At 43.9% G+C, this 72089-nt stretch overlaps 4 protein-coding genes and 2 pseudogenes across 4 annotated transcripts; 2 read left to right on the top strand and 4 right to left on the bottom strand.

Annotated features, from left to right (window-relative positions):
• The first annotated feature begins 28417 nt into the window (after positions 1 to 28417).
• LOC136482715 (FHA domain-containing protein FHA2-like) lies at positions 28418 to 30722 on the top strand. Its single transcript, XM_066479914.1, has 3 exons — positions 28418 to 29045; positions 29701 to 29855; positions 30492 to 30722. Exons 1-3 carry the CDS (start codon positions 28418 to 28420, stop codon positions 30720 to 30722), a joined length of 1014 nt encoding a protein of 337 aa, XP_066336011.1.
• A 439-nt stretch (positions 30723 to 31161) lies between these two features.
• LOC136480634 (acyl transferase 15-like) lies at positions 31162 to 32804 on the bottom strand (annotated as a pseudogene).
• A 3939-nt stretch (positions 32805 to 36743) lies between these two features.
• On the bottom strand, positions 36744 to 38327 carry LOC136480633 (tryptophan decarboxylase 1-like). The gene has a single exon (XM_066478119.1). The coding sequence runs from the start codon at positions 38325 to 38327 to the stop codon at positions 36744 to 36746; it is 1584 nt and encodes a 527-aa protein (XP_066334216.1).
• Positions 38328 to 44976: 6649 nt separating this feature from the next.
• Positions 44977 to 48068, bottom strand: LOC136480632 (uncharacterized; annotated as a pseudogene).
• A 9071-nt stretch (positions 48069 to 57139) lies between these two features.
• On the bottom strand, positions 57140 to 59474 carry LOC136480631 (uncharacterized; the record flags this gene model as incomplete). The annotated part of the gene is made up of 2 exons (XM_066478118.1): positions 59301 to 59474; positions 57140 to 58702 (listed from the first exon to the last, which is right to left on the bottom strand). Coding segments are annotated over exons 1-2 (1737 nt in total), but the record flags the coding sequence as incomplete, so codon positions are not given.
• A 7565-nt stretch (positions 59475 to 67039) lies between these two features.
• LOC136482713 (laccase-15-like) lies at positions 67040 to 70023 on the top strand. Its single transcript, XM_066479912.1, has 5 exons — positions 67040 to 67214; positions 67310 to 67461; positions 67736 to 67983; positions 68130 to 69278; positions 69576 to 70023. Exons 1-5 carry the CDS (start codon positions 67071 to 67073, stop codon positions 69791 to 69793), a joined length of 1911 nt encoding a protein of 636 aa, XP_066336009.1. The 5' UTR covers positions 67040 to 67070; the 3' UTR covers positions 69794 to 70023.
• The last annotated feature ends 2066 nt before the right edge of the window (positions 70024 to 72089 follow it).

Genomic DNA, 72089 nt, shown 5'->3' with positions numbered 1-72089 from the left:
TGAGGTCGAGTATTATGGAAGAATTGAAGAAATATACAAACTCAAGTTTCATGGTTCCAAACCTTTTAATCCCGTCATATTCAAATGCTATTGGTTTGATCCTGAAGTAACGAGACGGACATATTCTAATCTTAGGCTAGTCAAAATTTGACAGGATTCCATCTTACCAGGAGACGATGTCTATATTGTGGCCCAACAGGCCATGCAAGTTTATTATCTCCCATATGCGTGTCAAACCAAAAGGCATCTTAATGGTTGGGATACTGTGCATAGGGTATCGCCACACGGTAAAGTGCCTGTCCCAAACGATGAAGATTACAACTTAGACCCAAACACATATGATAGGGAGTTCTTTCAAGAAGATGGACTAGAAGGGAGGTTTGAGATAGACTTAACCAAAGCGATTAGAATGGAAGTAGACAATGAAATGGTTATTGAAGAGAACGCTGGAGATGAGGTGCAAAATGTGAAGGACTTACAAATGCTTGAGCGATTACATTTAGACAATGACAATGGCAACATTGCTCATTCGGATAGTGTTGATTATTTTGACATGACTGATAGTGATGATGAGACTTATGATCTAGCTAATCCCGATCATAAAGATTATTTCTAATACATGTAATACTATGTTATTTTGTAATTACATTTTGTTTATTTTGCATCTCTTTCTAAGTACTTCTTGTTTATCTGTGCTTATTGGTTTACTCTTTTTAATTGCAGGTGATTGAACAAAGATAGTGGGTGGTGGGATGAGGAAGCTAGCGTCCTTCTACCAAAGGACAAGGACTGCTGCACCGGAGGAGAGTAGGAGGAGGAGCAGCCGTAGGAGGGAGCCATCGCCTACCGCCTCGTCGCGTGATGAGGAGGAGGAGGAGCAGGTGCCCTTAGAGGACGCCGAGGAGGCGCAAGAGGAAGCACACCAGGACAATGAGGAGGAGGCGACAACAGGGGGTTCCTGATGAGGACATCACTCCTTTGGATGTACCCATTGATCCTCCAACCGTCATGCAAGGTCCAATGACCCGGGCTCGAATGCGTCAACTCAATTTAGAGATGAGCTCGTTCTTAAGCGATTCTTTTTATACTTTTGAGAATAGACTACTAACAAATGATATTATCTTGCTTAGGAACATTGAAGAGGGTCATGAAGCACTTAGAGGACGTGGTGGAGGCAAAGATGACTAGCAAGGATGTCCAACAGGAACCGGAGGCCCGGTCCAACATGATTTCGAGTCTGCTTCGGCCTCTAGGACCAGTCTGCCTTAAACTGGTGACCCAGGACGCATCCGGACTCCGTTTTCGATGATCCACATATGGATGGAAAGCTAATTTGATAAGAAAGCCAATCCAAGTAGTTTAACATCAAAAGCTATTCAGAATTAATAGGAATCATGGTCACAAGTTAGTGTCCAGAATCTACCAGGGTGCTGCGACACCGTCTTTTGGTCCGTTGGACCATGTATCGAGTTTGGGCCCATTAGGGGCACGTCCAGGGGTCTTGCATGACCCTAGAGTCTTCATAAACAGCCGCCGTCCTCTATTAGGGTTTGGGTTTTGCTTAGATTATTCTGTCAAGAATAGTTTCGCCATTCATCAGTTTGTGAGACCCCAACTTTGTGAGATTAATCATTCATCTACAATTTGGTTGTGTTCTTTCTTGTTCTTGCTTGTGTTCTTCGTTGCGCAGGCAGGGATTAGGCTTCTTGGCGAGGTCAACCTGGGTCCGTGACTTGGTTGATAACCAGAGGAGCTATGGTGCTAAGATTGTAGGGTTTGATCTTTCGATCTGAAGCTGGATCGGTGTGTTATTCTCCGCCACAACGATAGTTACCTCCACCTAACGGAAGATCGGGATCCCCGTTTCCATTAAGTGGTAATCAAAGCTAAGGTATACTGTCAGGTTTACATTTATCCTCTAGTTTTGAGTATTTTGCTTTCGTCCCATAGTCCAGTGCCATATTTTTTCCCCTGTCCTAGAACCTTCCGCGCCATAGCCTTTACATATTTCAGTTTCAGAGTTCGTCGTGTTGAGTTTGTGTCCTGGTCAAGGTCTTGTTGCTGGTTAGGTCATGTTAGAGTCTAGTTCGTGTGTTTTCCCCCATGTTTCCATCAAATCTTTGCTGCTGTGACCAATTTTGCGCACATTGTTCTCGTTTTGTCCTCTAATTCAGAGCCAATTCTTAAAACTGGTCTAGTTTTCGCATATGAACTCCGATTTCGATGTTCCATATATCAAAATTGATCAGAAATTTTTTTTGGATCCGTCCATCCCTCGCCTTATCAGGGGTGGAAAATTTTAAATTGGTCAAAAAGTGGTCACAAGATCCTCTTTTCGTGCTCACAAGGTTTTTATCGATTTTGAGCAAGTTTTCTAAAAATTCCACAGGCCTCGTCTTTCACTTGTTTAAGCTCATATTTTTTGTGGTTACTTCTTTTGTGCTCCTAAGTGAAGAAAAAATATAAAAAAAAAATAAAATAAAAAGATGAAATTTCCCAAAAAAACAACGACAGCAAAAAAAAATAGAAAAAAGAGAGGGGCAAAAGAGGAACAATATCTAGAGGAGCACATAGAGAAGACCAAAGTGAGCTGTGTTAGCGTGTGCTGTCTAGTTCCTTGTTTCTGTTGTTGTTTCCATCCACCATACTTGTTTTTCACACACCTGTCTCCTTGCTATCCACCATACTTGCTTGTTTGTTACACACCTGGTACTTGGAGCATTTTAGACCAGCAACGAGAACAAGTACTTTGGACTATAATTCAGCATTACTTTTTGTTACTGACTTGTGTGCTAGATATACATATTACTCTTTGTTTGCCTTCCAAGCTCCACAAATTCTTCAGATTAGTACAGAAAAAGGGCTTTGCAATCTCGGTACCACTGCCTCACAGGTATCACGAACCAGCCACCGGTTGTACCGCCCACTACTTGCGTTGGTAAGAACTTTGTAAGAGCTTGGTAAGACGCTTCCACTTGCTGTAAAAAGTGACACCATTGCAACCACGTAGTCATTTGGTAGGGATAACTTTCACCGTTTGTTCCTGTTTTTGTGTTTACAATGGCAGGAGGTGAACATACTGAAGATAACAATCCTAAGGGTTTCAACGAGTGTGTCAGCCAAGAGCAGCTACAAGCTGTTGTAGAGGATGCCCAAAAAAGGATGAATGAGGCCGCCAGGAAGGCCGTCACTGACGCACTCATTGAACTCAACATTGGGAACAGCATGGAGAGATTGGACAAACGAATTTTCACGCTAACCGACAAGGTTACTGAGTTGGAAACATTGGTGGCGGTCAACAACAATGACGTCTCCAGTAGCAACACCGATGGTCTCTTGCCAGAAGACACGGTGCATGATGCCGTTGGGAACATAGATCGAGCGGCCTTCCGACAAGCAAGATTACGATGACGTCTTCACCACAACATGAAAGGTATGGGTGGTGTCCACCTCCATCAAGGTAATAATCACCGTGTACCCGATGATCCTTATGCTAAGATTAAGTTCACAATACCATCTTTTTCGGGTCATTATGATGCTGAGGGATATCTTGATTGGGAGATGACAGTAGAACAAAAGTTTAGTGCCCACCTTGTGCCTAAGCATCATAGAGTTCGACAAGCTACTAGTGAGTTTAAGGATTTTGCCATTATTTGGTGGAATGGGCTAGCTGCATAGGATGCTTTACCTGGTATGTGGGAAGAACTTAAGGTAGCTATGCGTGATTGTTTTGTTCCCCCTTCTTATCATAGAGACTTGCGTAAGAAATTGATGCATTTAGAACAAGGAGATAAATCTGTACAGGATTACTATGGTGAGCTCCAAAAGGGATTGATGCGCTGTAGTGTTGTGGAGGGGAACGAAGATGCCATCTGTCGTTTTTATTTGGGTTTGAGGCGTGAGATTCAGAACATTGTTGATTATAAAGAATTTAACACTGTCAACCAGTTGTTTCAGTTTGCTATGCTTATAGAAAAGGAATTGCAGGGGCGTGAATAGCAAGGCAAGAGCAAGGTCAGCACCACATACATGCCACGCTCGGCACCATCTTCAGGGCTGACCAAGCCAACCACTTTTTGGGCGCCTCCACCAGCGAGCAAGCGACCAATAGCCTCAGGAGTTTTTGCTACACCTAAGGCACCTCCCACATGACCTTCAGATTCAGGTAAAAATTCTTTGCAGGTGCCTACCAAGAGTGCCTCATCCGTTGCATCGACGGAACACACTTCGGGCATTCAGTGCCACCACTGCCATGGCATTGGCCATGTGTAGAAGGACTACCCAAGTTAGCGAGCATATATTGCTACAGAAGATGGTTACATCAGCACCTCTGACATTGAGGATGAAGAAGACCAAGATGCAGATGAGGAGGACGGCGAAGTCCTTGGTGACGAGGCCACAACATCCTATAGGAGCATCATTGTACAATGGGTGCTCAGCTCACAAGTCCAGCAACCTGAGAAGCTACAACGCCATAACTTGTTCTAGATTTTCTTCATCATCAACAACCGTCGAGCACATGTCATTATTGATGGAGGTAGCTGCAACAATTTGGTGAGTTCTAATTTGGTCAAGAAGCTTGGCTTGACCACATGTCCACACCCACGTCCATACCATATTTAGTGGCTAAATGATTCTGGTAAAGCAAAGGTAACACAAACTTGCAGAGTTTCATTTTCCATTGGTTCTTATGCTGATTCCGTTGATTGTGATTTGGTACCTATGCAAGCTTGTTCACTTTTATTGGGTCATCCTTGGGAACATGATAATGATGCTACACACCATGGTAGAAGTAATAAATACACTTTTGTGGATAAAGGAAAGAAAATTACTTTGGTACCTTTGACACCTGCTCAAATTATACAAGCTGATAGAGAATGCACTGCTAGTTTGAATGATGTCCAATCTGAAAATTAGCAAGTTGCTAATTCTATTTTCCCACCTAAAAAGGATAAGTCTACATCTATTTCTAAGGCTGAGGGAATTAAATTGAAGGGTGGTGTTATGCTTGCAACAAAATGTGACTTTGCTGAAATTTCTGATGATGATATTTGCTATGCTTTGGTATGCAAATGAGCTATGTTTTTGCTTGATGATATTGTTAGCTCGGTGCCTCTTGCTGTCACTAACCTTTTGTAGGACTATGAGGACATTTTTCCAGCTGAGATACCCCCGGGGCTGCCACCTATGAGAGGAATAGAGCATCAAATTGATTTGATTCGGGGAGCAACCTTGCCCAACCGTGCTGCCTATCGAACCAATCCTGAGAAGACTAAGGAAATTCAGTGGCAAGTCCAAGACCTTTTGGACCGTGGGTATGTACGTGAAAGCCTTAGTCCTTGTGCCGTTCCTATACTTTTGGTTCCTAAGAAAGATGGAACTTGGCGTATGTGTGTTGATTGTAGAGCCATCAATAATATTATTATTCGGTATCGTCATCCTATTCCTAGGCTAGATGACATGCTTGATGAGTTGTGTGGTTCTATAATTTTCACTAAGATTGACTTGTGAAGTGGCTACCACCAGATTAGAATGAAACTTGGAGATGAATGGAAAACTGCGTTTAAAACCAAATTCGGGTTGTATGAGTGGTTAGTTATGCCTTTTGGTTTGACAAATGCACCTAGCACTTTCATATGCTTAATGAATGAGGTTTTAAGAGCTTTTATTGGTCATTTTGTGGTAGTTTACTTTGATGACATATTGATTTACAGCAAGTGTTTTGATGAACATATGGATCAGTTACGTGCTGTTTTTAATGCTTTACGTGACGCATGTTTATTTGGTAACCTTGAGAAGTGCATCTTTTGCACGGATCGAGTTTCTTTTCTTGGCTATGTTGTAACTCCACAGGGAATTGAGGTGGACGAGATGAAAATTGAAGCCATAAAGAGCTAGCCAGTTCCCCAAACCGTCACACAGGTGAGGAGTTTTCTTGGTCTTGCAGGATTCTACCGCCGCTTCGTCAAAGATTTTAGCACCATTGCTGCCCCATTGCATGAGTTGACGAAGAAAGGTGTGGTGTTTCATTGGGGAAAGGCACATGAGGAGTCCTTTGACACTTTGAAGGACAAGCTTACACACGCACCATTGCTGCAACTTCCAAACTTTGGTAAGACTTTTGAGCTAGAATGTGATGCTAGTGGAGTTGGCATTGGAGGTGTTTTGATGCATGATGGTAAACCCATTGCTTACTTTAGTGAAAAATTGCAGGGCCCTGTTCTTAATTATTCCATGTATGATAAGGAATTGTATGCACTTGTTCGTTCTTTAGAGACGTGGCATCATTATTTGTGGCCTAAAGAATTTGTTATTCATTCTGATCATGAATCGCTTAAGTATCTTCGTTCTCAAAATAATCTGAATCGTAGGCATGCTAAATGGGTTAAATTTATTGAATCTTTTCCTTATATTATCAAACACAAGAAAGGGAAGGATAATGTGATTGATGATGCTTTGTCTAGAAGATATACATTGCTATCCCAACTTGATTGTCGGATTTTTGGTCTTCAATCAATAAAAGAATAATATGTGCTTGATCCTGATTTTAAGGACACGTTGCTTAATTGTAGAGAGGGACGTGCATGGAATAAGTTTATGATCAATGATGGGTTTTTGTTTAGAGCTAACCGCCTATGCATTCCAGTTGGTTCCGTTCATCTTTTGTTGTTGCAGGAGGCACATGGAGGCGGATTGATGGGACATTTTTTTTGCCAAGAAGACGGAGGAGGTGCTGTCCACACACTTCTTTTGGCCAAGGATGAGGCGAGATATAGAGCGGTACGTGGCTCAGTGTGCCACATGTAAAAAAGCTAAGTTGCGGTTGAACCCACATGGTTTGTATATGCCTCTTCCTGTTCCTTCTACTCCTTGGGCTGATATATCTATGGATTTTGTGTTGGGTTTGCCAAGGACTAAGAGGGGGAGGGATAGTATTTTTGTGGTGGTTGATCATTTTTCTAAGATGGCACATTTTATTCCTTGTCATAAGAGCGACGATGCTGTTCATATTGCTGACCTTTTCTTTCAAGAAATCGTTTGCTTGCATGGTATGCCTTCTACTATTGTTTTAGATTGTGACGCAAAATTCTTGAGTCATTTTTGGCACACGTTGTGGAATAAATTAGGGACCAAGCTGCTGTTTTCTACAACATGTCATCCCCAAACTGATGGGCAAACTGAGGTTGTGAATCGAACATTGTCCACCATGTTGAGAGCAATTTTGAAGCGCAATTTGAAGATGTGGGAAGAATGTTTGCCGCATGTGGAGTTTACATATAACAGGGTGGAACATTCCACCATCAAGGTAAGTTCTTTTCAGGTAGTGTATGGTTTTAACCCCCGTGCTCCTATTGATCTTTTTCCTTTACCTACCACTGAGAGAATACATAGTGATGCTAGAGAGCGTGCTAATTTTATTTGTAAGTTGCACAAAACAACTAAAGCAAATATTGAAAGAATGAATGAAAAGTATAGAATTACTGGTAGTAAAGGTAGAAAAGAGATTAAACTTGAACTGGGTGATTTGGTTTGGTTACATTTGAGAAAAGATAGATTTCCTAAGCTGCGTAAGTCTAAATTAATGCCAAGAGCAGCTGGTCCTTATAAGGTAATTGAGAAAATAAATGATAATGCCTACAAACTTGAGTTGCCACCTGAGTTCGGGGTTAGTCCCACCTTTAACATTGCAGATTTAAAACCTTATTTGGGAGAAGAAGATGAGCTTGAGTCAAGGACGACTCCATTTCAAGAGGGGGAGGATGATGAGGACATCACTCCTTCGGATGTACCCGCTGATCCTCCAACTGTCATGCAAGGTCCAATGACCTGGGCTCGAATGCGTCAACTCAATTTAGAGGTGAGCTCGTTCTTAAGCGATTATTTTTATACTTTTGAGAATAGACTACTACCTAATGATGTTATCTTGCTTAGGAACATTGGAGAGGGTCATGAAGGACTTAGAGGACATGGTGGAGGCGAAGATGACCAGCAAGGATGTCCAACAGGAACCGGAGGCCCGGTCCAACATGATTTCGAGTCTGCCTCGGCCTCTAGGACTAGTCTACCTTAAACTGGTTACCCAGGACGTATCCGGACTCCGTTTTCGATGATCCACATATGGATGGAAAGCTAATTTGATAAGAAAGCCAATACAAGTGGTTTCACCTCAAAAGCTATTCGGAATCAACAGCAATCATGGCCACAAGTGAGCGTCCAGAATCTACCAGGGTGCTGCGACACCGTCTTTTGGTCCGTTGGACCATGTATCGAGTTTGGGCCCATTAGGGGCGCGTCCAGGGGTCTTGCATGACCCTAGAATCTTCATAAACAACTGTTGCCCTCCATTGGGGTTTGGGTTTTGCTTAGATTATTCTGTCAAGAATAGTTTCGCCGTTCATCGGTTTGTGAGACCCCAACTTTGTGAGATTAATTATTCATCTGCAATTTGGTTGTGTTCTTTCTTATTCTTGCTTGTGTTCTTCGTTGCGCAGGCAGGGATTAGCCTTCTTGGCAAGGTCAACTTGGGTCCATAACTTGGTTGATAACCAGAGGAGCTGTGGTGCTAAGATTGTAGGGTTCGATTTTTCGATCTGAAGCCGGATCGGTGTGTCATTCTCCGCCACAACGATAGTTACCTCCACTTGACGGAAGATCGAGATCCTCGTTTCCATTAGTTCTGCTTCCTCTAGTTCATCAAGCCTCTACTTGCGAGGTCCCGCGAGCCTCCCTTAGCAACCGATACCTCGTGAGAGACACCCACTGATTTGACCCGAGGGGGAAAAGTAAGTAACTTTAGATGTTGTCACTACTTTATATGATATGTTGAAAATCAAAATAGAAACTAATAATTTTTCTTAATCACTTGGGTAGGAACTAGACGATTGTGACGAGTGGAGGTGCTCACACACGCCAAGTCAATGGCATCCTCGGTCTTTTGTGCAAGGAGCACTTCCTTGGCCTGGTTGAGTACGCCGGAGTGACGGGACTGGCTTACTCGTTTGACCACTACGCCGCCGCCCCCGATGCTGCAGATCGGGCCTACAGGGTATTCAACAACAAGGCGGAGTGGGTGAAGCAAGAGCTGTGGGCAAGTCTTCCTCGCACTACATTGCTCAATACATCGCATTCGTTGGACATTCTTGAAATAATGAATGGATACATCATGTTTGTATGTGGGATTTATTTAGATGCCAGGACGAACATGAGGCCAGGGCGGATGCGGTGGCTACCAAATGCTGCAAAAAACTCGTCGTGGACATGCATTACGAGGCGCGCATCCAGGCCATCAAAACTTACCATGGGACCATCCTTGGAACAAAGGTCACCAAAAGGGACGCAAGAACCATGACGCTGACCTAGGACTAGTACCTGCACGTAAATACAGAACATTAATACTGATTCCTTTTGAGATTAAGTAGGCTTAATTTCATCTTCTGATATGTCATGTACTTGATGGCCTATCGATGATTCCTTATTGGTGCGCCGCGCATCCCCAATGCTGGGTATAGATGGTGGACAAGTGGTGCTCACGCAAGTGGGAGGAGACGCACAACTTGTGCTGGGAGCGGTGTTTGATGATGCTAGGTGTAGCACACCATCAAGGCAGCTGCAGCCTCAGCGGATACACAGAAACATGGGTACGCGAATTCATTTATTTATTCTAACGCTCAATTCTGCATGATTTCTAATCATCTTGCTGTTTTTCTCACAGTCAGCGTCACATGGTGGCTAGGCTTGCTCCATCTTCAAGGCATTTGCTATGGCCCACAAGGGCAAGGCGATGTTCGACGTCGATTACAACCCGGAGGACGGGCCCGAGGCGTACAACAATGCGACCATCCATAACCGCCTCAGTAAGTACACATCGATGGCAAGGGAGGTCCATGGGCCAGAGTATGATTCAAGCACCGAGGACCTTGATGGAGAAGTCATCATGAGGGTGGGAGGAGGCAAGAAGCATGGGCAATACTAGATTAGCGATGGCGCAATCGACTCGGCCACTATTCCCAGTCTCTCCTAGATTCTAGCAAGCAGCACGAGCACGAGCCCGGCCATATGACCTTGGCAGGACACTTCACACCACTGGGTGGAGGCACTCAAGGTTATTCCTGGTTTATTCATTGTTCATTGGTTTTTTATACCTTTCCTTTGCATTATTGTAACATTGGGGTGAATATATTGTAGGCCCAGCTAGAACAAGAGAGGAGGATATAGGAGCAGATGCAGGCGAAGATGGAGAGGGTGGAGGCTGAGTGGGAGGCCGAGTAGCGAAGGATGGTAGAGATTCTTTAGTGCATGCAAAGTCTTGGCGCCGCTACGGGTGTAGTTCCACCACCTTCGCTATTCGCTCCACCTCCTCACTATTCTACTCCTATGAGTATTGTAGTTTTAGTTTGTATGTTCATGCTTACGGTCAAACCTAGTGGAGTATGAAAGTTTTATTCATGTATGGTATATATTTATCTTGTCTCACACATGCAATCTCTTCTCCTTTGTGCAGAATCAATCGGTGGCATCGAACGATCCTCATGATTCAGCGAATCCTTCACCAAATTAGTCTCATTGGCCATCTGGTTAAGATTCTTGTGGTTGTTAATGGTACTTCTATTTGCAATTGTGGTTGTAGATGATGGAGCACTTGGATTACTTGTGAACTTATTTTGATATATTGTGAGACATGTGACATTTGTGATATATATGTGACGTTTGTGATATATATGTGGTGTTGGTGATATATATGTGTTGTTGATGATATATATGGGATGTTGGTGATGTTTGTTATATATATCTTCTGTTTGTTTGGATGGGATGTAAAAGACAAATAAAAAAGGTTGTTTTCAGTCACTTTGCTGAGTGCAATGGCCATGACACTTGGCAAAGTCACTACCTGGGAACATGCTTTGCCGAGTGCAAAGGCCATTGCACTTGGCAAACATCATAGCTTTGCCGAGTGCCACGGTCCAGGCACTCGGCAAAGGTCTCTTGTTTGCCGAGTGTCCTGTCAAGACACTCGGCAAATAGGCTACCTTTACCGAGTGTCTTGCCAGTGGCACTCGGCACAGTGGCCACCTTTGCCGAGTGTCTGAGTCAACGACGCTCAGCAAAGCGGTGACCGTTGTTGAGTGCTTGACCTTGACACTTGGCAAAGCCACTGTCACGGTGGCACTTGCCGTCACGGTGACTTTTCTTTACCGAGTGTCAGATTAGCACTCGACAAAGGCTTTGCCGAGTGCCCGATAAAGTGCACTCGGCAAAGAGGTCTTTGCCGATAAACTGTTTATCGAGCGCTCTTTGCCGAGTGTAACACTCGGCAAAGGCTTTGCCGAGTGTAACACTCGGCAAAGGCTTTGCCGAGTGTATATGGGCCTGAGGCACTCGGCAAAGAAGCTGAATCCGGTAGTGTAAGGTGGTACAAAACCCACCAACTATAACTCATCATGTACCACATGGGCCAACAACACAACTACTACATGCTTCTAATGGGCTAGGGTGTCACCCCTCTTAAAGGTTGCCACCCTTTGTAGCTCACTAGATGCCCAAAACCACCCCCTTGGTACACCCTTCCACAAGAACATGTAGCAAGGTTTAATGCTTTGATACCATCTATAACACCCCACATCCAAAATCTACTTACATCCTAGCTCCTCACAAGGAATGGGCCTACATACGTGTAGCACTTACCTTTTGTCCTCGCTTTGTGTAAAAGGGTTAACCCGAAGGTGCTATGTTTGGAATGACAGGGATTATAAGCTAGCCCTCACAGTCCTAAACCTCCAAGGTGGTACTAAAACCACCAAGAACTCCTCATGTGCCACATGAGCCAATAGCACAACTACTACAAGCTTCTCATGGGTTGGGGAGTTACAGTATCATCCGTTGGGCAGTGTCTTTCTAGCTGACATACTAGAGACCACTGCATGATCCAGTGGTCCTAACATGTGATTCGGTGAATGTCCTCGTGGGGAAGATTCATTGTTTCTTCTCCATTTCAACTTGGATTTGCATCCCTTGAACCTATTATAACTTGTCTAATGCATGTTCAACATTTATGTTAGTCCTAGGCTTGTGTTGTCATCTCAATTACTAAAACTAAAAGATAAAATCTTGGCCACAAGACACATGGCCCTTATATTCTACCCCACTTCAATGATTTACAACACAAGCATCATGGCTTAAGTTCATCTATCATGTACTAGGTTTGCCACTATCCTTACAAGAACACATTTTATTAAGAGGACAAGCAAAATAATGAGTAAGCATCATATCATTGTCATGTTTGATATCAATACTATGATGCAAGGCATGGACAAGGTTCATTTCAAGAGAGATGATGATTCAAATTGATTTACATCTAGCTGGGCACGCACGTACATGCTGAAGCCGCACAAGGCAACCTTTCCATCGACTCAATAGTGTGTTTGAACAGGGCTGCAAGACCTGAGGGTCTTACCCCTCATGATGTTACAAGTCCATCTGTGTGGTGCGTGCTTTGCCACGACCATACATGTCTACCATCCTTGGAGGAAGGCATCCATGACACATGGCCAGACTAAAAGCTTAGCGGTTGTTGACTTATTAGAGCCACTACAGAAAAACTTCATAGTGAAACCCAACTGTTACACCTTGGAAGTGTAATGTGAGAGTTATAAACCCTAACACATATAAAATCAAGACTTCTGGGTAAAGTTGTACATCCTCTGAAGAGTGTCATTTAAACTATTATAATAGTCGTGCTCTCGGTCATGAGCGGCCTGAATCCTTTCTGGTTATTTAGTGCTACTTATGGTTTGGTTATGATTAGTCTGTATGTTATATTTAGTTACTTATACTTGTTGCTTAAGCGCAATCTAGTTACTCAAGTTGAACAAAATAAAACATGACCAACTAAATTTACTTATTAAAGTAGTTCAATGCGTCTAACTCATGTTGTACCTGTTAAGTATGTTTATACTTACAAATTAAAAAATAGATGGGTACATGATGGTAGCGATGTCACCGAGTTTCCTTAGGAGTACTAAACATGTGTTCACCAATTGATGTCCATGTGGTGTTGTAGGCTTCGTCAAGATAATAATATTAAGTTTTGTTGTATATTGTTAAAGAATAAGTCTCTTTTTGATGGATTTTAAAATCTTTTTGTAATAAATGCATTGTATTTGGTATTACCTTATTTTGTCTCTATACATGTGAATTGACTTACTAGGCACACATATGGTAAGAGTCTTGTTTCATCCTTAAAACTAGACGATACTCTGCGCGTTGCTACGTGAATTGCAAAGAATTTGGAACGAAATTAAGTGGAGATGACATGAATAGTTGCATTAAGAAGTTGGAAGTTAGTAGAATGACATGGCTATTAGTGGGAGATAATGTGGATAATTAATGGGGAATGGTGTGGATGGCTTGCATATTGAGATATAACTTGTAGTGGGGATTAGCTTTAAAACTAGACGATTGCTGCGGGAATTGCAAAGAATTCAGAATAAAATTAAGTGGAGATGACATGAATAGTTTACATTAAGAAGTGGGGAGTTAGTGGAATGACACAGCTATTAGTAGGAGATGATGTGAATAATTAATGGGAAATGGTGTGGATGGCTTGAATGTTGACATATACTTGTAGTTGGGATTAGCTTTATAAGAGATATAGATTGGGTGTGACAACAAGCAATAAATCTCTCCTCATAAACTATACCTGAACCATTATAAACCTATGTTGTGTGTGCAACCCATCTAATCTACTATGCATGATTAGTTGGATTAGTCATTGGAGGTCAAAACACTGACATGGTCTCCTAATCGAACGATTGTTGGTCTATCGACAATCCAAAATAAAATAATCCTAACCGGGTCTTGAAATCAGCTTGGCCAATTTGCTTAGTGTTGTGACATCAAGCTTCTTCGCGTGCTGCACATGATGTGTAACACCTCTGGTGTTACGAGCTCGTTTAGCATCGTGATTTAGGCCTAAGTAAAATTTTTGAAAATGGGTCTCTTGGATTTTTTATTTAAAACGTACTTGATGCGATGAGTGAATCCAGTGACTCAGTTTTGTGGACTCGAATCAACGCCCAAGTTAAATTACTCTGTGCGTAAAGATATTTAGAAATGTCGGACAAAAATCATAGCCCATAGATAGCGAACGTTTTGTTCTATTAGATTAAGTAGGGAAAGCAACTTTTATAAATAAAATAAAATCCATTAATAAATAGAACAATATATATTTATAGCCTCGGTCTAGTGACATGTTTTTACGTATAGACTCCTTTCAGCCCCTATGATAATTGGTAACATACCCACGATAGCTGCCCATCTGGCCGCCTCATAAATTCAACGTGATTAGTGTGAAAGCACGAACTGATGAGAGCGAAAGTGCAGTAGCTTCATTTATTTTTCCTGGCGTACAGCGTACTCGTTCCATGACAATTATTCACCATCTCGTCCATGCCACTGTTGCCTTGCGCCCGGTGCCTTGTGTGAGCGTACTTGCTGCTGCTACGCTACCGCTATCTTTCGCCTTTAAGAAAGATGGCCGGCCTGCTACTCGCATCGTCCCGTCGCTCTGCAGAGCTACCGAAGCACGCCGCACTATCCCTGTGTTAATGAAGTTGGACGAACCCTCGCGTTGTTTTCCTCCTTTTTCTATTTCTACTTACCTCTATCTCTGATTGTCCTTGCCCTGCCGCTGCTGTCCGCCTCTGTGCTGAGCCGAGCAACCGACGTGCCTACGCCTGCACGTGTGCCATTATTGCTCAGTCACGTCACAGATCAATCTGTGCAAGACCTGTCTCTCCCTCCCTCCCTTTTTCCTCTGCTGCACAGAGCCCTCGTAGCATCGCCGCCAAGCCCCATACTCCTCCCTTTTCTTCTAGATGTGTTGCTCTTCTCTGAGCCGCGCCATCACCGCGCCTCCCGCGCCATTGCCGTCGCCGCGCGGGCATTGCTAGGACCCCTTCGTGGACGAGCGCTTGCCCCTTGGCTCCGTGCGGACCTGCTGCTCCTCGACGCCCGGGCCACAGTGCCCCGCCGTTGCTGCATCTTCGGCCGTTGCCCGGCCACTGTGCACGAGCGCTGCCCTCCTTTCCCTGTGACCCGGTCCGGCGTCTACGCCTGATCGAGCCGCCTCGCTCCCACGGGGCTCTGCCACCCGAGCCTCCAGCGCCACCCACACGCACGTCGCCGTGTCACGCCTCTTACCACCGTTGCCGATTTTTCATCCATCTCGCGAGGGTGCGTGTGTGCGTAGAGTCCGCACTACACCACCTCCGGCTGCAGCCCCACTGCGTTGCCCGTGCTGCGCCCCACGCCGTCCTCCCAAGTGCCTTCTTCGCTACCGTGGTCGAGCAGGGCTCCCGTCCACCATAGCCGCTCCCGTCACCTAGCCACCGCGTGCGCAGGCGCGCCCGAGCCCTGCGTGCTCTACACCCCCACCTCGCCGTGGCCCGCACGCCGCTCGGGAACGCCGTCACGCCAAGCTACGACCATAGCACCCCCGCCGTTGTAAGCTTTGTTCTCTCATTTGTGATCCTAATGGAAAAATGTGGATTTTCGGGTTCTCCCCTAGGGTGTGCCCTATGGGACCACGTAATTTGGTGTCCTCTCTTGGGTGCTTTGTGTCTAATGGAAGACAAGCACTCTTGGGAGGCATTAGATTAGGTGGTTCTGCCACAGGTGGTATTAGAGAGCAAATGAGGAAATAAACCTTCGAAAACCTGTTCTAAAATAAAATTTGATGACAAATTCTTTTTAAAAAGTTAGGGCGTTCAACTGCGAAGTTATATAGTAGCCCTATTACTATGGTTATGTATCCAAGCTAGATGGTACTCTACTGACTTAGGTAGGCTTAATCAATTTTTCTACAGGTACACTAACCCCGAGCATAGTCCGATAGTATCGACTAGCTATAGGGAGAGAACGATGTGCCAAAAATCTAAGAATGGTTGCCCTATATGTTGGCAACAATGGAAGGATGTATAGGATGTGCATTCATGCATATCCTGGTTATGCATTGTGGCGCTCGTATTATTGCAGATACGCCCTCCATAGGTGGCACGCATGTCGTATTGTGCACGACTACCTCATTCCTATTCTAGAGTTATTTCTGCACTATGGCTTCATGCTCCACGTTCGCCCATGTTTCATGCCTGTCGTGACCCACGTCTCCCCGTACCCCTTTTCTGCGCTCTTATCAGACCCTTGCCCTGCAGTCATACTAGTTAGTATTGGCATCGCACGTCGCTCACCTCGAACGCGTAGAATTTGGTCGATTCAGTCGTAGTGACCTCACGCAGGAACCCTGGTGAACCGCGTTAGGACCACTAACCGCTCTACCTTTATAAGCAGGGTCTGGCATAGCCATTGGTTACCACTCAACGCACTTTAGCTCGCCTAACTTTTCCTTTGAGCAAGCTTTTCGCTTAGCCTTACTCACTACCACCGCTAGAATTGGCAGGAGCCTGGGTTAGTAGTTACTGCCTAAACATTAAGGGTTTTCCTAGAATCCTGCATGCCACCCTGCAAAAGCTCAGAGTCAGAGATCATCCTGAGTATGAGGGCCTTGAGTATGAGGAGCATGGCACTAAGTGGTGTGAGGTTACCGTCTACATCAAGAAGAGTGAAGAGTTCCCCGACCTCACTGAAGCCTGGAGTGTGAGCACAACCGGGTTTCGCTTTGTCAACACCTACCAGGTTGTGGCCCACAAAGCCTTGTGGTACCTCTGCTAGATCTATGAAGATCCCATTGCCCGTACCCCCATGAGGTTCTTTCCACCTTTGGACAAGAATCAGCGAGCATGGAGGGCTCGCATGGAGGCTTTTGCAAGGGCGGGATGTGCAAGAGGACAGTCCTACCGTGGTGCACTTGACCATGTACCTGCTTGCTCTAGATGAGCAGTATGACCGGCAGGCCTCGAAGATGAGGAAGTGCCTCTGTCGAGCCGAGGAAGCCGAGATCTTCACCTAGATGCTCTAGGTGCAACTGGTCGAAGCGCATGCCAGTGCTACAGCAGCTGAGAGCCAGGAGATTGCCATGTTGGAAGCTCTGAAGGAGGCTGAAGACCGGCATCTTCATCAATTGGGTGAGGCCTATCTTATCACCAGGGCCAAGTGGAGGTCGCTGGCTACTAAAAGGTAGGATGCCCCGATCTTGGAAGGGATTCCTATCTACCCACCAGAAGGAAGGAGAACTAGTGTTGTAGTGCCGCTAGCGCCCCCACCCTCAGAAGTGTCAGAAGTCGAGCTCTTGGTTCCTCTCACTCAGCCACTGCCAAGAGAAGTGGCAGATCTATAGCCAGGGTGGTAGAAGAATCCGTTGAGCCTAGGAATGAAGATGCGCGGTTCCGAGTAGATTAGTTGCCTTGGGATGCTATACCCGTAGTAGTAGTGCTTTTCATCGTTGTCCTCTGATATTGTACTCTTGTCGTTGTTCTTCATCCGTAGTTGTTGAGATCGTCCGACCATAGGTGAATGATGTGCCATGAATGGGAGACTGAATGCCTATATGTTGTACCTGTATAAGACCGTTGGAGTATGCATTTTATTTATTTCACTTTGTTTGTTGCATCCATCTACCTTAAGTTTCATGAGACGTGCTTAGAGTTTTCAATTGCGATATTAAGTGGGTTACAAGAGAAGCTGTGATTGGATGACATAGGACAATGTATCGACTAATTGTGGATGTCCCAGCAGAACACTTGAATCTCTTTAAACCAAATCTGCCATTGGATTTGAATTCCTTGTCCCTTGTTGTGAAGGGAACCCTTGTTGTTTGAATCTTCCCTTGCAATACCCTTCTTACTCTGTGGTCTTTGACACCACCATCTTCATGGCGTGTAAGTTGGTAATAGTTGCCTGGTTAAAAGCTTATGGTGCTGCAACAAAATAGAGGGCTCCCTGTGGAACAACTGCCACATGGTGACGCTGCTTGGCATGCACTAGTATCGAGGTTGTTGACCAAGTACCTTTACCAAGTTACACCATCGTACCGCTTTGCTACAAATAATTTCCTAGGAAATGTTCAGGTGTTCAAACGGGTAATCCATAATGGGTTAATGCAGAAGTGTTCTCTCTAAGTAAACAAAAAGGAGGTAGTTTTGGAGGAAGAAAGTATGACATGGTCTTAGTTTATATGAAAGACAAATGTGAACAAAGAAGGGAAGAAAAGAAGAGTAGTAAGGAAAGTTAGCCATGGGTAGGCGGGAGTGATTGTAAAAGCCTGAGTGGACATCATGTCTCAAGCCCTATGTTTAGTTGACCGCACTATACATGCCGGGTTATTTTGCTGCGTGCCCTGCGGACGCCGTCTGTGTTGGGCCCTCTAGCTCCCTGTTCTCGCATGGCCGCAGCATCGTGCCACTCATTGTACTATGCGCTTTTTCTTTTCCTCGCATCCGGTCAGCTCTCTACCCTGCACCCTCATCCCCTATACCGGACCCCCCCTTCCCCTTTCTCTTTTTCTCCTTTTTGGGAACATGTCCGCCTGCATGCCTGCCTCATCGAGCAGACCCCCTCTCCTCCCCTCTCCCTTATCCTCTGTCCACTCGCATAGGAAGCGCACCATGTCTGACCTTATCTCCACAGCATGAACCGTCTGTGTATCCTATTCACACCACCTCCACTTCTAGTGTGTTGCGCCCCACCTCCATTGGCCTCTATAAGATACCCTTGGTCCTTGCTCTTCTTCTTCATCCACATTCCCCTCGCATTCGGAGTAGAGCTACGAAATCCAGTCACCATTGTGGAGCTAGGTCCGTTAGTCTGAGGTGATGGTGTAATCTGAGGAGAAGAAAGGATCTGGATCATCGAAGAAGTTCAAGTTTCCTTTGGGTAGTCGATCTTAGGATTCACGATGTTTGACTTCTTAGTCGACTATTTTTGGATCTACTGGACCTACACCATGATTTAGATAATCATCTTCCTGTTGTTTCTCCATTGTCCTTGTCTATCTCGGCTTCTGGATTAAGTCTCGGCTGTATTAGGTTGCTCTTAGCAATGTATTCCTAATCCCTATGTGGTCTAGTATTCGAAGTCGTGTAATCTTTCGTGTGATCCCTGATCTACGAAATGTAATCGCGTTTCCCCTCTTTGGTTCTTGCTTCGAATCTCAAGACAAGATTCTTTTTAAGGGGGGTCGGTTGTAACACCTCAGGTGTTACGAGCTCGTTTAGCACCGTGATTTAGGCCTAACGAAAATTTCCAAAAATGGGTTTCTCAGATTTTTTATTTAAAACGTACTTGATGCGATGAGTGAATCCGATGACTCAGTTTTGTGGACTCGAATCAACGCCCAAGTTAAATTACGCAGTGCGTAAAGATATTTAGGAATATCGGACAAAAATCCTAGCCGATAGATAGCGAACGGTTTGTTCTATTAGATTAAGTAGGGAGCAACTTTTATAAATAAAATAAAATCCATTAATAAATAGAACGATATATATTTATAGCCTCGGTGTAGTGACATGTTTTTACATATAGACTCATTTCAGTTCCTATGATAATTGGTAACATACCCACGACAGCTGCCCGTCTGGCCGCCTCATAAATTCAACGTGATTAGTGTGAAAGCACGAACTGACGAGAGAGAGAGAGAGAGAGAGCGCAACAGCTTCATTTATTTTTCCTGGCGTACATCGTACTCGTTGCATGGCAATTATTCACCATCTCGTCCATACCACTGTTGTCTTGCGCCCGGCACCTTGTGTGAGCGTCCTTGCTGCCGCTGTCTTTTGCCCTTAAGAAAGATGGCTAGCCTGCTGCTCGCATCGTTCCGTCGCTCTGCAGAGCTGCCGAAGCACGCCGCGCTGTCCCTGCATTAATGAAGTTGGACGAACCCTCATGTTGTTTTCCTCCTTCTTTTTCTATTTCTGCTTGCCTCTGTCTCTGATTGTCCTTGCCCTGCTGCTGTTGTCTATCTCTGTGCCGAGCCGAGCAACCGATGTGCCTACGCCTGCACGTGTGCCACTGTTGCTCAGTCACATTTAGATCAATCCATGCTAGACCTGTCTATCCCTCCCTCCCTTTTTCCTCTGCTGCACCGAGCCCTCGCAGCATCACCACCAAGCCCCATACTCCTCCCTTTTCTTCTGGCTGCGTTGCTCTTCTCTGAGCCACGCCGTCGCTGCGCGGGCACTGCTAGGACCCCTTCGTGGATGAGCTCTTGCCCCTTGGCTTCGCGCGGACCTATTGCTCCTCGGTGCCCGGGCCATAGTGCCCCGTCGTTGCTGTGCCTTTGGTCGTCGCCTGGCCACCGCGCGTGAGTGCTGCCCTCCTTTCCCCATGACCCAGTCTGGCATCTATGCCTCGTCGAGCCACCTCACTCCCATGAGGCTCTGTCGCTCGAGCCTCCAGCGCCACCCGCACGCACGTCACCGTGCCGCTCCTCTTGCAGCCGTTGCTGATTTTTCCTCCATCTCATGAGGGTGCGCGTGTGCGCCGAGTCCACGCACCTCCCCTGCTGCTCCACCTCTAGCCGTAGCCCCACTGCGTTGCTTGTGCCATGCCCTACGCCGTCCTCCCAAGCGCCTTTCTCACTGCCGTGGTCGAGTAGGGCACCCGTCCACCGTAGCCGCTCCCGTCGCCGGCCATCGGGTGCGTGGACGCGCCCGAGCCCTACGTCCTCTACACCCTACCCCTACGTGGGTCGCACGCCGCTCAGGAATGCCATCGCGCCAAGCTACTACCGCAGCACCCCCGCCGTTGTCCGTTGTCGCTGGGTGCCCCAGCCGGCCTCCAACGCTCGTGGCTGGACCGCCTCGGTCCGCGCCGTGGGTAGGCAAGCCGATCATAACCGTGTACCTTTTGCGTGGCCGCCGTGCCTTCCCGGCCTGGATTGGTCACCGGCTGAAGCTCCTCTGCCCAATACTCTATTCGTGGAAGATGAAGAGAAGGGTAAGAAATGAGAATAGAATTAATACAGGGTCCTTATTGCTAAATACATGACTCATTTAAATAGTGTATGTGGATCTCGAGTTGAATAGAGGTAAGCATAGGGACATTTTTGCAAAAATCGCCTGACCGGTTTGGGGCAGGCCGCTCGCTGGGCCGGCCTACCACTGATTGCGCGCCTAGGCTGCTTGCGCTCACCGCATTGGGCTATTCGTGCTCGCGTGCTTGGCCAGGCCTTGTGCCGCCATGCCTTGGCCGCGCGCTGCGCGTCTACATGGACCGCCGGCTTCCACTAGGCCGCGCGCGCCCGTCTCTGCCTGGGCCACCGCTCGTCCGTCCGCTGGGCCGCGTCTGGCCGGCAGGCCAAGCGCGTGTACGTGGGCCGAGCCAAGCCGCTGGTCCTTTCAGTTTTCTAAAGTAATTGTTAATTAGTTTCAGAAATAAATTTGTAAATTCAAAATAAAATTGTGTAGGTATCCAAAAATGGTGAAATCAATTTTGTTAGTCTCCTAAAATCATGGTCTATCTACTAGTATAGTTTGTTCACATATTTTGATAATATTCTTGGAAGCTATATAATTAATTTGAGATACTTAATATTGTAAAAATATGAACTTGTAGGAATTGTTGTAATAAATTGGTAATAGTTTTGGATATGCAATTTTTACAGTAGGTTCCTAGCAATATTAAGTGCTCACTATAATTTTTGTAGCTCTAGAGTAATTAGTTTGCTAGGTAGATAATGATGCCCTATTTCGAATAAAGATTAAATCGATAGAATGAAATAACAAAACAACGGGGTTTGTATAACTGAAATACTATTTGGGAAATGACGCCTTTCTTGATGATGTTGATACATATATTAGTATATTAGTCATTAGAGCTAGCTTGTTAGTTCGCAGTTTGTACTCTGTTTAAGAGTTGTTGTTGTCGTGTTAATTAACTATTGCATCATCTCAACATCGCATTGCATATCATAATAGGAATAACGACGGTGGATCGATGGTATCAACTGGAGTAGCTGAAAAGATGGTGCCAAGGATCATGCTGCCAAAATGGAATGCTAACTTTTGATTATATTTTATCCAGGCAAGCCCCGGTGCATAACCCCTATTTTGCTGCACTTTAAATTATAATTGTGCATTAAGTTTTAAGGAGATGAATGAAACCCACTTATATATATATATATATATATATATATATATATATATATATATATATATATATATATATCACATGAGTCTTACTAGTATGTCAGGATCGCGTAGATTGCTATGCTACAAGACTCCAGTAGAAGTCGAGTGATTACCTATCACTCATGAGATATAGGAAATATATTACTGTATTATTATCACTTGGAAAATATAAATGGTGGAAATGAAAAATGATGACCAGATAGGGATATAGTTTGGGTATTGGTGGGTGTAAGAGGTTGTGTCCTGCGGCCGTGGGGCATAGCTTGGTTATACTGCTTTCCCTGTCTATGTCGGTTAAAGACTGGCCATTGCATAAGACTCTAAGCAAGTCACAGACTTATTATCCCGAGCACATACTTGGGTATGGGTGCTTGGAAGACTTATTGCTCTCTTGTCGTGGGTTTTGGCTCTTTCTGGACTGACAGATTGGAGGCGGGGATGGTAGAGGTCCTTGCACCACACTAAGTTCGGGACTTAGGAGTGGGGGCTTGGAGTCCAAGTTTGGACGGGGACTTGGAACCCATGACAGGAGGGTGATGGGTTGGTCCTGCTTGTGCCTAGGGTACAAGCGGGGCATGTGTTTTCGAGGTACCCAGCTAGGGGCATTGATTCATGAATCACCAGGTGATCTGGTATGGCTTGTCTACGGCCGAGCACCGTAGTAAGAACTAAAAGATGAAAGATGGAAAAAGGAAATTTTGATTGCTTACCACCTGCTCGAAGGTAGTACAGGTGCTTACATAGAATGGTTAGATAATGAACTAATGCGGCTATTAATAAAAATCGAATATAAGGACGCACGCTTAGTAATGCTTCCTGCAGATGAAATAAACCCACAAGCCAGATAGCCTTGCATATCCTTGGAGTCTTTTCTTTCCTCCTATCGGGTAAGTCTTGCTGAGTATAATTAAGTACTCAGGGTTTTATTTCCCCCTGTTGCAGGTGGCAGGTGGATGCTAGAGCTGACTCTTGTGTGTGGATTTCTCCTAGTGGGCTCAGAGAGGATTTCCATTACGCTACGATCGTAGTTTTTATTTATAGCTCTCATTAAATATTGTTATAAATGAAAGTTATATAATCTGTTGTCATAGTTTATGTATCAATGCCTCATCATGCCATGAATTGATGTTTATTTCCGCTGTAACTCTATTCACATGTTTATATTCCACTGTCAAATTAAATTATTCATAACTCTGATAATATGATTACATTCCGCTATTATAACAATAAATATTATACTCTAATGTTGTATTAAAAGTGATGTAAGAAATGGTTAAGAATGATGTAAGCTTTATTCTCTTATTTGTGATCCTGATGGAAAAATGTGGATTTTCGGGTTCTCCCCTGGGGTGTGCCTGATGGGACCGCGTAATTTGGTGTCCTCTCTCGGGTGCTTTGTGTCTAATGGAAGATGAGCACTCCTGGGAGGCATTAGATTAGGTGGTTCTGCCACAGGTGGTATTAGAGAGCAAATGAGGAAATAAAGCTTCAAAAATCTATTCTAAAATAAAATTTGATAACAAATTCTTTTCAAAAAGTTAGGGTGTTCAACTGCGAAGTTACATAGTAGCCCTATTACTATGGTTTTGTATTCAGGCTAGATGGCACTCTGCTAACTTAGGTAGGCTTAATCAATTTTTCTGCAGCTACACTAACCCCGAGCATAGTCCGATAGTATTGACTAGCTACAGGGAGAGAACGATGTGCCAAAAATCTAAGAACGGTTGCCCTATATGTTGGCAACAATGGAAGGACATATAGGATGTGCATTCATGCATATTCTGGTTGTGCATTGTGACGCTCGTATTGTTGCAGATACGCCCTCCATAGGTGCCACACATGTTGTATTGTGCACGACTGCCTCGTTCCTGTTCTGGAGTTATTTCTGCACTGTGGCTTCGTGCTCCACATTCGCCCGTGTTTCACGCCTGTCGTGACCCATGTCTCGCCGTACCCCTTTTCTGCGCTCTTGTCGGACCCTTGCCCTGCAGTCGTATTAGTCAGTAATGGCATCACACGGCGCTCGCCTCGAACGCGTGGAATTTGGTTGATTCAGTCGTAGTGACCCCGTGCAGGAACCCTGGTGAACCACGTCAGGACCACTGACCGCTCTGCCTTTATAAGCAGGGTCTGGCTTAGCCATTGGTACCACCACTCAGCGCAGTTTATAAGCAAGAAATGGTTAAGAATGATGTAAGCTTTATTCTCTTATTTGTGATCCTGATAGAAAAATGTGGATTTTTGGGTTCTCCCTTGGGGTGTGTCTGACGGGACCGCGTAATTTGGTGTCCTCTCTCGGGTGCTTAGTGTCTAATGGAAGACGAGCACTCCTTGGAGGCATTAGATTAGGTGGTTCTGCCACATGATGTGCTCAAGTACTGGGCGCATCTAGTTCCAATAGATCTAGGTCAAAACAATCTTCTTATCCCCATGTGTGGTGGTTGCAGAAGGTGTGAGTTGCTAGTGTTGAGGACCACCAAAGCAAATAGTGGGAGGATGTGGCTCGGTAGTGTACATTGCTTAGTGATGAATCAGTGTAGGTAAGGGATTGCAAAAACATGTGGCGATCATACGAATATACTTGTGGCGATGGAGGTCATGGCAATGCTAGACGGAAGATTGATGTAGCTAATTGTCCTCAACCGACAGGCTACCCAAGATAGAAGGCAATGATGGTTCACGAGTGGATGCCATCGATTGAGATCAACCGAGCGGGGGACAGCCTAGACTAGGATGGATAGGAATGGGTGGGTTGTCATTGCAGCTCTTTCAACGACATGCTTGTGTGAACTAGTGGAAAAGACATCCCTTTGCAAACTATACTTTCATACCCTCACCTTGTTGGCCCCTTTCTACATCAATTGGGTTCTTATCTTCCTTTCATATTCATAGTTGGAGGGATATGCTAAGCCTACTACAAGAGCAAATGGTAGAGCTTATAGGGATAGGTCAAGCTCTCCAATAGTAGCAATAAAGGACACATTTTTTTAACAATGGTTGGCAGTGAGGGAGGGGATTCCAAAGATCTACCTCTGTTCGATTAGACACCAGTCTTGTATGTGATGATCATGTTTGGCATGCATCATTTGGGGGGGGAGAGAAAGAGAGATAGAGATAGATATAGAGATAGAGACAGAGAGAGATAGAAGATAGAGAGATAGAGATAGAGATAGAGAGAGCTTTTGGCTATTAGTTTTGGCATTAGGGATAGCAGAGTGTGATAATTAAAGAAAGGAATAGGAATGAAACAGAAATGGCAATAAAAATTTTATTTAATGGGCAAGATTAAAGGGGAATAGATGGGTAGGGAATTGAGCCACAATTGAAAACAGATCTGGGAAGGGCCTCCGGCCTCTTCACGTCGCACCTCTTTGCCGCCGCCATCGCCGCCTCCGCCACCGCCACCGCCACCACCGTTGGCCAATTCCAATCTTGAATCCACAGTCTTCTTGGTGATCATGGAGTTCTCTAGTGAGAGCATGAGCTCGCCTGCTTCCGGTACTTACTAAATATTGTTAACTCTCCTACTTTCATTATTTGCTTTGTTTAGAAATCTATCTTGTTGAAGGTCTTGTTCATTAAATCCTTTTCCCATGGGCAAGGGATTTCATCGCCCAAATCCCGGCCAGTTCCAAGGAAGGGATTAATCGAAGATTGAAATGGGATTATAGTGAATCTATATAGATGCTAAGGGTTTTATGTATTACAGCGTTAGATACCTTGTGATTAGTTAACAAAAGAAGATATCATGTTTCCGTGGGATTTTATCCCCCAAATCTCGACTAGTCCCAAGGAATGGATTAATCAAAGATTGAAATGGGATTATAGTGAATATATACACATGCTAAAAGTTTTAATTATTAGAGCATTACATGCCTTGTGATTAGTAAGCAAAAGAAGATACCATGTTTCCATGTAAGTTGCCATTAGAAAACTTATGGATTAACACGTCAATTATATTACTTAGAGAAATGGTTTTACAAAAGGGCTTATTAGGTACATGTCATTACCATTTTGCATATTTTTTAAATGTTCCCCTACAAATTAAGATCGAAGTAGACATATCATTGAGATTTACTTCTTATTCGAGATATGCCATAGGTTGTGGTAGGATCACCATGAGCATATCTACTCTAAGAGGAAAAAGCACTATAATAAATGGGCACTTGCGTGGGCTCTGCCAGCAGATAGAAGAATGATTTTGTGGCCATGGAGCAATATTGAGCCATGCAAGAGGGGAAGAGGTTGGGGGAAAATCTTTGTATTGGCATATTTTAATTCTAGAAAATTGTAATGGCAAGGATCTAATTAATCCTTTAACAAATAGCTTGAGAAGAATGATTGTATTTTCATGCAACTATTTTATAAGTATTGAGATTGCCTTTGTTTGTATAAGTGTGTATCTGTTGAGATGGTTGTAGCACAGATAAAGTGGCATGTAATTATGTACCTGGGATGAAAAAAAAATCCTATTTTGATTGACCCATTTCTATGGTGTTCTCACTCAAAAGAGAAGACATGAGATAGTATAATGATGGCATATTTGTGCAAATTTTTTACTACAAGAGTTTGTTTATTTGGGCATTCATGTCTCTAGTAGGGCCTGTTTTGAATGTGTTGGGTTTTCCCCAAAATAATTTCTATATTTGGGCTCATATCTATTTACATAAGTGCACCTTTTTTATTCTGTGGCCCTATTGGGAGATCTTCTAGCAGCTTTTACTTCTCCAAAAAGCTTGAAAAGCTAGAAGCTCCCCAAACAGGGTAGCTTCTTGAAGCTGACAAAAGTTCCAAAAGCTATATTTTACACTAAAAGCAGAGAAGCTCCCTCATAGCAGCTTACTGAGCTTTTACAGAAAGCTTCTCCAGGCGGAGGAGCTTTTGGGAAAGCTACAGCTCCCCAAGCAGAGCCCATATCAAAGCTAGCAGATCTGGTGCGAAACTTGATGACACATCAGCTTGTGCCAGAATATATTATTGTTGAATCGCCTTGATGCTGAGCTGCATGTTGTGTGGACAAAATTCAATTGCATCAACGGGTAGAAAACCTTGTAGGTACCAAATGCAATACACTTTATTCACAAGTTTCATTTACATGCTGGTGAGCAATCACATACAAGTTTATTTATTCACAGTTTGGCACCTTGTGGATGATCTATTTCATAGTTTTATTGGAAATGTAAGTTTATTTCCATTTCTTAAAATAGGTATCACATTGGTTTAGTTCAAAAATTATAACTAAAAATTGTCCAATCTGTACAAAATCTACATACCTCTTTTGGTTCTTGAAAGTCAGCCCGGATGTTGAGAAAGTTGGCACATGCCAATTTTGCTCTATGCTATGTTTTGGACTGTTTTGATCCAAATTTATCATATGGATATAGAAAATTTTATCATAAATTATTATTATTTTCCATGAATGCATGGCCATCTTCAGAAAATAAGCTCATATGGTCTCGTATAGCCCATCATTTTTGTTCAAAAAGATCTGTACAGTATATATTATTTCTCTCCTTGCTTCACAACCCTCAAGGCTATTGTGTAGACATCACTATCAATAATCAAAATCACAGGCTAACTGTGGTCCTTCATGTATTTTTACATTATTACTTTGATATATCATTTTTCCAACAGTTCTGTTTTTGAATCTTGATATAGAGAGTTGCTATTAACATATAATTTTAGGGCCATGCCATTTTTTGAAAGGCATTCATCTTTTGCCTTGTTAGAGGTTGATCCACATATTATGATAGGGGAAAATAGTGTTGTCAGCTGTTAGTTGTTACCCTTCAAAACACAATAAGGCAACGTACGGCCAGACACTTGGAAATACAAGCGTCACTGTATCTGTCTGGATCTAAGAAGCATAGTGTAATTGCACACATAATCTTATATTTTTATCAATAGCACTGGTAGATATTGGAACAAAATATGGAACTTTTGTTCCCCAAAACTGTATCTTCGTGAAATCAAAGACATTACTGAACTATATTAAAGTCACAGTGAAAATTGGTTTCATTTGTACTGTGCACTATGTCTTATGTGGAATGATTTGAAGGAAGCAAAAAGTCTACTTCTGTAGTTAGCTCCAGTGTATTCTCTAATAGCATAAATTTGTTGTTTTGGACCCTTTTCTCATATCAGTATGTTTTTACAATGTTTAGTTCACCTAACATCATTACCTAATTAGCTGTCTAGCAAGAGACTGCATAGACATATATTGCAATTCAGCTAATATAATCCATTCATACTGTATTTTAACAAATAACCTATTTACTCCATACAAGAAACTGAAAGTAAACACATAATGTTTTCTTTGACTACCAGGAACACCAGAGATGGCAGCCTCAAATTCTGCAGTGACATCTATTGGCCAGAGTCAAAAGGTGCCTGGTTTTGCCAAGCTTCAGGGTGAAAATTTTGTGTACTTTATACAAACTTACTCAGTCATCTTGGGGCGCAACACTGAAAGCTATACTGTAGACTTTGATCTCTCAAAATATGAATGCGGAAGCCAACGAGTTTCCCGTTGCCATGCATGTATATTCTATGACTTTAAACTCCACCATTTTGCCATTAAAGTCATTGGAAGAAATGGATGCACCATTCGGGAGGTCTCTTATCTCCCAGGTAGTGTCCCTATTAAATTGAATTCTCAGGACCTCATTGAGATTGCTGGAATAAAATTCTACTTTCTCCTACCATCTCGCTCCATCTTTGCCACTCTTGCTGCTCGGGATACTACTTCCTTGCCTCCACAATCTTCATCCCTTTTGCACCCTGCTGATTACCCTGGGCATCGAAATGCTAATGATTTTGGCCATAGCAATGGTGAGAATGGGGCCAAAATAATCAATGACAGGCAAGGAAAGTTGGTGAAACAAAACAGTAGTTTTTCTGGAGAATTGGAGATATCTAACTGCTATGGCATCAGTAATGCTGGCCCCATTGGAACGCTTGATGGATGCGGTACGCTATCTCTGCTATAGTCTTATGCTAGATCCATTTTTCTCCTTTTTTCCCTACATTCTAGCATACTAACAGAAAGTGTGGAATAACAAAATGACTTTATCCACATGGTTTATTTGCCAAATAATTCAAGTGTACCTTGACTGCTATATTGATTGTTGGCAGGCATTTCCTCTTTTTTTTATGCTTTGCAATAATGTACATTTGCCAGTGCAGGCTTGTCTTATTTTTTAATTATAGATGTAAAAAATTGTTTAATTACTAAGAATGAATATTGATAATGGGAAGGCTTCCTTTTTGTTGGCCACAAAATATGAATATGCTGTAATTAGTTTTGAACCAAGTGTAACGTGAATGACTTTTCCTATGCCTTTTTTTTGGAGGGGGCAGGAAGGATTGCCCCCCTACTGAGAGAAAACATCAAAACCAAAAGTAGCAAGATACAAGAAAAAATGAAACAAGAAAGAGATTGCACAAATGCATCTAGTCATAACTCAAAAAAAAGGAAAATATGACTTCTTTGCCCAATTAATAACGAAAAGAAAATTCCTTCTTGAAAATCGCAGTACTCACCCAAAGGAGCATTATCCTACTGACCTGCTCTCATACAAAATTTTTATTTGTGTATCCCTAACTAGTTTTATTTATGCAGTCAGCAAGCTAGATATACAAAGTGCAGAGAAGGAAATAGACAATGAACAGCTCCTACTAGAAGAAGAGAAGGTTGTAGCGACATGTCTTGCAGCCCTGATATCTGACCTATCTGGTCCTAAAGGATGGGTGCCTATGGAAAAACTCCATTCAGAGGTTTGTCATGGAAGAAAAATCTATTTTTTGTAGAAATTCTGGATTTTTTATCATGCATTGATACAATACAAAACAACATGGAAATATGTTGGCATATTTAATTTGACATTATTATGAACTGTTGTATTATCAATCATTACTCGATCAATGGTAAACTAAATTCAAGACTTGGCTTTGTCTTGCAAATATGTTAGATGCTGCACAATATCGTAAAATTTGTCCTTTTGTCTTGGTTAGTTGTTGCAGTGGCTGCCATAGTGTGGTAATGTTTTCTAGGCAATGTTTATTATCTGCAATATAGCGGTGACTATAGTGACGGTTGCAGTGTTGCAAACCCATATGTGCAAAATTATACAAAATAAAATATACATCTATTCTTCATTGGGGGTGATAGTAGAATGGCTCTCTCTATATACATTAACAATTTGAAGTTTTGGGTATATTTTAAGATCTCAATATTGTTGAATGTGGTATCCAATATTATCCTGCCATCTACTCTTGAAACTTTGGTCACAACAGCAGTACTATGATTATATGATTCTTTTACAATGTACAATAATTGTTTCTAACATGGTATGGCATGTGAAAGTATTCTAAAGTTTTTTTAAAAGAATACTAACCCTTGATTACCTGCAGCTTTTTGAACGCTTTGGTAAGAATTGGCCCCATGACAGGGTCAGCAGGTACTTACCACAAAAGGGCATGTCAGGCTCTTCAACTGAAGCAGTTGGTAGGCCATGGTGCAGCCTGTGGACGCTATTCAAGAAGTACCCGGAGCATTTTGTCATGAGCACAGTGACAAGAGGACAAGCAATATCAGAGTTTGTTGGCTTGGTACATCTCGTTTCTGTGGAAAATGAATCATGAATCCAAGAATCATTCTTAGCATTCTGAGGATTCTCAAGGCATCGTTATCCTATATGATCTAAAAAAACTTGGACATACTATTGTTAGCATTTGAAATCTGAAATTCATATTGCAGAGGCTATGTTGTATTGTAAACCTATATATGCACCTTTGATGTGGTACCTTTAGGATTGATCTATGCACACTTCAGTGCTAGAGTTTGGAAAGTTTGCTTTTGAAAGTGTTGTATCTGTTGGGACAATATGAATTATTAGTGTATTCTTTCACTTTAGATCTGTGGTCATGTTTTTTTTTATTTCTGTCGCTGCATATTGCAAGATAAAAGGGGTTGCCAACGCTAAGAGATGCATAGATCAAGGCCGACAAAACACTGACCCCATCTTCCCCGTTGCACAAGAAGCCCACCGCAGCGGCAACGGCGGCATGTCTTGCAGGTCACTCAGCTCTCACCTATCATCACTTCTGCATTTCCCTTCAACTGGTCAGGTATTTGCTCCTTGGCATGCCTGATCATGTCGACCACGTCCGCGTTCGCCACTGCTCGGCTGGTCGTCAGGACCACCTGCTCGACGATGCAGTTGCCGTAGTAGCCTCTCTTCACACCCACATGCTTGTGCACGCTAGCTAGAAACACGAGCAGGACTGGGGTCTCGGGGTCCAGCCGGATCGTACATGTGCGGCACTGCCACAGGACGGCGACGACTGTCTCGAACGTGGTGCACGGCCGGACACTGAACCTGCTGCTAAAGTCAGCTCTGATGCGGTTCACCAATCTCGAGGGGACGGTGACGTTGAGAACAGCAAGGCCGTCGTTCACCGGATCCATGCTCAGCAGATGCTCTTGTGCTTGGAGGACGGAGGGAGGGAGGCTCGGGAGTGTGTCGTCCCACCTGGCCGGAGCCACCGACGGCGATGGCATCCCGGTGGCGAGCTCGCCGACGGCCTTCAGGAACTGCGCCATCCCGGCGCCGTCGGCGACGCCATGGTTCCAGGTCACCCCGAGCGAAACCGACGCACGAGAACTCCATCACCTGCACCTAAGGATGAAAACGGTCGAACTCGGTCGAAAAACTCCTCAACCGTTTTCTACTTTTACATTTGAAATACGAAAGCGAAAGCGAAAGCGGACAAGCCGGACACGAAAACGAACACGAACTTACGGAATATCTAGAATTTCGAAAACGAACCAATTCGAGCGGAATTATGTCGAACACGGTCGGTATGCGAAAATTCAATACGAAATACTGACCCAAAGTGCATAGCATTAAACAAGTGCACGACCAAATACATAACAAGTTCACAACTAACAAGTGCATGATCTAGTTCAAGTGCATGATCTAGTTCAAGTGCATAGCATTAAATAAGTGCACGACCAAATACATAATAAGAGAGATGAGGTTGGGCGTCGTCTATAAGAGAGGGCAGCTAGCCACCGGTAGAAAGAACACAGCTGCGTGGTGAGCAGCCTGTAATTGGGCTGTATGGCCTGTGCAGTTGGCCAAATTCGGTTTAAACCGAATTTTGAATTCGGAACATTTCAAATTAAAAGTAGAAAAGTAGAAAACGGTCGAAAAAATGTGTAAACCGTTTTCTACTTTTACATTCGAAATACGAAACATCTCAAATGCGAAAGCGAAAACGGTAAAGTCGAACAAGAAAATACGGATTCGGTCGGATTAAATATAGAAAATGATGCGGTTCGGTTCGGGATATTTCCGTTCCGTTTTCATCCTTACCTGCACCAGCAGCAATGGCGCACTTGGGCCGCCGCAGGGCAAGTCAGCTGGATAGTACACAGCAAGTTCGTCTAGAAGCTTCCTTGAGCCGGGTGACCGGTGCAAGCATATGACCTCCTTCACGGCGAGGTCGGTGGATGCGGCTACAAACGCCACGCCCTCGCGGCCACACTTGATGTAGACGTCGTCGTCGTCGTCACTGTCGTCTCCGGCGACAGTTCGACCGGCGAAAGGGTAGTAGTGGACCAGTGCACGGGACAATGCGCTGCGTATGGTCTCGGCACTCAGCAGCGTTGTGGATTGGATCCTTGAACACAAGCAATGTTGTGGCTGACACCTTGTACATGTTGGAACCGGTGGTGACCACCGAGTTCACGATCTTGGAGCTGGCTTGCAGCCGGCCCGGCTCGTTACACGAGCCTGCGCTCCCACAGGTCCCAGGTCCACCGGAGCTGACAACATATAAGGCCTTTGGGCCTTCTCAACCCAAAAGACTAGCCTGATAGGTGGGGGCTTCTTCCGCCTTATATGTTGTGCTCCCCCACCATCGCTACACGATGTGGGACTAAACCCCAACAATCTCTCCCTTAGTCACACATCGGGGTGTCCCCGCCATATGTGACGCTCGAGATTTTTTTATTGGGTTTAGCTTTTCTGACCATGGGTACCGGCTCTGATACCAATTGTTGGAACCGGTGGTGACCACCGAGTTCACGATCTTGGAGCTGGCTTACAGCCGGCCTGGCTCGTTACCACGAGCCTGCGCTCCCACAGGTCCCAGGTCTACTGAAGCTGACAACATATAAGGCCTTTGGGCCTTCTCAACCCAAAAGACTAGTCTGATAGGTGAGGGTTCTCTCACCTTATATGTTGTGCTCCCCCACCATCGCTACACGATGTGGGGTTTAATCCCACATCGTGTAGCAATGGTGGGGGAGCACAACATATAAGGCGGAAGAAGCCCCCACCTATCAGGCTAGTCTTTTGGGTTGAGAAGGCCCAAAGGCCTTATATGTTGTCAGCTCCGGTGGACCTGGGACCTGTGGGAGCGCAGGCTCGTGGTAACGAGCCGGGCCGGCTGCAAGCCAGCTCCAAGATCGTGAACTCGGTGGTCACCACCGGTTCCAACAGTACAGACCCTTGACAAAGGACGAGAGTTTTATGGTGCCCCTCGACATTGCCGGCTCCGGATCCGAAGGTGGCCTGACGACCATGGCCCATGGGTGAGCACTTTCTCACCGTCATGCTCATTGCTCTTTGGGTAGTGGTGATGTATACAGTGATGGTGGATCTTGCCACCACCTGTCCACCTTCTCTGGCTTAAATATTGGTGGGAGTGAAGTTGTGAAGAAGATGTCACTGCCTTACTACTATGCAAAGTCAAACATCTTGGCAACATCCTTCAATTGAAATAAAACTAACAACCAGCTGGTAAAAGCATATTCCTGCTCATACTAACATCTTGCTATTACAAGTAGAGGTTTAGATGAGGCTCCACGTTAATCCTAATCCTTTCGATAAGTTTTTTTTATCAGTACCCTTACGAGATGTGGTAATGCTATGATTAGGGCGTCCGTCCAGACGTGTGCATCCGGACGCCCCTATTCCTGGGTGCGTAGCGACCAGGCCCAACATGCAATCGGCCTTCTTCCCTCTACGCTTTCTCCTCCATCTCTACCCCATGACACAATCCCATCGACATAAATCCACATTCGCTTTCGCTTGTCGCGGCTTCACCGCATCGGACGCCCGCCACACTTCGCCTCGCCGCTGCGCGCTACATCTGCCACCACGCTGCGCCGACTCCTCCTACAGAACCTCGTCGGCGCCCGCCCCACTCCGCATCACCACTGCTCGCCACGTCTGCTGCCACGCCGCGCCCACTCCTACAAAACCTCGTCGATGCCGGCATATGGTCAATGAGTCAGACGTCTTCGGCGGCGCGAGGGACAACAACGACGACTTCCTCTGGGCGCTCAACAATGCGGACCTCCCTAGCAGGGACCTCGACCTCGGTGTGTGGAAATCCTGGCCGTCGCGGCGCTCTCCTTCGCCAGCATGGCCACGCTGCTCGGTTACCTCGTCCAAGCAACAAGGTGACATTACGTAGCGCATGTTGCAAGCTTGTGTTTCAAGTGTTTTAGATGTTTCATCTGGATATTACAAGTGTTTCATCTTGATGTTGCAAAAGTAGATCGTGATGTTACACATGTTACAATCGCCATATATGTATGTTTCAAGTGTTTGTTCTAAATGTTTAATTTGTTTTTACAGATGTTCATTGTAAGTGTTTCGTCTGGATATTGCATATGTTCCACACGTATGTTGCAAGTGTTTTATCTGGTTGTTACATATGTTTGCAATGGTTTTTTTCAAGAGTTTTCAAGTGTTTTGCAAGTGTTTCAAACACTTGTTGAAAATGTTTCAGCTATTTCGTTCGTATGTTACAAGTTTTATCTGAGTATTTCAAAAATAGATCAGGATGTTGAACATCATGTTGCAATGTGACCACCTTGCCACAACCCCTTGCTACAGCTGCTTAGGCATCATGCATGCTCGTGGGGAGTAGAGGGATGGAGCGCTACTCAACAGCGGGCGCGGAAAGCGGAGGGCGATGGCGCCAAGGGCGCAGGCATCCCCGCGCAGCACGCACAGGCGGCAAGCACAGGGGGCGCGGGCAATCCGGACAGAGGCACGAAGTGGGGTGCAGTTTCCTGGGAGCAGCAGCGTCAAGCGCAGAAACGGACTGCAGCCATGGGCGTCCGGACGCTTCCATCCATTTGGACGTCCGGGCGCTAGTAGTGTCGTACGGGAAGTGATAGAATAAAACTCAAGTCCTAGAATTTTCAAAAGATTAGAAACAGCTAGCCTTTAATTTAGTAAACAATAATCATCACATAATGCAACTATTTCTAGTGGTGGGGCTCTTAAGAGTGCCACCTCTATTAACTCAATTTCTAGAGGGGAATCCTAGCAATACCCACCTCTGGTAATAACAAAATTTAGAGTCGGACATCTTAACAAGTCCGCCTTTCTTAATCAATTAATAGAGGTGGGCATCCTAAGATGACGAACTCTATAAATAATCGACTAAAGAGGTGGTGATGCCCGTCTCTAGAAATGGTTAACAGAGGTGGATATTCGCATGATATCTGGCTGACCATTTATTGAGCTGACTAAGATGCCCGCCTTTCTTAATTAGGGAGTTTATCTCTTGAAATACTATTTATAGTAGTGCATCTAGATCTAGATCTAGATCAAAACTATTCACCAATCATGGATGGTAGTCACAGCATCCATTCTTATGAATTTGATGATATATAATTGAGAAAAAAACAAGTGAAGCTACTCAATTCAACAAATTTTGGATAATATGGTGTAAAAAATAGTGAAATGGCATTCGTTCTTTGTACAGACCATGAAAAAAACTAGCTGACCAGCTCCAATTAAGCCACAAATTATGGAGAGAATTCTAAAAAGACATTGGTTAGCCATAAACTTACCTCTTAAGCAATTCTCTTGAGGAAATGAATATCAAACCCCTTCCCTTCCCTTATATTTGGCAATTCTCTCCAGGAAATGAATATCAAGGAGTCAAACATTTAAAGATGGCTTGACCGGCCTGGAAGCTAGTATATGTTAGGGAAGAAGCAATTTATATAGAAATGGTGTTGTTAGCTGGTTGTACCAACCTTTAGTGTAACACATTTGTCCTGGCGTTCACATAACCATGCCGCTAGTGTAAATAGGTCTATCTCTACTGGCGACTCGCCGCGTAGAAGTGCCTATCTCTTCTAGTGGTTGCTTCAGTCAACCTTCAGTGGAAATAGACACATTGATACCGGCGGTTTGACCAGGTGACAATAGTTGTCGTAAGTTGTACGAGTACCACGAATTCAGTTGAAAGGCTTCGCCAAATTCAGCTCCTTTTGTCCACCGTTGCATGAGCTAGAGGTCTAGAGCTATAAGAACAGTCTTAAGGCCCGTTTCCCCGAGCTCTAGCTCCGAGATCTATGTTGGAGCTACAGTTTGTATTATGTTGGAGCTACAGTTTGTAGACTAAGTGAAAGTAGTTTCAATATTTAGATCTGATCTAAACAATGTACAAAATGAGTTATATAAATGCACTTAACATGACTGCAGCTCCACATCTAAGATTTCCTAGAGCTACGAAGAATCAGCTCTAGATTTTCTAGAACTAGAGATCTGCTAAACAGGGCAATCACTTCTAGGGACCATTGTAACTAACTCCTAAAAAGAAGAAGAACAAGGTCAATGAACGGCCTTAATCCATCTTTCCCTTTATGATCTCGGTGGTGGTCATCTTAATGAGATCCCACGCGCTCCGCACGTGCCTCTCCTCCTGTAGCGTCGAACCCACCGCGAACCTCAGCACGAACTTGCCACCGATCATGGTGTTGGCCAGGAACATCCTCCCGCTCCGGTTCAGCCGCTCCATGAGCTCCCGGTTAGCCGCCTCGGCGTCCTCCTCCGTCATGCCGGCGGTGGCACTCGGCCTGATCCTGCAGCAGACGAGCGCGAAGTTCCTCGGAACGACGACCTCGAACCGGTCGTCGGCGCGCACGCACTCCTCGAACATCTTCGCCATGGCGACGTCGCTGCGGATGTGCTGCCGGAGCTTGGCGGCGCCGTAGGTGCGCATGACCATCCAGAGCTTGAGCCCGCGGAAGCGGCGGCCGACGCCGACCTGCATATCCTTGAGGTCGGTGACGGCGCCGGACTCGCTGGCGTCGTTCCGCAGGTACTCCGGGCGGGTCTCCAGGGACTCGGTGAGACGCCGCGTGTCGCGCACCCACAGGCAGGTGCAGTCGAGGCACGTGAGCAGCCACTTGTGCGGGCTCAGGCTGACGGAGTCCACGCGCTCCACGCCGTCCAGGTGGTGCCGGAACTCCGGGCAGATGCACGCGCTGCCGGCGTACGCAGCGTCGACGTGAACCCACGCGCCGAACGCGGCCGCGGCGTCGGCCGCGGCGCCCACGGGGTCGACCGCGTTCGACGACGTCGTGCCGACCGTGACGCACACGTACGTCGGCACCAGCCCGGCGTCGGCGTCGCGCCGCATTGCCTCCAGCAGCCTCGCCGGGTCGAGCGCGTAGTCGGTGTCCGCGCCGGTGGGGATGGACCGGACGTTGGCCGGGTCGAAGCCCGCGAGGCGGCACGCCTTGAAGAAGGTGGAGTGCGTCTGGTCGGGCGCGTACACCGTCAGCCGCGTGATCCCGGCCATGCCGTCCGAGCCGCTCCGGCGCAGCGCGGCGTCGCGGGCCGCCACGAGCGTCACCAGCATCGCCTCGCTGGTGGTGCCGAGGATGACGCCGCCGCCTGTGGTGCCCGTGCCTCGCCCAGCGGCGGTGCCAGCGCTGGTGCGGCGGTTCATGAAGCTGTCCGGGAGGAGGAGGAGCTGCGCGAGCCAGTCGAGCGCGAGCGCCTCCAGCTCCGCGGCGGCGGGGTTGGCCTGCCAGGTGAACCCGACGGTGTTCATCGCGGAGGCGACGAGCTCCCCGGCGATGGCCGCGGCGCTGTTGGTCGCGGGGAAGAAGGCGAAGAAGTTGGGGCTGGCCCAGTGCGTGGTCCCCGGCACTACGGCCTCGCGGAGCTCGTGCATGGCGACGTCGAACGGCGCGGCGGCGTTTGGCGGCGTGGCGGCCGACTTGAGCTGGCGGACCAGGTAGCCCGGCTCGACGCCCGGGAGCACGGGGAGGGACTCCACGGACTTGTAGTAGTCGTAGACGAAGTCCACGGCCTTGTGGAGGTAGGAGCGGACGTCGTCGGCGTTCAGCGGCTCGAAGCGCTCGCTGTCGGCAGCGAACGCAGCGGCCATGGCGGATGGGTTGGTGGAAAGGCTGCCCATTTCTGTTGATTTGATGATCGTTACTGACCAAGCTAGCTAGCAGGTAAAATTTCAGTATCTGTCGAAAGCAATGCAGCAAAGCTCTATCGATCGAGCTGTGGATCGGAAGAGAGGAAGAAGAAGCAGTTAGGGGAACGGAGATGCTGTGTGGTGTGATGCATGTGGACGCTGTGGTGCTGGTGCAAGCATGGTTTATAGCCGAATGGAGATGCCCGGCTTGGAGATCAAATGGCATGAGGAAGCCATTTGATGAAAACTTCAAGTGGAGCTCACAGTTTCAATCGAAGGAGGAAAAAGAGACAAAGGGCGTGTTGGGACTGCGTATCCTGCGGCGGCGGCGAAAAGAATCCAATAATCACGCCAAACAGCCTGCGGCCACGATGATTGTTTCCACCGCACACGGCAGAGAAATCACAAAAATGAACTACACCACGAGTTTCTTGTACCGCGGCTCGACCCTCGCGGTTCCTATACCGCACCGCGTGGTCCACGACCACTGTCCCAAACATGCCCACAGTGATACCGAGATCTCGCTAACTATACTCCATCTTTAATCACGGTGTGGCTCACTCAATATTCCATGTAGTAGGCACCCATATACTACATCACCGAGTTGGTGTTATAGGATGGTTATGCTGAAATCTAAATAGCGATTTGCCACTAAAGAAAGCCTAATGTTCTGAGTCACGACAGACGGAGTAATTAATAACACTCCAATTGACAATGCTGGCATGCATGTCAACGGATCGGATTAGGGAGGACATGAGGTGCAGCAAACATGGCTTACCACTCTCGAGAAGAGTTCCACGTCACCTGAGAGAAGATAACATTTGCGCTGTCAGAACCTTGGGACCATTGTGGTTCACTGATAATACTATTGACAGTGGTCATGGCCAAGGTGTTCGAGGAGTCCTGCGGCACTTGTTTTGGTCGGCATCAGTCTTTGTGGCAAGTCTAACACCAGACCAAGAGAAGGCTTGGTGACAGGGAGCATACCTCGGTGGAGCTTTGACGTGGACTTAAAATTACATTTTGGTAAGGATACATCACCTCATCTCTTAAGCTTTTTCGTACCTCCATACTTGAGCTCTTTAGTTACAACATTTCCACATACTTGTTTGTGTGCTCTTTAATAATTACGCCAAGTCAGGATAAAGGCCGGTTTGGCCTACTTTCTTATCTAGCTAAGCCTGTTTGGAAAAATGGGCTGAGCCTATATCCAAACCCAGCTAAGCCGGTTTTGGCAGATTTCAGCTTGGGAGATTTTAGAGAAAAAGGCAATACCCAAGCGAACAACCTATAAAATCTGTAAAATTTCATACGTTGCTTGCCTACCCCACGGTGAAAGTAGTCCCAAGAGATCTTGCAAAAATACTTGGGCTTCAACAAGAACTTTGATTTTTTTCCTCTCTCAAATTCGAGTTTTAACAAGAAAACTGAAAATCGTATGTTTGAGGTGCCCGTGAGAAATTTGTTAAAGGGCATCCCTAAATACTTTCCCTAGCACCGAAACCAAACAACAACATCTCAGAAACCACGAAATCCACCAAAAAGGGCAAGAAAGGAGAGTTTCTAGAGTGGGGAACTTGGGGGACTAGTATAATACCCGTGCTAACGCTACGGCAGCACATAACCAGACAAATCAAATAACTAAAAGGCTAAATCCACCATTGTCCTCAAGCTCAAAATACAACAACTGAAAAGAGAATTGTCAACAGACTTGTTTGTTGCAATTATACAATATCAAGTACTTGGTTCATTTTAAATGTTGTATGCTGTGACAATATCAACAATCGAAGAGAATCAGCTAATCATCTATCGACTACCGTAATTTAATGACAATGGAAGAGAATAAATTTTCCACTAAAGATGTAGACATTCAGTAAACAAGAACATAATAGGTTACTTCATGGAACAATACATTTAAAAGGAGACAACCTCCACCACACGCGCCTCATCCCGGCGGTTGTGGCCTCCACCCGCAATGTCGCACAGGAGGACTACCTCGTCCCACGCTCCCGCTCCTCTCGCTGGCTCAGGCTGGACCACTGGGGACACAACGCTCCTCTCACCGGACTGCCCCCACGTCGGCCTCCGAGCCAGGGGCCGCGCCTGCGCCGGCCACCCGAGCCAGCCAATCCATTGACCAACATACTTCAATTTTGAATTCTAATCTATGAAGGGAAGTTAGCACAAATTGAGAAAGCACAAACTTAACAAAGGGATTGATCAAATATGTTTATAAAGCTACAATATGACATTCTCTTACACATGAAAATTACTCAAATGTGACTATAAAGCTGCAATACGACATTTACTCGTCTGCATGTTTAAGAAGATTCTATAAAGAAATTTTCATATGCAATACTGTGAGAATATAGTGAGAAGCAATGAATCCACCATACAATAGGTTCTATCATTTCACATGGGAAACAGCAATGCCCTTTAGCCAAGAAGAAACCTCACATAGTATTAAAATCAGAAATTCAACATCCCTCACAACATAGAGTATGAACAATTGGAAGTAGATATCATCCAAGCGACCTTGGTTCATAATCCACAAAATATTGCAAGCCTTACCAGGAGGGACGGGGCCTGATAATGACTATATGAGGAAGGAATATACATTTGCATTTTGACTCATTCCTTGCCAACTATAAAACCAAAACAACAAGTTCAAGATCCTCCTTCCTGCAACAGAGCACAACTGTTTATTTCAGATGCAGCAAACTCTGTTTATAGAAAAATTTACAAACTGATAGTCAAATTACTAAAGAACGGAAATAGAGGTTAGTGCAAAGGTACATCTCAGCCAATATACTCATGTACATTGGATACATATACCAAAATGGAGCACCAACTTCTGCATGCAATTATTACTTTACAAAACTAATAATAAAAAAGTTACACCAAGATTGCTATTTTTAAAAAAATTGACTTCAATTAATATTACCCAAAAATCATGTGTTGTCGATCTCATGCTGATGTTGGAAGGGAGGAAAGAAGGGCAGCAGGCGGTCGTAGGAGGAATTGAGCAAATCTTGGGCCTGGTGGATGCTACAATACTCACTTTGAATGGTCATGCTTACTTTGCTGCTATTCATCCACAGGCATAATGAGGCAGTATGCATGAGTACATAAGCAGACGATCTTTTAAAAAAAAATGGTAAACAACCATTCTTTTTTTTTTGATTGCCTCAACCTTCGAATACAAGGTAACCTTCGAATACAAGTTGTAGTATCTAAACTCACACCACACACCATACACACACACTGGACCTACAACCTATACCTAAGTCTTGAAGAACACGGCTCAGAGATACGACAATTGTGGTCCATCCGTGGGAGGCATGTGACATCCTGAAAAATTAGGAGAAAACCCCTATGGGAAACATGGACGACCGGCTGGAGCGAATGCCGTCTGAGCTAGGGCTCATTCCCGGTAAACATTCATTCTGATTCACTGTTCAAGGGAATCCGACAAAGGATATGCCAATTTAGCTCCCAACCAACTGTAACTTCCCTGGTGATATTGTAATGTACTAAAAATAGAACCAAATAGGAAATACCACTGTAAAGTTAAAAGTAAGCAAAATGCTACATTACACAATGTAGACCAAATTAATAAATTTGTAGACATTAGGATGAATATTTATTTTAATAGCTTATCAAGCATGGAAAATGTTCCCTTAACAAACCCCATAGCAATGACACTTAAATTTACTTCATGTTTTTACTAGTACTACATGATAATAAATTTCATAATTGTTATTTTAAATAAGTTTATACATTTTGATTATATCATATCATATCAATATTGGTAATTTAAAATTAAGCGCTCTGTTTTATAAAACAATCCTACTTCATATATATTCTATGATATAACAAATTCAAAACGATGAGTAATATGTGCAATCTAAGATGACTATTTATACCATTGTAATAAGAATTAAGAAAACATAGGACCTATAATATTTTCAATAAAATAAAAGATACAATAAGCTCTAGATTTTAAACTTAACATGTGGATAAAAAAATCAAAAACTAATTAAAATTTGAAAACTAAACTATAGATTCATGGTGTCGAAATAAGGATGCAACAAGAAATTATATAACTTACCGCGCCAGGGGAAAAAATAAATCCTAGAAATTCTAACTTTAGGTCCTAATGGAACCTCCACATAAATTTCCATAAGACCCCTTAGAAAACAAATGATAAATCCTAGAAATTCTCCTAAAAATTAGAAACATATGCTCATTGATTCAATAGACTCTGAACACCATTATATTATTAATAATAACAATTGGATCTATTATATTTTTAAAATGGTTATCCACTACTATGATTGTGTAAAACAGCACAAAGTAACCCTTGTATCTATATTTAAATTATCGACCTATATACCATTAAGAAACCTAATTTAAAGTTAATCTAAATTTGCATCTAATTACCTACCTACTGTTACCTATAAAATTTGAACTAAATTACCACTTCTATCATTATTAAAAAACTAAAATATCACCGCAAATCTACATTTAAATTATCAACATCTTCTATTACAAAAGAAACTTTATGTAACCATAAAACATATATATTTCTACATTACCAACTCCTATTAATACCAATATATTAAAATTTGATTCATGTGAACATATGTGTATTGTGCCAACAAGAAATCAACTACATATTCATATATAAGCTATAAATATATATGATATGTTTTGGCAATCATAAAATATATTTCCTTAACAACTCATACACTAATGATACTAACATTTTTTTCAAATTATATTTATAACCATGGCATACAAGTTATGTAAGTTCTTAGTCTAGAAATGTTTATACATTTTTTAACTAAAACATCTGAAAAATTAAACACCTTGAGAAGTGGGGAGGTTAGTGAAGACCTCAGTTGGCTACATTTTTCTAGCCTTTGAGATTACTTTGGAGTAAAAATCATTATAAGGCTTAGATATTAATATATCCTCTTGAGTTTAACACTGTTACCCATCTTTGGTCTTAGTCCGAACTCTTGTGCTCATTTTGTAGTAATAAAAAGAAAGTATGCAATAATTAATAAGGTTAAAATTTAAAATCAAAATGTTGATTTATAAGGTCATAAGATATGGACGATAACAAGAGCCTCTATAGTTTAAGCTAAGATTTCAACTAAATGTATATTGAAGATACACAGAGCTATCAGGCAAAGAAAAAACACTAAGGATATGGGTGAAGAACACTAAGCGTATCGAGGCCCAGATAATAAAAAAACGATTTCTTTCGTCTGCAGCATGTTCTATCTGTGGCCAACACAGGGACTCGGTCATGGCAGATGTGCTAATGTCTTTATTGTTTTTAGTTTGCACAGTAGGTCAACATAGCAAGTTAGCAATCCATGTCAAAAAGCAAGCATTAATTGCAGCTAATTGATGAGAAAGAGGGAAGCACAATGTATGACCATGATCACATGCAGCCCTTTGGTTTAATCAAAAGTTTATAAGGGCATCCGCAATAGTAAGAGCTACTTGCTAGTTACGTAAAAGACAACTTCTCTAATAGTGTTAACTTTTAGCATATAGCTCATAAATAATCTCATAGATAATAAAAAACGATTTCTTTCGTCTGCAGCATGTTCTATCTGTGGCCAACACAGGGACTCGGTCATGGCAGATGTGCTAATGTCTTTATTGTTTTTAGTTTGCACAGTAGGTCAACATAGCAAGTTAGCAATCCATGCCAAAAAGCAAGCATTAATTGCAGCTAATTGATGAGAAAGAGGGAGCACAATGTATGACCATGATCACATGCAGCCCTTTGGTTTAATCCAAAGTTTATAAGGGCATCTGCAATAGTAAGAGCTACTTACTAGTTACGTAAAAGACAACTTCTCTAATAGTGTTAACTTTTAGCATATAGCTCATAAATAGTCTCACAGATAATAAAAAAAACGATTTCTTTCGTCTGCAGCATGTTCTATCTTTGGCCAACACAGGACTCAGTCATGGCAGATGTGCTAATTTCTTTATTGTTTTTAGTTTGCAAAGTGGATCAACATAGCAAGTTAGCAATCCATGCCAAAAGCAAGCATTAATTGCAGCTATGGTGTGTTGTTCTGGGCATCGATTGCGATGCCTGCACGATGCGGCTGCTCTAATCATCTACTCTCCTTGCCATGTGCATCATCACTACTACAGAATTTTACTATAGGGGCGGTTGCGCCAGCCGCCCTTCCCAGGGTGTTACTACAGAGGGTACCTTTGTAGGGACGGTTTTCTAACCGCCCCTGCAGTGCCCTCTGTAGGGGCGGCTGGTGTTTTCAGCCGCCCCTACAGTTTCCTCTGTAAGGGTGGCTGGTAATATCAGCCGCCCCTGTAGTGGACTTCTGTAAGGGCGGCTGTATCACCAGCCGCCCCTGCTGTGTGTATTTGTAAGGGAGGTTCAATCAAGAACCGCCCCTACAGTGGATTTTCCAGCAAAAAAAAATAATTCAAATTCAAATTTGACCACCACAAATATACATATATACATCCACAAACACAAGACCATCATCACAAATCATAATTTACAAAAGTCCATCATTACAACATAGTCCATTATGAAGTCCATCATTATAACAAAGTCCAAACCGTTCCAAAGTCTGATCCAAATCATACCACAAGTCCACATTGTCATCAACGACCTAGGGCTAACCTATCAGTCTCCTGAAGGTATTGATACAGAGGATTACTACCTAAGTCAGAAAGAAGATGATGGTAAGTGCCTTTATGATACACAATCTGGTCCATTATAAAGTTGCAAAGGTCGCCGACCATCTCTAAGAGCTCGTCATCCTTGTATGGGTTCCTTCTCGTGTCTTTATCTTTCTCCAACTACAAGAGAACAAGTTTAGGTTTACTATATCACAACATATGCGAACTTTTCATACTACGAGCGAAGAGGTTCAAACTTACCAGATTAGGGTTTCTGTTGTAGCCACCGATGGTACTCATCATAATACATGTGTAGTATCCACAATGTAGACTCCCAGGCTTCTGCTTGGGACACTGTGTGTTTTGCATATGGAGATGTTAAGTAATGCTATTGACAGACACGTAATATATGGAGTACCAAAGTAAATGACACTTACCGCACATAGAGTTTTGACATACAACTTTTCCTTCCTATTTGGATGATGCCTCCCCTTATGTTCCTGGACATAGTGCCTGAATGCCCTGTTTCAATGGTTTTAGCAAATGCAACTTATTAGTATCCCACATTGAACCTTACAAGTATGTATACAAACATAGTAGCTAAAATAAGGATTGTCAATATGTATACGTCTTGACAATCGTTATGAAGTCTTTGTATGTCTCGACTGGGAAATCCGTTGAATCAAAGACCCATGCCATGCTATGTGAGAGCCAGATGCCTATACAAATCCAGTGATCGCTGCATAAATTTAGTCATAGAAGGAACACATAAGCTCTTTTGCATCGAACAAAGTAATTTGAACAAAGCTAAGTATACAGTCGAACTTACTTGAAGTGGTATGGTATCCATATATCATCGTGTTGTTGGAGATTTTTAAAACATAGGGCAATGTATGCCGCAACCTTGAGGGACTCTTCCAATATTTTCTTGTTCCTGATGTCCTCTTTCTTCTTAAGTGTCTTTCCAGCTCCTAGTTCTTTGCAATCTAGTTTCCACTCTTTAGGGTAATTAAAATTTATTGATGCTATAGGTGAAGGGTCTATATACCCGTGTTTCAGAGCTGGCCTCTTTTTCACAAAGTCTGCTTGCATTCTACAAATCACAACGCGGGTTAGTTACAACAAAATTAAAAGATTACATTCATATCATATCGAGAGGGCAAGGACTTACAGGCACCATATGCGAATCAGATTCATTTCCATTCATCCGAGGTGGAAGCATGCCTGGATATCCTTAAACTCAACGGCAATTTGCCCACCTGGGGCTCCAAATGTGCCGGCAGGGATCCATGCTTGTAAGATTTCTAGTTCTGTTATCTGAGCACGCAAGTACCAATCGTGGAACTTTCTCATTCCATGTGGCAAGCACTGTAGGACTCGGTTTGGTAGGAAGTTCTTGCCTTTTTTATATTTATCCGGGCAATCATCTGACCATTTGAGGTTATCAACAACTAGATACTTGTTAAACCCTTTGTGCAGTTTGCTAGTGGTGCCCTCCTCAGTGGTGCCCTCCTTAGAAGCTGGTGCTCTGAATTCTTTTACTTGGTTCTTAGGCTTAAACTAGTCATGAGCCATCCACTTGTGCACCGATGAGACGTCATTAATGCCCACATACGATGGCCTTATCTTGATTAGGATTTTGTTTCGAGCTTCCCATTCGGGCATGTCCTTGTCAACTTGTGCATCACCTGCTCCAGGGGCCACTTGTTCTTCATGTATCGGCTGTTCATGAGGCAATTGCTATTCATGAGACACTTGTTGTTCATGTATCAGCTGCGCTTGTTGATAAGAATGTTGCATCTCATCATGCCTTTGCTCGGTACGAGCTAGAGAAGGACATGGCATGTCATCATGCCCATGCTCGATACAAGGTGGAGAAGGATGTGGCATGTCATCATGCCCTTGCTCGGTACGAGGTGGAGAAGTCTCTAGTGTGTGGTGGTCATGGTCATGGGCCGGTGAGTATACCTCCCCGTCCTCGACGGGTCGCTCCCGAGGATGAACTTTAGTCGGAGTTGGCGAAGACTCGATCAATACAATGTCCCGTCTATGCCAGAGGATGAACTGGTTCATGATGTCTCCGAGTAACACGAGTCCCTCAGGAGTAGGGTGTTCTATCTTCCAAGTCATGAACTCAGGCTTCACGGTATGCACCTCAACCCGAGTGTAATCCTGCGGGATGTCCCTATTGTGCCACATGCCACCCGGAGGATGTGCCATGCCCGTTGCCACCTCAAAGATCATGTTTTGCCTACCCATCGGAACCACCAATTTACAACTGGTTGGCGCCCATATGCGATCGACGGGGGTTCCAGTTGCATTGGAACCTTGACTGTTGGGAACATCCGGAGGGCTGCCAACTACCACCAGTTCTCTGGGCGGCCCCATTGGTGTCTGTGGCTCCATCGTAGATAGTCCTTTCTCCACCAACATCTTTTCAACTAGAGCCTTCACTTGGCGCTCAAGATTAGACTCTCGGTCTCTGCCATGTTTCTTGTACATGTGCCTCTCCTCTATGAATCTGTGCTTCTAGGACATCCTCTTCCCTAGCCCCCTGGTGCGTCCTATGTGCTCGGGGTTTCCCAAGGCAACGGTAAGCTCGTCCCTCTCTCTGGAAGGGTTGAATGCGCCCTTCTCCTTGTCTTCAGCAAGTTTCAGTATTTTTGATACTACCTCTCCGGTCTCCGGCTTAGCAAACTTGAGGCTACTACCGGATGAATCAACACTCCTCACATATATCCACTGTTTAAGGTGTGGCTTCAACTTTGGCACTTCCGTATTCCCAACAACTTCGGCCTCTACGTCCATCTTCCTAAAGACCTCTTGCTTGCCATCATAGCCACCGGGGCCTAGACGAGGGTAGTGTTGGTTCTTCTTCACCTGCTCGCTATTACGGGCACTAAGGGCCAATGATGCCTCTAAAGTCTTCTCAGCCATGAGCTCCTCCCATTGACTAGGAGTTATGTTGCCATACTCATGGAAAGGAGTTAACTTCTGTTGGATAAAGTTCTTGTTCAGATCCGACCGCCAACGTCGGAAGCTCTGCCCCATTATCTTAAAAGCATTTTCTTGTACCAACTCGTGCGTTCTCTTCGGAAACCTAAAGTTCTGCTTTAGCTTCTCCCATAGGTCTACCTTTTGGCTCATAGGTACCAGATTCTAGCTATGGATAGCTGGGTTCAACTTATCTCTAACTACAAACCCAATGTGATTACAGAATTTCACCCTGTATGTATATGGCTCAAGGATCTGCCCGTCTGGTCCGACCTCCGTTATCACATAGCATGCCTTGTCGTGATATTGGTTTGGCTTTCTAATCCCCCCTCGTTTCCTCTTTGGCTGGGCAGTCTCAGTCGTGGTTGTGTCCTGAGGTTGTGGAGCGGAGGCCTCATTGTGAGTACCTATGGCTCCTTCCTCTGATCTCCTTTGCCCCGCTACGTATTGTCCGGCAAGACGAGCTGGAGGCCGACGTCATCTTTTCAGAGGTTGAGTAGGGACGACCTGTGTATCCAATAGGTCAAAAGTGTTAGCAGAGGTAACATAAAGCCATAGCATTAGCCAAATTTATAAGCTACTAAGGCTTTATCTGTACCTCGTCGTTCGGATTAAAATCCTTGTCCAACTCGTCCTCCGTTGGCCTCCATCTGGGTTCTTATGGGAAAGGATCCTCGGGACTTACATATCCCCCTGATGAGGTGTCGTCGTCATCATCTCCTTCTTCACCTTGGGCATCCTCTCTGCCTTCTCTTCTCTGGGCTCCCCCCACTGGATCATCATCATCGACAAGGTCCTCCTGAGTAAGCATCACTTCTAGACCCTTTTCTAACTCGTTATCGAACTGCTCTTGAGTAAGCTGGTCATCTAGCTCTTGCTCTCCATGGGATGGCTGCTCATCATTCATGGGGCATCGAGATGCACTCTTTGATGTTTGCGACATTTCGTGCCTTGTTCTAAGATATGCAAGAAAAAAAGTAGTATAAGTAGTAGAAGTAGTAGTACTAGTGGTAGAAGTAGTAGTACTAGTAGTACAAATACTAGTAGTAGTACTACTAGTACTACTAGTAGAAATAGTAGTACTAGTGGTAGAAGTAGTAGTACTAGTAGTACAAGTAGTAGTACTAGTAGTAGTAGTAGTAGTACTTGTAGTAGTACTGGTAGTAGCTTGTAGTAGTAGTAGTACTGGTAGTAGTAGTAGTACTAGTAGGAATAGTAGTACTTGTATGCTGTAACGGTAAGAAATGAAACTGAACCTTTTTTAAGAATCCACTAGCACTTCGATGTTTCTCATGAATTACACTTCATGCCAAATGGAAAGTAAAAAAAGACGATTACCAGTGACTAAAACTACAACCTGGCTCCTGTATGCACCTTAATGTAGTCCTACCACAATTGTGAAATTAAAAGCGTGCTTTTGGCAGAGTAACTGAGAACAGCTTTAACTTCATAACATCTGCCACCACTCTATGCTTTCAAGCTGCAACTTAAACTTGACGCTGCGGTCACCTAAAAATAAACAAAATCTGCCCCATCTCCCTAACCATAACCATATCAGACCCAATCTGCCCTTTCCCCATCTCCCTCGCTCTGACAGCCATAATCTCAAACTAACTCATGTCTCATCAATTTATTTATTCATGAAAAAAGAACAAAAAAAGATAATCCAATCAAGATTGACCCAACAATTCAAAATCACCCTAGAAAACTACATATAATCAATCAACCCACAGAATTGCATCTTTTAGTGCCACCTAGAACCTCAGATTATCTATGAGACTTGTTATGACTTAAGAAGGTAAAATCACTACAAATCAGGACATGGAAAAACAAAAAAGAGCATGTGAATTCAACATGTAACCTGTACGTGGAATCAATATGTAAAATCACTATATAATCAATGCTCTCCATTTAGAAATGGCAGAAAAGACAAATGAGTGAGAGAGAGTTGAATGCATATGCATAAACAGGTGAGAGTCCTCATGTTACATCTAAAGGAAAAGCAAGTATGCTTGGCCCTAGGAATTCCAAGCCCAAAAAACTGTCAACAGTGTCTAGCATAGTCTCTTGGAGACAAATGATGCTTGGGCCGAGCACGACAGACACAATAGCTGGGCAGCAAGTTGCACGGTACACCTGCCATCAGGCCACAGCCCCCAAATTCACAGCGTCGCGTTCTGGGAACACACACACTAGCCAAACACTAACCTCCTGCTGAAATGACAAGCACAACTGATTAACAAATGTAACTGAACCGGTAGAGGACCGGCTGGCTTTGGCTCTATCCTAAGATCACATTGATCAGAGGAACTGCTGCTGCTCGCTCTGCATATGCAAATCTAAGGAACCTCCATCTCTACTACTTCAGACTCAGCTGCAATGGCTGCAAGCGCCCTGGAAAGCTCCCTGTTCCCCATGCGAGTAGCTGCGCTGATGGCCTTGACCACCTCCTCAGGCTGTAGGGGCTAGGCTGATATGCTTGGACCCAATAATAAACCTTACTGCACTAGTTCTTAACAGCATGGCTCTATCTGAATGAATGAATTTACCAACTTTCTTTTCCTCTACCGTTCGGTTTCCTTCTCTTTTCAGTGGAAGGAGGGGGTGTAGGGGAGAAGTAACTAACAGTCAACAGAGCTTCTTGGGCACTTGTCTTGGCACATCGTTTTCACTTTGCACAAAGAAAAAAAAGTGAATTGGACCTAAGTAAAGCCATATTTATGTTTTCTGAATTATTACACGCAATCTTCCATCAGAAAAGATGCAAGTCACGGGTTCCTACCAGAGGTCCATACTAGAATTCAGGGGTACTGATTAGAACAAAGTAGTTTTATATTAATTTGCTACATGACAATCCTTAGTGCCTACTATGTCATGTTTGGGTTTTGAAGTCTCATCTGCTAATTCTCATCGCAACGTGCAGCATATATATGTTTCAGGGTTTCTGCAGTTTTCTTTTGTCTGTTTTCACAAGTTCTCGCCTCGACAGCAGACACAAACAACGGTGACATAGAAAGCACATAATTTTTCCTACTATTGTGCAAGAACAAGAACTCTGATCTATCTAAATATTTAGTATTAGGTAGATAGTCAAATATTCTTCTTGGTAAGGCAAGTTGTTCCTGGTAGAAGTATTATTGAAAGCAAGCAAATAAACCCATAAAATTCTTAAACCATAGAATTATATAGATTATTAACAAGAATGGCAGAACTCACTTTCTCTTGAAAAAGAAGTCCCAAGGTTATTTATCCTAATATGCTTTGGTAGGTTAACATCTCTTCTTAGCTGAAAATGAAGTGCACACAAATTTTTAAAAAGGTACGGTATAGGTATATCTCAAGAATAATCTCTTACAATGAAAAGTTTATATGAAAGGATAACATATGCAGGCAATTTAACTCTAATAATCAAGCCCAGCAGATAAACCCAGAACACGCAGCCCATAAACCCAAAACACGCAGCCCATATGAAACAGCAAGCATACAAGTCATGCTGGTATATTGCAAATTCTACAAGAAAGGTAGAAATCCCAAGTATGAAACATTGGAAGTATTTTTCCTTTTCAGTACAATTTCTTTGGAAGGGGCAATTGTAAATCAGGTCAATCATAAAGGGGTACATTGGATGCTACATTTCAGATAACTTATAGCAAAATAACTTTCATGTTTAAAGGCAGGTAAAGCAATTTTTCACATAGTATATTTTTGCTTGAATTTGTAATACATGCTTCAGTAATCACTAATCAGTACATAGAACACCTACTATACATCAAAGTTATGATTCATTGTACTTGTACAAAGAAAAAAGATTACAAATTGACACAACAAACTTCATACCCCTTATTTTTTTAGAAAAAAACTTTGTACCTCAATTTCTGGGTGCAAATAGACCATTAGGATAGCTTTAGGGTTATAGTGAGTACATGGACTCTTATTAAAAACATGTAAAGAATGTAATATGAATACAAGGATTTCCTTAAGAAAACAACGGACACAAAGAAAATAAGTTTGCGCTGAAAGTTACTGCAATGAAATTCTAGTTTTTTTTTGACAGAGAGAAATTCTAGTTTAGGGGAAAGATAACCTTTGAGAATGTATTTGCAAGATCATCAAGATCTGAGAATGAACTATCTTCAGCCTGAAAAACAAGTTGTGCAATCAGTACCTCTTAAGAGTCCATTCATTGATTCTTGAGTCATGCAAAAAATTGAGAGAAAAAGTAATGGGCCAACCATGCTTAAGTAAATGTTCATATTTAAACTGAAGAGATCCAGGCCTCTTAAAAATTCGTTTTTGAGTCATGCAAAATGGAAAAAAACAGACAACGCAAAATCTACTCATAATGTCCGTACACATATAGATGCATAGATATAAATCCATTATGAAGCCTTACTAAGTGAGGATATCATAGTCTATTTTTCCAGATGAGTAGCCAAGTAGTGTGCGCATTGAGCAATAAAAATAAAGATGAGCCAAAACAATTGGTATATTAATACTGGATTGACGAATATATGTATCTGTTTTACTATAATATGTTACTTCTAAAAAAAACTATACTATATATGTTCACAACCTAGTTTCATGTTCCACGCCAAGAGAAAGCATAGTAGCTGCTACATCTAGTTGAAGGAACTGACAATCAAATGGCACATACCAAAAAGGATTAGCACACTAGCCCGTGCACGGAACAAATGGACAACTTTAGAACCTAAAACACGGCGAGCAAATTTACTTGGCTATCTTTTCAGTTAGCAACAATTAAGAAGCTTGAAAGCTGGATTTTTTAGGTAATCTTTAGAAAAATAATGTGATGATATTTTTGTATATTCACTGAAGCTAAATGAAAATAGCAAATTCAGCTTGCTAACACAATAAACTTTATGTAAATGTAAAAGGGTACTCTTGCTTCCTACAATCAGTAGTTGATCACAAGCTTTTCACAATAAAATGCCATAACTCATAACAAAACAAGTTTTATTTTGCATAGATTAAAATAAGAAAGTGAAGCAACAAGAAAATCAAGCAAGCTGGTAACTTCTAGCTCTCGGAGCGCACTTAGAGTGATACATATTCGGTACTGAATGGACTCTTAAGAGCACAGAAAAACCTAATCCTTCGTTCTGGTTTTTAGCAGAGTACGGATCCGTGTGGCCGACTCGGATTAATCAAGCTGAATTCAAGGAGAGAAGCCATGAACCAACCCCAGTAAGCACTTGACTCCCAAAGAGCAGGCGCTTCAATTACCTGGGCCGCGGCCGGATCTACAGGTCGAGCGGGGATCCTACCCGCTAGTGTCGGCGGCGCGAGGGGAGGACTCCCGACAGCGGAAGCGGAGGTGGGCGCCAAGCGGAGGCTCAACGACGACGAGACGGCGCTCGATGCGCGCGAGCGGTGGGGCGTGGCCGGCGATGGGGCTCCCGGTTCCGGCCGCCGCTGGTCTGGCTCGAGGATAAGGCGGTCGCGTGCGGTCCTCGCCTCCTCGGTGCTACGGGAACCCTAGCCTCCTCGCTCCGGATCTGGGCAAGCGGAGAGGGAGAGGGAGGGGGCCGGCCGCCGAAGACGCGTCGGGAACCCTAGCCGCAAGGAATTGGGCAGCCTGACGGCGTCCACAGGAGATTTCGCCCAACACTCAACGGGTGGCCACAGCGACGACACTGATATACCTCAAAGCACTGTAGGGGCGGCTGACGTTATAAGCCGCCCCTACAGTTGTAGGGGCGGCTGAGGTTATAAGCCGCCCCTACAGAGAAACTGTAGGGCGGCTGAGGTTATAAACCGCCCCTACAGTTGAATTTTTTTTTCAAAAATCTAAATCAAAATGGGAAAAAATTAAATTTTAAAAAATTAAAATCAAAACTACTAAAATAATTTTGAGACACCAAATGATCTCAAATGAAAATCAAAGTTGTAGAGGTCATGAAGATTTACAACTTTTATCTTGGTCATCTTGTCATTTGACAAAATTTGAACCTTTCAAATTTGAAATTTCAAAAAATGACAAGTTCGAACCAAAATTTGAGACCCAAAATGATTTCAGCATAAAAAGTGATGAATACCAAAGTTGTTCAACTCATTAATATCTACAACTTTTATTTTGGTCAACTTGTCATTTGATAAAATTTGAATCTTTCAAATTTGAAATTTGAAAAAATGACAAGTTCGAACCAAAATTTGAGACCCAAAATGATTTCAACATAAAAAGTGATGAATACCAAAGTTGTTCAACTCATTAATATCTACAACTTTTATTTTGGTCAACTTGTCATTTGAGAAAATTTGAACCTTTCAAATTTGAAATTTCAAAAAATGACAAGTTCGAACCAAAATTTGAGACCCAAAATGATTTCGGCATAAAAAGTGATGAATACCAAAGTTGTTCAACTCATTAATATCTACAACTTTTATTTTGGTCAACTTGTCATTTGATAAAATTTGAACCTTTTAAATTTGAAATTTGAAAAAATGACAAGTTCGAACCAAAATTTGAGACCCAAAATGATTTCAGCATAAAAAGTGATGAATACCAAAGTTGTTTAACTCATTAATATCTACAACTTTTTTTTTGGTCAACTTGTCATTTGAGAAAATTTGAACCTTTCAAATTTGAAATTTCAAAAAATGACAAGTTCGAACCAAACTTTGAGACCCAAAATGATTTCAACATAAAAAGTGATGAATACCAAAGTTGTTCAACTCATTAATATCTACAACTTTTATTTTGGTCATCTTGTCATTTGACAAAATTTGAACCTTTCAAATTTGAAATTTCAAAAAATGACAAGTTTGAACCAAAATTTGAGACCCAAATTGATTTCAACATAAAAAGTGATGAATACTAAAGTTGTTCAACTCATGAATATCTACAACTTTTATTTTGGTCATTTTTTCATTTGACAAATTCTTAGCTCACATTGTTCACTAATCTTACACATGTCTCATATAATTTATAAAACCTTATGAGAGATGTGTCACATTTGTGAACAATGTCATTACCACTTTATCATATGAAGAAATGACCAATACAAAAGTTGTAGATCTTGATGAGTTATTCAACTTTGATATTTATCACTTTTTCAGCTGAAATCATTTGGGGTACCAAAATCTTGTCTGAAGTTGTATTTTTTTGATATTCAAAATTTAAATTGCTCATACTTTTCATATGTATATATTGACAAAAACCAACAAAATAAATTGATAGAGAATTATTTTAGAAAATTTTAGGAAAAAAATCATCAGATTTGGAGTTAGTATGAGGAAGAAAAACTAGTAACAAAGTTGACCCACAGATTAAAAAAAGAAATCACACTATTTACTATGATCATGTAAGGATCATCTAGAACAGTGTGATTTCTCTTTTTAATCTGTGGGTAAACTTTGTAACTAGTTGTTCTCCCTCATACTAACTCCAAATGTGATGGTTTCTTTTCCTAAAATTTTCTAAAATCATGCTTCAGCATTTAAGTTTGATCAAATTTGGATGTGACAATGTTTTACACATTTTAAAATTTGAAATTTGGAATTTGACAAGTTCAAACCAAATTTTCAAACCCTAAATGATTTCAGATGTAAAAGTGATGAATACAAAAGTTGTTCAACTCATCAATATCTACAACTTTTATTTTAGTCATCTTATCATTTAACAAAATTTGAACCTTTCAAATTTGAAATTTGAAAAAATGACAAGTTCGAACCAAAATTTGGACCCCCAAATCATTTCAACTGAAAAAGTAATGAATACCAAAGTTGAATAACTCATGGAGATCTACAACTTTTATTTTGGTAATTTCATAATTTGTTAAATTCTTAGTACACATTGTTCACACAAACATACATGAATGTAGTCTCACACACACATACATGAATGTAGTCTCACACACATACATAAATGTAGTCTCACACACACATACATGAATGTAGTCTTACGAACACTGACACACTTACATAAACTAGCTAGCCCACCATGACAACTTTTCCCTTGACACCTTTTCGTTCCCATGGCAATACATCTTTGGGCAGGTTCTTTTCTATAGCCTCGATCTTCTTACAAAAGTCTGTGAAGCGGCATCTCATCACACTTATTGTAAGCTTCAACATCGTCCATGCCATCAACTCCGATGATATGTTGTTTTCCAGAGGCCACCACGTGCTTTGTCTTCTTCTTTGGGGGGGTTACTTTATGGGTCGGGCATATAGAAGACTTGCGCGACTCGTTCAGCGAGCACCCAAGGGTAATCCTAGTAGCCTACATTCTGGAGGTCGACGACTCTCTGTCCAATCTCATTTAATTGATGTTGCTTGATCCAGCGGCATCGAAACAGGGCCACCTTTATATCCTTTCCATAGTCAAGTTCCCATATATCTTCAATTATGCCAAAGTACAACACCTTTCGCCCCACTCCATCGAGAGCCTCTATTCGGACATCGCTGTTCTAATTCACAGATTTTCTGTCCTTTGTGTCGGTATAGTATGTGTACCCATTGATGTCATAAGCATTCCAAGACGTCACCTGTTTTGATGGCCCGGCCACCAACCGACTGATGGTAATAGAATCTATGGTTTCTCCAGGCTGTATGTTCTAGTCCTTCAACCATGATGTTAGGCGTTGCTTATGCTGTTTTATGACCCAATCATCTGAACGACCATTCCTCTCGGCCATAATGATAGCCATGTGTTCATCAATGTATGGTTGCATCACTGCCATACTCTGCAAGACACTGTAATACGCCCGACTCACCTCTCTGTAATCATTGTCGAGGAACACTTTCCTACCACTTATGCCCTTCCTAGCTAGCCTTCCCTTGTGACGAGAATCGAGATTACCAATCCCTCTCTGTACTTTTAGCCACTCTTGGCAGCACTCGACGACTTCTTCGGAATTATAACCCTCTATCATGGAGCCCTCTGGGTGTGTTCGGTTATGCACGTATCGGCTTAGAACCGACATGAACCGCTCGTAGGACCACATTTCATGCAAGAAGCTAGGGCCCAGCGCCTCGATCTGATGAACCAGGTGAATCATGAGATGTACCATTATATCAAAAAAAGCGGAAGGTAAACACATCTCTAGCTAGTTCTAGGTCTCCACCATGAATTCATGTAGGTCACTCAGCTCTTGCCTATGAATCGTCTTCTGTGAGATCTTCGAAAAGAAGTAGCACATGCGGGTGATGGCCATCTTTAGGAACTCTGGCTTTATAGCTCTGATTGCAATTAGTAGGAACACTGTCAGTATCACATGACAATCATGAGCCTTGCAGTATGTTAATGATAGGTCCTTCATCGACACTAGCTTCTTCGAGGTCGCTGAAAACCCAGTCGGCACTCTGACCCCCCTAAGGAAATTGCATATAGCTCTCCTCTCCTCTAGGGTTAGGTTGAAGCTAGCCACGGGAAGACTGTACTTGCCATTATCTTGCTGTACCGGCCAAAGCTCTCGCATCACGTTCAGCTGCACCATGTCTTTCCGTGATCTGAGACCATCCTTTGACTTGCCCGTGTCCATCAAGGTAGCCATGAGACTCTCAAAGACATTCTTCTGCACGTGCATCGCATCAATGGCATGGGGGACCTCTAAGTCTGGCCAATAAGGCAGGTACTGAAAGAAGATCGATTGCTTCTTGAATGGTACGCCTTCGATGGGAGGTGTGCTTCTATCTCTAATCGTTCCATCCGGATTCTTCTTTCCATAGATGACATGTATGTTTTGGACCATTCTGAACACATGTTCTCCATTATGATGTCTCTCTGGAGGGGGTTCATCCTCCGGGATGTTGCCATAGTATCTTAGGTACAATTTGCCGCGGTACTTGTGACCTGTCTTTAAGAAGCGCCGGTTCCTTATGTAAACTATCTTCCTAGATCCATTTAGGAACACCCATTTAGTACCATCCAAATAGACTAAGCATCCAGTCTTGCCTTTGAACTGTCCAGACAGGGCAAACAGCGCAGGGTAATCATTGGTAGTAACAAATATTATTGCTTTGCATATAAAGTCCTCCCGCCGGAACACATCGTACATCGGCTCCCCATACCTCCATAGCCTCTCCATTTCTTGCATCAGAGGCTCCAAGAACACGTCTATATCAATGCCTGGTTGTTTGGGGCCGGAGATAAGAATGGTGAGGAGAAGGTACTTTCTCTTCTGACACAAATACGTTGGGAGGTTGTACATGGTCAAGATGACTGGCCATGTGCTGTGGTCGGTCATCCTCTCATTGAGGGGATTCATTCCATCGGTGCTCAAGCTGAACCGTACATTCCGTGGGTCATCACTAAATTCTGCTTTGTACTTGGCATCGAACGATTGCCACTGGCTACAATCGGCCGGGTGTGTGATCATATCATCATCCATCTTGCGCTCATCATCCCACCATGTCATCAGTGCGGCTTCCTTAGGGTTTAGGAACATACGCCTCAAGCGGTCGGTCACTGGCAAGTACCACATAACCAGGGCAGGAATTCTTCTCTTATTTGCATCGTTGCCTAATGGAGTTTCCTCTGGGGGCTGAGATTCTTGCAGCACCTTCTTCCCACCCTTCTTCCTCTTTCCTGTGGAGGCTTCCACCCCACTTTGAAGGTCATTGTTCTTGTACCGACTAGCCCCACACCTAGGACATGTATCTAAAGTCTCGAACGATGTGCCACGCCGAAAAAGGATACAGTGGTTGGGGCATGTATGGATTTTTTTCAACTTCCAATGTGAGTAGACTTATAACCTTCTCCGCTTGATATGTGTTGGCGGGAACTATGTTCGGCTGTGGGAGCAACCGTGACATGAGGCACAACAGATCATTGAAACTACAGTTTGACCAGCCGTACTTAGCCTTCAGGATGAGTAGCTCAAGCACAAAACATAGCAGTGTGAAGTATGTCGGACAGCCCTTCTCAGCATCATACACAGTCTTCTTCGATGCTTTTGTCATCCTCTCAAGATTTTCTAGACCTCTCGTGCTCTTTTCTAATATTTCTGGTCCAAAGGCCCCAAGCATTTCGTCCAAGTTGTCATCGTCATCTGCATCCCCCTCACGTGCTTCGCCATCATTGCTGACACCACCAGCATCATCACCACCTTGTTCATTGCCAAAGCCACCACCTTGTTGATTGCCATAGTCACAATCCATTTGTTGCTCAAGATCGTCTGTGAATCGGGACAAGTATGCTTGGGTTTCAGCTTCATCAGCTAGATCATCGTCGCTGTCATCAACAACCACTGTTTCACCGTGATGAATCCACACGGTGTATTCCGGAACAAATCCTCTCCTAATCAGATGTTCTTTGATGGTACTTACTTCTCGAAATGCAATAAGATTCTTGCAATCTTTGCAGGGACAAATAATCGTGTCACTATTCTCTTTCAACGTCGCTGCATGCTTCTCTACAGCTTTGATGAATTTATCCACCTCATCACGGAAAAGAGCGTCATGTCTTAACGAACCATACATCCAAGAGTTTCTGTAGTCCATCTTATAGAAACAAAACAACCAAAAAAAGAATATTACTCGAGAATAATTGTATATACCTGAGACACGCACCATGATAGTAGAGGATAGTTAATTAATTGACTATTAATGCATAAATATTTTAAAATATAAATTGATAGGTTCAAATAAACAATTTCAAAGAAAACAATTAGCAACATTTAATATTTCATCCACTACCTTTCATGCAAACTCCATTCCAACTTCATGGTAGAGGATAATTAATTAATGGCCTATTTATCCATAACTAATTAAAAACACGCATTATAGAAAGGAATCAAAATAAATATTAAATGATAATTAGTAGCCATGGTAGAGGATATTTTACACATTAGCAACAATTAAAATCTTACACATTCACCTACATACAAACCCTAGTCCCATAAAGAAAAAATTAAAAAAGAATAAAAAAAACAAAATCCTAGATCTAGATCTAGATCTAGATATAGGGTTTCATGACACATGTATCAAACTTCACTAATACTACACTAAAATCAACAAAGATGTACTAACAAAGGGTGCAATCTTACTTCCCTACCTAATTACCCTAGTATAGTGAAAATTAGAGTCCAATTTCACTCATAACTAGCTCAAGCTCCATAGAAGAAAGAGAAAACCAAAAATCAAATTACTCATTAACCAACGAATTAAACTTCAAATAAAGGGTTGTAGAAGCATTTTCTTACCTTTTAGAGCCTCTTCATAAAAGGATTTGAGATCAAAACCTTCCCCTTAGTAGAGCAATTTTTCGGAGGAGCCAAAGGCCTCCCAACCTTTTTTTTGGTAGAAGAGTATGTCCCGAGGTGGAAGAAGGGGAGGCTGCTGCTATTTATTCGTGCGTCGTCAGTAGGGGCGGCTGGTGATTCAGCCGCCCCTACAGTAGAACAGCAGGGGCGGCTGGTGGCAGCCGCGCCTACAAAATGGCACTGCAGGGGCGGCTGATGATTGAGCCACCCCTACAGATCACCCCCAACTGTAGGGGCGGCTCAGGTTACCAGCCGCCCCTACAGTGCCATCTGTAGGGGCGGCTGGGCTGCTGGGGCCCGAGGACGCCCACTGTAGGGGCGCCCCCAACCCCAGCCGCCCCTACAGTAAAAATGGCCCCATTCCTACTGCGTGAATCTGTAGTAGTGCATGTGATCACGATCTAACAAGATTGGCTGATAATGGTAAATAAACATCAGATGCAACGTTGATAAACGAAAAAAAAACATCAGATGCAACGAACGAGGGCAGTAAGTCAAGGTAAGAAAAAAAGGCAGAAGAAGGAACATGGCCGGTGAAGTAAAAAAGATAGAATTGCAGGTAGGTACGGTGACACACAATTACTCCTCTAGTATTTGTGAGTTTCTAGGAAAATTTGTATAGGCTATTCACCGCCTCTAAGTGGGAGGCTGGCAGCAAAAGCAAAGCAAGAGCTGCAAAGCCAGAGGTGCAAGCACTGAATGCGCTCATGAAGAAGAAGTAAGGGTCAACATCCGGGGTGGCGGAGCATGAATCTGCGTCCTTCGACAAGTTTCAGAAAACCTTCGCATCACCACTCTCCCCTTCAAAGTGCGAAGCCTAGCGTGTGCTCTTCCCAGGTAGGCGTCGGAAGGGGCCGTCGGGGCCTGGATCCTTTGTGACCAACAGCTAATGAATCGTTCTTAGTTTCCTGTGCAATCACATTTCATTGATATATTGTGGTCGTACGGTGGCCCTTGCGGTATATATGCTTCTTTCAATCCCAAGGTAACACTACTACAGCCTGCATTTTGGCAAACGGTCGAAACGGATATACACAGGCGGCCAATCGATCCACCACCAATGCCTCGCCTGTGTAAAACTGTAAATCGAAATTTTTGGAGGTGGCCAAACGCCCGCATACAAAAATACATTAAAAAACAAAAAAAAAAAGCCAAAGCTTGCTGAGCCCATTTCGAAGCCTAGTGCCGAGCCCAACACGGCTACCGCCGCCTTCCTTGCCGTGGAGCCCGCCACCTATGTTCGTGACCGAACGCCATGTGCCCTGCTCCGCCTCGCCAGTAAGCCGTCGAGCCTCCTCCACGTGCCTTCGCGAGCCGGCGCTACTGTCATGAACCGGCGCCATGTGCACAGCTATACTCCCTCCGTATCGCAATTAGAAGTCGTTTAGGACATGATTACACTTACCAAGGAGTGCCAAAGAATGATTAATTAGGGGAGAGTTTTTCTTTGCCCTTATTAAATAGGACTGCGGGTGTCTCCTATACAACAATTCCTCATAGTCCGAGTGGTAAGCGATCTGCGGATCGAGGCTGGAGGTCCAGCGTTTGAATCCCTTGGCCGCACTATTTTTTTGGACGCTCGCGGGAATTTGCATGGCGCTGTGCACGCTCGCTGCTTGCTCTCGCATGCACGCTGGTTGCGCGCTATGCCACGCGAATTTTTTCAGTTGCCGCGTGTGTAGACTTTTTCGTTCACTCTTTGTTTCGCCTGGGGACGTTTTTTTGTTCGTTTGGCGCTCAGCGCTCAGCAGGTCGAACGGTTCGGCTGCCTGCAGTATTAAAACGCCGGTCGACTGCCTGGAGTACAACTGCCTTGCCTTGCTTGTTCATCTAGCCATGGCTTAGCTTCTTCTCTTTCTCCGAGGACAGTGAGGCATCCATCGACGCGGCGTGCGGTGAACGGCGAGCGCGCGAACGGCGAGCGGCGTGTGGCGTGAGGTGGAGATGGTGTGCGGTGGCGGCAGCCGCGCGTGTTCTTAGCGGCGAGCGGTTGGCCTATTGACGCCGCGAGGGAAGCCAAGGAATCGATCGGGCTCTTAACGCGCGGCACGGGATGCGAAGCGCGAGCTCTTAACGCGCGGCGAGGGATACGAAGCGCAAGGGGCAGCATCGTCCAAACTTTGCGTTGGAGGCCAGAACGACTTCTAATCGCTCAGATCCGTCCGTGGCCAGAACAACCGCTATTTGCGATACGGAGGGAGTATATAATCGTGGATTCCGTGGGATACATGTCCTCCTCGCTGGGATTGGCGTCGCCCTCGTGCCGCTGGTGAGGGAGACAGAGAGGTAGAGCGCATCCCCCGCGCTACCGCCAGAGGGCCGCGACCATCTCGGCCCGTGCCATGTGCCGACAGAGAGAGGATGAGAGAGAGAAGGGAGCTCAAGGGTTTCTAAGTGCTGCGTGTGCAGCCGAGGGAGAGGGAGAGCTAAATGAGAGTGTGTGAGGGAGAAGGATCTGCTTATATAGTCTAGGGTTTGTAAGTGGGCTGGTTTGGGCTTCTGCGCTTGCCACGATTTATGGAGGCAGCAGAGGCGGACTTCTTAAGAGGCCCGCCTTAGTAAATTATTTTAGAAGACCGACAATTTTCGACCGCCTCCGTAAATCCATTTTAGGAGGCAAGTAATTTTTGACCATCTCCATAATTGAAATGTTCATCTCCGAAAATCATCATGTATTTTATGGACTGTTGAATTTTATGACGGTCTCCGTTAATGATTGGACAGTAAATCGCAAAATCATTTATGTAGTAGTGTAATTACCCTTGTTGTAAAACTCGTTTCCTCTTAATGAAAAACTAGCCGTGTTCGCGGAAAAAGTTAGAAAGTGAACGAAAACTGAAAACATGCATTAAATAATAACTAGCCCGAATAAGAGGGAGCACAGTCTATGACCATGATCACATGCAGCTTCTTGGTTTAATCAAAAGTCTATAACCACATATAAACGTCTAGAAGCATATTACAACGAAATCCGATGCTATCATCATTGGAGCCGATGTCGAGCCAACACAAAATTCTCTGGCATGTGGCACTGAGCAATCAAGCTACAACAAGCATATCGAGGCCCAGATAATAAAATAAACGATTTCTTTTGTCTGAAGCATGTACTCCTATCTTTGGCCAGCACAGGGACTGTCATGCTGCACATGGGCAGGGCCACGCCGCGCGGAGCAAGCACCGGACCAGTGCCGGTCGTAGGATTTTGAGGCCCTCAGACCAATTCATCGCGACGGCCTCTCTCGATAAATATTTCTTTGGTAATATTCTAAAATTCTAATACTTAACCTAAATTATAAAAAAATATGACTATATAAGTACAAAGTACTAGACAAAAATTGAACAAGGAAAAAAACTAGGACCTAGACAATTTGGACATGAACTTTTTTATAACCAAGATTCACAAATCACAAAAAGGGCAGAAGGCAATAACCAAGATCAGATGTCGTCGTCTTCGTCGAGCCCTGCCTCAGCTGCCTGGTCGCCGCCGTCGTCTAGAACGCCGTCGTCTGGATTCTGGAAGACTGAAACTCGGGCGTCGGTGTCTCGGTGATCTGCGCTAGTGATCGCGTGGTGAACTGGTGATCGGTGCTGCGTCTCTCGCAGTCTCGCGTCTCGCCAGAAGTCCGGAAGTCGCGACTGGCGATCGCTATGTGCGCGTGTACGGGTTTTGGTGGCTCAACTCCTTGCCTCCTAGAAAGAAAGAGGCCGACGACTCCTTTTGCTGATGGGCCGTTGCATCTTCTCATTAATTCTAAATCCTAATGGACTATAGCTAAAGGGCATGGAGTATTATATACTTGGGCTTGAGCCCCCATCCTGCGAGGGCCCTCGGCCGTCGCACCTCCTGCACCCCCTTAGGGCCGGCACTGCACCGGACGGCAGCCGAACGAGCTCGTGCTGACATCAGCATGAGGTCAAGCCTACGTCATGCGAGTCATTTGGCCGCGGGGACGCAGCTCTTTTGTTTAATCAGACGTCTAGAACCACGTAAAAACAAATCCGATGGTGCCATTGATCATTGGAGCCGATGTCAATAGTCAAGACAAAGTTCTCTGGCACTGCAAGGCTACAAGCATCGAGGCCCACATAATTGCAATGTTCGTTTAGCTGGTAAACTATGACTAAAAGTATTATTGATTGATTTATTGTGAAAAAAAAATACTATTCGTTGATTAAAAAAATATGACTTATAAACCAAGTGAACCGGACGAATACCTAACAAAAAAACGATTTCTTTTGTCAGCAGCATGTTCTATCTTTGGCCAACACACGGACTCAGTCATGACTGATGTGCTTTCTTCATTGTTGTTTTTAGTCTGCACAGTAGGTCAACATAGCAAATTAGGCCTTATTTAAATTCAGGTAAAGTTTTGGAGTGTTATATCCGGTGTCATATAGAGGTGTCGTATGGGGTGTTCGGATGCTAATAAAAAAACAAATTACAGAATCCGTCGGTAACCCGCGAGACGAATTTATTAAGCTTAATTAATCCATCATTAGCATATGTGTGTACTGTAGCACCATGTTGTCAAATCATGAGCTAATTAGGCTTAAAAGATTCGTCTCGTAAATTAGTCGTAAACTGTGCAATTAGTTATTTTTTAAACATATATTTAATACTCTATGCATGTGTCTAAATATTCGATGGGATAAGAAGTAAGGGGGTGTTTGGTTCCTTAGTCCAGATTTTAGTCCCTGTCCCATCGAATATTTGGACACATGTATAGAGTATTAAATATAGATTAAAAAAATAACTAATTACACAGATTGCGACTAATTTGCGAGACGATTTTTTAAGCCTATTTAGTCCATAATTTGATAATGTTGTGCTATAGTAAATATGTGCTAATGATGGCTTAATTAGGCTTAATAGATTCATCTCGTAAATTAGTCTACTCCTGTGTAATTAGTTTTTTAATTAGTTCATATTTAGTCCTCCTAATTAGCATCCGAACGTTCGATGTGACACGGACTAAACTTTAGTCTCTAGAACCAAACACTCCTAAACTTTAGAGGAGAAATTAAACAATGTCTAGTGTACTAGCGAGCAATGTCAAATCCAAGCATTAATTGCACCTACGACAACGTGTTGTTCTGGAAATCTGGACATCGATTGCGATGCCTGCACGCTACGGATGCTCCTTTGTCATGTGCATCCCATGTGCTGGTGTTGTACTGATCAGATCTAACAAGATTACTTAGCTGATAATGATATAACTAAACTGTGATTATCAGATGCAACGAACGAGACAGTCTAGGTACCCGAAAAAAGGAAAGAAGAAACATGGCTGGTGAAATAAGGGTGTGTTCTTTTCCACGTGAGAAGGGATTAAAGACTAAATTTTAGTCTCAATTAGTCCCTTTGAATAAACACCACCAGAAACACCACTAATACCAAAAACATTTTTAGAGATGGTCAAAAGTGATCTTTAGAGGGGGTTTTAAAACCGCTACCATGCCCACGATTTTCAAAATAAGTGATTTAAAACAACCTCTAAAAATTGATTTTTAGAGACGGTTCTCAGAGTCAACCGTCTCTAAAAGTAATTTCCAATTTTTTTTAAAAAATCATTTAGAGTCTAATAAAAATAAGAAAAAAAAACTATTTCTAATGTAGCCTGAAGGGCTGAGGACTAGCCACGTCTCACAAGATTTATTTTTCACTTGTTTTGAATAAGTGCCGACACAAACCCACAACCTCTTTCTCGTGCGATCCATCCCTTACCACCGCACCACACAGTCAGTTGCGTCTAGTTCTAATAATGTTATCTATTTATACTAATAAGCATGAATTTTATAATCAATATTTTAACTCATAAACAATCTTAAATAAGAAAACTTGGAACTACAATGTTTTAGATCTCGGTGAGCACTATAACTTTGACATAGAATATTTCTCCATCTAAGGTCATTTGAAAAATTAAAAAATTTGAAATTCAAAATCTAAGACTTGATTTATATATTTGGAAGCCTAAATGATCTCAAACAAAAATTTTATCAACTAAAAAGTTTTAGATCTCGTCGAGCTCTACAATTTTTATATAAAGTTTGTCTTCATCTGACATCATTTTAAAAATATATAAATTTATTTGTGCTGAACTATTTCTAAGGACAGTTGACTTAGTGATTTTCAGAGGCGGTTGACATAAGCAACCGTCCTTGAAAATAGTATTTTCAGGGGTGGTTCTCTTAACAAAACCGCCCCTAAAAATAGATATATTTTTAGTTGCGGATTTATTAATGGAGACGTCTCTAAAAATTGATTTCTAGCAATGGTTGTATAGCTACAGTGCCTCCCGCGAAGGTTAGATACGGCGTGCTAAGACAACCGCTGCTGTTAGAAAAGGAATGCTTCCCTAAAAATAATTTATGTACAATCAGGGGCTAAAATTGGGACTAGAGACTAAAATATAGTAGTCCCTTGGGGTTGCTAATTCAGACTAAACAGCCCATACCGCTCCCTCTCTCTCCTCGCTCGTAGTCTCTCTTCTCCCCTGTAGTCTCTTTTAGTCTCTAGAAACAAATATCATTTTAGTTTTTGTTTTAGTTCCTGTTTTAGTCTCTAGTTCTGATACTAAATAAAACAACACGCCCTAAGAAAGATGATAGGATTCCGGGTTGGTATGGTGACAGTGACACACAATTAATGGTGCTCGTGGTCGGCGTCAACGGCCTACTGCGAGGAATAATGACGGTGTTTAGCAGGCCAAAACACTCCTTCCTACCTGCTAAAATACTAGCTAATGGTGAAGACATACTAAGTGGTAGCCTACTACTACAAGAGTACAAGGACACCCCAAAGCAAAGCAAACCGAACACATACAGTTGCAAAACTATGAAGGTCTGCGTGGGACGACTCCCTGCTGCGGCGAAAGCAACGGTCGTCGCCCCCGCCGCAGCCGCCGTCGTCTTCGTCCTCCTCTCCGGCATGGCGGCTCTACCGACGGGCATGGCAGCCGTCGTCGAGCACACCTTCGTTGTAAGTGAATCTGAACAAGCCAAAGAAAGTCGTATATATATTTTTCATTCATGCGTGATTTGTGTTAGAACATTCAAAAATTTATGTATGCACAGGTGAGCCAGGTGAATGTGACGCGCTTGTGCAAGGAGACGCTGGTGACCGTGGTGAACGGGCAGCTCCCGGGGCCGGCGATCGAGGTCACCGAGGGAGACTCCGTGGTCGTCCATGTCGTCAACAGGTCGCCCTACAACATGACCATCCACTGGTAATGGATTACTACAATAAGCACCACACCTGTAGTAGTAGTCTATCTTTGGTCGATCTTTCATTTTTCTTCCGTCCGATCCCAAGCAAGACATCCATCCATCTCCATCCTAATGTATTCCTACCAATCACGCTTCAAATCAAACAACAAAATCAATTGCCCTCCTGTACGTGTTTCTTCCAAATGTAGAAACAGAGCTGGATTATCCAACACCAGTTTGCTTTGAACCGTAGATACCATTTTGTCTCTGAATTTGGTTCCTGTTCCATTGCAGGCATGGAGTGAAGCAGCGGCTCAACTGCTGGGCGGACGGGGTGCCCATGATCACCCAGTGCCCCATCATGCCAAGCCGCAACTTCACCTACCGGTTCAACGTCGCCGGACAGGAAGGCACCTTGTGGTGGCACGCTCACGTCCCCTGCCTGCGCGCAACCCTGCACGGGGCTCTCATCATCCGGCCCAGACATGGCGCCGCCTCGTATCCCTTCCCTAAGCCTGACAAGGAGATCCCCATTGTTATAGGTACATGAATTGCAAGCATGGTTGCTGGTTGCATAATAGCTTAGCTAGAAGATGTGTGCATTGTTTAATTTGGAACAAGGTTCTTCTCTGAACTATGTTGTTTTTGTGAATTAATGCAACGTCTGAAATCTGAATGACACCTGCAGGGGAATGGTGGGATATGGACCTTGCACAGTTGGACAGGAACACGGTGAACGGTGTCCTTGTCGACGTCCCAACTGGAAGCACGATCAACGGCAAGCTTGGAGACCTCTACAACTGCTCTGCGGCCTCTGCCTCTGAAGGTGCCGTGGAACAGGAAGATGGCTTCGTACTGGAAGTGGAGTCCGGCAAGACGTACCTGCTCCGGCTGATGAACGCCGCCCTCTTCTCCGAGTACTACCTCAAGATCGCCGGCCATACCATGACGGTGGTCGCCTCCGACGCCAACTACGTCAAGCCCAACGCCACGGACGTCGTCGCCATCGCACCCGGCGAGACGATGGACGTCCTGGTGGCCGCCGACTCGCCGCCGGGCCGGTACTACATCGCCGCCCTGGCCATACAGGCGCCCGAGCCCGACGTCCAGGTGCCACTCACCATCACGCGCGGGATAGTGCAGTACACCACCAACGTCGACGACGTTCCAGCTCCGGTGATGATGCCGGACATGCCTGACCAGCACGACACCACCGGCAGCTTCTACTTCCACGGCAACCTCTCCAGCCTTCGCCGTCACCGGGTGCCGGCGCGCGCCGACGAGCACATGCTGATCACGCTCAGCCTGGGCTCGGTCTGCCGCGACGGCGGGCAGTCGTGCGAGAGGAGCGACAGCGACGAGTCCATCATCGTGGGCACCATGAACGACGTCTCGTTCCGGGCGCCCACGGCCGCGGCGGTGTCGCTGCTGGAGGCGCACTACTACCGCCGCGACGACATGGCGGCCGCCGCCGGCGTGGAGCTCAGCGCGCTCCCGGACACGCCGCGGAGGGTGTTCAACTTCACCGACCCGGCCTACATCCCGTACGGGCCGAAAGAGGCGCCGCTGGAGCCGACGGAGAAACAGACGATGGTGCGGCGGTTCCAGCACGGCGCGGTGGTGGAGGTCGTGTTCCAGGACACGGCGGTGATGCAGAGCGACTCCAACCCGATGCACCTGCACGGCCACGACATGTTCGTGCTCGCGCACGGCTTGGGCAACTACGACGCGGCGAGGGACGTGGCCAGCTACAACCTGGTGGATCCGCCGCTCAAGAACACCGTCGTCGTCCCGAGGCTCGGCTGGGTCGCTGTTCGATTTGTCGCCGATAATCCAGGTGCATGCCTACACAATTTATTTACTTACATGTCCGGACTATATGCAAACTTGCAATGTCGGCCGATGCATGCCTGTTTTATTTACAATCTCCTGCGCTGCAAGTGCCTAAAAAATACCAAAGTTTTGCTCCAAGATTTGGATTGGTGTTCTTTTATTGGCACTGTTCCCTCCGTCGCAAAATAAGTGATGATTTACGTTTGTCCTAACTCCTAAGTCTAACCATTTTAAGTTTGATTAAATTTATACAAAAAAATACTAATGTTTATGATACCGAATTTTTGTTTCTTGTGTACAGGAACATGGTACATCCATTGCCACTTTGATTTCCATCTGTCCATGGGCATGGTAGCCGTTTTCATTGTAGAGGATGGATCAACAGTGGACACCTCTCTTCCTCCACCTCCTGAAGATTTACCAAAATGTGGCTCTAATAAAGGAGGCCTTGATTTGCCTCCAGTGGAATTCTTCTACCTCCAAAATGAACAGAGTCGCAAGACAGTGCCGGGCAAGTGATGGAGGAACCTATCAGAGCACATGCTGGTTACTAGCACTAGTATACAAAGTACATTTAGAAACGACTAGGTTTTATTTGCAGAGGCGGTTTCCATAATCGCCCCAACCCAAGCTTTATAACCCTGGATCAGTATATCCATGGGTGTAATGTGTTGTATAAGCCATGGATGGCATGTTTTCACTATGTCGCTAACAAAGCAGTTAGCTAGCAAGCTCAAAGAATTGACACTCGGAAGCTCCATGCTGTGTGTGGTTCTTTATTAATGTATAAAAATAATGCCGATCCAGAAGCTGGGATTGAAGGTCAGCATGGTGAGATGCTTGGAGTGAGGCTTGATAGGATCATTGTACCTGTAAAACGTAGATCAGGGGATAATCTCGACTTAGACGGGAAACTTGGTGGTGTACCTTGCCCTAGGGCAGTTGCAGCCATGGCGTCGCAGCGACGTGGCCCCCGGTGTCGTAGTAGCGTAGGCACGGCGGAGTCCAGAGGACGGTGACGTGTCCAGCGGTGCTTCCCGTCACTGCAGCGCGCCCACGATCGGATGGGGCCTTCTAGGGTTTCTTTGGTGGGTTACTGGCGGCGTCGAACCTCGTGTCTAGCGCCCCGGCCCCCACCTCCTTCTAATAGCGTTGTGTGACAGGGCCCGTCGACCAGTGGTCAGTTGTGTGTCCCTGATCAGGACACGGTCAAGGGGTCCGACTTAGTCGTTGGACTGAATCGGATGAGATCAATCCTAACATTCTCCCCCTTGATCTCACCTTATGACTTAAACTTAACTTACTTACTTTATCTTGTTCCCATTCCATCACAGATCAGTGCATAGAGCGTGCCTCATCATCACGGTCTGTTGCCATTAGATTAAACAACTATAACGCACCTCTCTGTTTTGAAACAGATACTGAAATAGGCCCTTAGTATCCAGAAATCATAGGCTTTCCCATAAACCCATGTCGACTGTGTGTTCTCTGAACGCACTGGGTGGTTAGCCTTTGGTAAGCGGATCCGCAAGTATTCACTCGGTACTTATGTGCTTAATGCTTTCAACATGATTCTGGATTTTCTCCTTTACAACATATACCTTAGTGTCAATGTATTTGGCAGCATACTTGACTTGTTGTCTTATGAGTTAACTTACTTTAGATGGTTGTTGCTGTTGTCTATCATTATTAAATCCATGTACAAATTCCATTAACCTCCTTTTGCCTGTTCCTTAAGCCACATGATAAGCTATACTATGGTATGCATCACTGATGACATCACAACTGTTTCTTTGGAGCTTTTCCACAATAATACTCCAATTGCGAGTGTTAGAAACTGCTGTGGATTTCACTACACATCTCGCCAAGACTTAACTTTTATACCCTCAACTTATTTGAGAGTTCTTATTCTTTCTTAGTCAGCATGAGGCCTATAATACTTTGCAAAATTGTAAGACATTCTCAACTCAATTCCAGTGATCTATGTCTGGACTAGACTTCTGCCAAAATATCCCGGGTACATAAACTACGTCAGGGTAAGTTCTTACTTGTACTTGTACACTCATCAAGCTTCCAACAGCTGAAGCATATGGAACCATGTTCATTTGATCGATCTTATATAGGTTCCTAGAACACTTAGAGTTCTCAAATCTATTACCCTTGACTATAGGAGCAGGCGTAGGTTTAATCGCATGCATACTTTACTTCTTTAGAATCTTTTCTAAGTATGCCTTTGCGATAGTCCTAAAACCCCATTTTCTTCTATCTCGATGAATTTTGATTCCTCGAACCAATGACGCTTCACCAAGATCATTCGCATTGAAACTTGAGGACAAAACTTCTTCTTCTCCAATGACAAATTAACATTACTACTAATGAGTAGAATGTCATCTATTCATAGGATGTGGAAAGTGAATTTTCTATTCTCAAGCTTTGCATAAAAGCTTTTGTCCTTCTCATTTTCTTTAAAACCCAAACTTTCTTATCGTTTTCATCAACTTCAATACTAATGTCTAAAGACATACTTTTAACCCATAAATGGATTTCTATAGGCGGCATCCTATATGTTCTTTTCTTCCACAACAAAACCTTTTGGGTTGTGCCATGTAATCATTTTCATATAAATCCCCGTTGAGAAATGTCGTCTTTATATCCATCTGATGTAACTCTAAATCATAATGTGCCATTAACACCATTATGATTCTAAAAGAATCATACATAAGACTAGAGAGAAAACTCTCTTTATAATCTATTCTTTCTCTTCGCTTAAAGCATATTGCCACAAGTCGTGCTTCATATCTTTCTATATTCCCTT

The sequence above is a fragment of the Miscanthus floridulus genome, chromosome 9 (assembly GCF_019320115.1).
Source record: "Miscanthus floridulus cultivar M001 chromosome 9, ASM1932011v1, whole genome shotgun sequence".
Taxonomy (NCBI): domain Eukaryota; kingdom Viridiplantae; phylum Streptophyta; class Magnoliopsida; order Poales; family Poaceae; genus Miscanthus; species Miscanthus floridulus.
Note: the sequence above shows the minus strand (reverse complement) of the source record. Positions and strands in the feature narration are given on the sequence as shown.

What these genes read in the sequence shown, in the direction of transcription:
- LOC136482715 (XM_066479914.1), top strand. Translation starts at nt 28,418, where the DNA reads ATGGCAGCCTCAAATTCTGCAGTGACATCTATTGGCCAGAGTCAAAAG. An exon ending in CATTGGAACGCTTGATGGAT is followed by an intron (nt 29,046 to 29,700) that starts GCGGTACGCTAT and finishes TTATTTATGCAG; the next exon opens with TCAGCAAGCTAGATATACAA. An exon ending in TGGAAAAACTCCATTCAGAG is followed by an intron (nt 29,856 to 30,491) that starts GTTTGTCATGGA and finishes GATTACCTGCAG; the next exon opens with CTTTTTGAACGCTTTGGTAA.
- LOC136480633 (XM_066478119.1), bottom strand. Translation starts at nt 38,327, where the DNA reads ATGGGCAGCCTTTCCACCAACCCATCCGCCATGGCCGCTGCGTTCGCT.
- LOC136482713 (XM_066479912.1), top strand. Translation starts at nt 67,071, where the DNA reads ATGAAGGTCTGCGTGGGACGACTCCCTGCTGCGGCGAAAGCAACGGTC. An exon ending in TACAACATGACCATCCACTG is followed by an intron (nt 67,462 to 67,735) that starts GTAATGGATTAC and finishes GTTCCATTGCAG; the next exon opens with GCATGGAGTGAAGCAGCGGC. An exon ending in ATTTGTCGCCGATAATCCAG is followed by an intron (nt 69,279 to 69,575) that starts GTGCATGCCTAC and finishes TCTTGTGTACAG; the next exon opens with GAACATGGTACATCCATTGC.